The 70,400-nt window shown below is 47.8% G+C and overlaps 1 protein-coding gene, 1 long non-coding RNA gene, 4 other non-coding genes and 1 pseudogene across 7 annotated transcripts; 4 read left to right on the top strand and 3 right to left on the bottom strand.

Moving 5' to 3' along the window:
• Window positions 1-6,651: 6,651 nt before the first annotated feature.
• LOC131808723 (small nucleolar RNA SNORA71) lies at window positions 6,652-6,785 on the bottom strand. Its single transcript, XR_009344924.1, has one exon. It is a non-coding gene; the product is annotated as a small nucleolar RNA SNORA71 (small nucleolar RNA).
• A 1,320-nt stretch (window positions 6,786-8,105) lies between these two features.
• Window positions 8,106-8,248, bottom strand: LOC131808724 (small nucleolar RNA SNORA71). Its single transcript, XR_009344925.1, has one exon. It is a non-coding gene; the product is annotated as a small nucleolar RNA SNORA71 (small nucleolar RNA).
• An 8,795-nt stretch (window positions 8,249-17,043) lies between these two features.
• Window positions 17,044-23,901, top strand: LOC131807663 (uncharacterized). The gene is made up of 5 exons (XR_009344572.1): window positions 17,044-17,214; window positions 17,686-17,840; window positions 18,969-19,040; window positions 23,326-23,426; window positions 23,564-23,901. It is a non-coding gene; the product is annotated as an uncharacterized LOC131807663 (long non-coding RNA).
• On the top strand, window positions 18,359-18,492 carry LOC131808721 (small nucleolar RNA SNORA71). Its single transcript, XR_009344922.1, has one exon. It is a non-coding gene; the product is annotated as a small nucleolar RNA SNORA71 (small nucleolar RNA).
• LOC131808722 (small nucleolar RNA SNORA71) lies at window positions 19,589-19,721 on the top strand. Its single transcript, XR_009344923.1, has one exon. It is a non-coding gene; the product is annotated as a small nucleolar RNA SNORA71 (small nucleolar RNA).
• Window positions 23,902-26,642: 2,741 nt separating the features above from the next.
• LOC131807662 (lipopolysaccharide-binding protein-like) lies at window positions 26,643-48,734 on the bottom strand. Of its 2 annotated transcripts, XM_059133225.1 has the most exons (15): window positions 48,497-48,732; window positions 47,694-47,808; window positions 46,289-46,417; window positions 45,581-45,736; window positions 41,545-41,608; window positions 39,021-39,084; window positions 37,794-37,885; window positions 36,906-37,082; window positions 34,758-34,817; window positions 34,456-34,626; window positions 32,275-32,342; window positions 30,279-30,324; window positions 29,274-29,337; window positions 28,067-28,143; window positions 26,643-27,206 (listed from the first exon to the last, which is right to left on the bottom strand). In XM_059133225.1, exons 1-15 carry the CDS (start codon window positions 48,618-48,620, stop codon window positions 27,174-27,176), a joined length of 1,440 nt encoding a protein of 479 aa, XP_058989208.1. In that variant the 5' UTR covers window positions 48,621-48,732; the 3' UTR covers window positions 26,643-27,173. The 2 variants fall into 2 exon arrangements, with proteins under 2 accessions (XP_058989208.1, XP_058989210.1); XM_059133227.1 differs by lacking the exons at window positions 26,643-27,206; window positions 28,067-28,143; window positions 32,275-32,342 and having other exon boundaries at window positions 48,497-48,734.
• A 4,073-nt stretch (window positions 48,735-52,807) lies between these two features.
• On the top strand, window positions 52,808-53,310 carry LOC131807866 (frataxin, mitochondrial-like; annotated as a pseudogene).
• The last annotated feature ends 17,090 nt before the right edge of the window (window positions 53,311-70,400 follow it).

Below are 70,400 nucleotides of genomic sequence, written 5' to 3' on the forward strand. Positions count from 1 at the left end.
ATGCTGCCCCAGTTCTCCGTGCTGCATGCCATCCACATTGGCCCTCTTCCAGCTCCCCCTAGGTCCCCCAAGCTGCTTGCGCCCGTGCACCACTCCTCCACTGCCCAGGTAATTCTACTTGCTCAGGGACCTTCTCTGACCCCTTCCCCCCACGATAGATCTCCAGTGTCCCCATTTAGTCCCATGGCAACTTTCATTTGTCCTTCAGAGCATTTATTACATTTCTTCATTTGTTGGTTACTCATTTATCATGACAGGACTGTGAGTTTACAATGGCCTGTATTCACCAGTGTGTGTTCCCATTGCTTACCCCAGAGGCTGCCACTTAGTAGGTGCTCAATAAACAAGTAGTGGCTGACCGAATGTACAAACTCTGGACACACTAAGCTTAATTCCAGGAGGTGGCGCTTGCACCAGATAAGCACTACAGAAGTTGGTGTCCTGTTTCCAGAAGGCTCTGAACATAATGTGAGGATTCCATTAGGCACAGTGAATGTATACCCAGCCCTTCTCTTCCAGGATGTAGAATCTCCAGGTGGGGTACCAGAGAATGGGGGACCTAGGCAAGAGAAGCTTCTTTGAGACTCTGCAGAATGCAGCAACCTTTCTGTAGAGAAGACATCCTCAGGACACTCTTCTTAGGTGGAATTAGCCTTGAACCTCTCATCACCTGGATCTTTGCTATCTAATAATGTAGCCACCAGCCGTATGTGGCAACTGAACATTCTAAAGGTGCTTAATCGAAACCCAGATGTGGGTTTAGATGTATAAGCATAAAATACAAACCCAATTTCAAAGACTTAGTTTGGGAAAACATGTAAAATATTTAATTAGTAAGTTCTTATATTAGTTATATACTGAAATGACAATATTTTCTGATATGTTGGGTTAAATAAAATACAGTATTAAACTGCATTTTATCCTCTTTTTATTTAAGTGACTACTAGGGAAACTTTAAATTACCCTTGTGGGTTTCATTGTATTTCTGTGGGATATTGCTATTCTAGACTATAAGCTCAATGAGCCCCCCTCCTCTGCTTTTGTCAGAGTTGCACGCCCAGCTTACAGCAAGACTGAGCATACAGTGACAGTTCATAGAAATGTGGGATGTGGATTAATAAAACTTACTATCTTAGGTACTTGTGTGTGATCCTCAGGGCAGAAACTTTCTTTTTCATCACTGTATCTCTATTCTTAGCATAGTGCCTGGCAGTATTTTTTTTAAATGGAAGAGTAGACCTTCATTCTTTTGGCTCTCTGTTCTTCTACAGTAGCAGCACAGTGATGGCAAATGTAAGGTCTCTAATGCAAAAGCAACAACAGTAAAGGTCAACAACAGTTGATATTCTGGTGTTGGCTGAAACATGCCTATTGTCTCTGTACATGTCAGGTTCACAAGTTCAATGCTAAAAGCTGTTGATTTAGATGGAGAATATTTTAGAAGACTGGAAAATAGGCAGTGTGAAGCAGATGGGACAGAATAGTAACATACCCTAATTTCTAGTTTTCCAACACAAACAAGCATCTGACAACCTGATATGCTCATGCTATTTATGAAATCAGCCTGCAACGTTTTTCACTACTTAATATGCCAAGCGATAGAAAACCAGCTGAGCCAATCATCAGAAGTAAGACACGTCCCTTCATTTCTCTGAGCCTTGGTTTCCTCATTTATAAAATGGGAGATAATGAAATCTACCTCACTGGGTTGTTGTGAAGATTGAATGAGGTAATAACATCTATAGGCTTCCTTAGTACGGTGTGTGGCATTTAATCAAAGTTTGATCAGTGGTGGTGATGATTAATACCAGTCCTACTGGGGTCTCTGCAAATTAGCAAAGAAGGAAGTATTTGTGGTGTCACATTAACAGATGAGTCTGTCATCATGATATGTTCTCCATGTTAACCATCAACAAGCTTGACATGCTCATCCAATAAAAATGACTGACGTTTAGCGAGAGCACAGCAGAAGGCGGGCACTGTGTTATGCAGTGAACGTGCATGAACTTATTTCGTCCTTGCTGTGCAGGGGTGGGTGCTGATGGTCAATGTACGGAGCCAGAAACTGAGGTCCAAGGAGGCAAAAGGACATGCTCCAGCCCCACCGTCTCACAGGGACACTGAGAATTCAACAGGCTCTAAATGATCTCGTTAGGCTGCTTCCCAGGTGTAGTTAGTTATCCTGGTGACATGGCAGTTATAGTCCCGGGGACAGAGAGGCCTCCAGGAGCTATTCCTGGTGCACATGGTCAAGACCACTCTTGGCCTCCTTCCTTGCCCTTGAATGCTGACCGAGCTCCTGGCATGTGTCAGTCACTGCACCCGTCAGGCTGTTAGTGGCAGAGGCTCACTTGAATCCTGCTTGTAACAAATGGCACGGTGGTGGTAAATGTAAGGTTTCTGATAAAAAAAAAAAGAAAGGAAGGAAGACAGGGGGCCCCTGGGTGGTGCAGTCAGTTAAACGTCTGCCTTTGGCTCAGGTCATGATCCCAGGGTCCTGGGAATGAGCCCCGCATCAGGCTCTCTGCTCAGTGGGAATCCTGCTTCTCCCTCTGCCTGCTGCTCCCCCTGCTTGTGTGCTCTCTCTCTCTCTGACAAATAAATAAAATCATTAAAAAAGAAAAGAAAAGAAAGACAGGAGTTTTGGTCACTTGGCCACATCTCACAAAAATTCAGGCAAACTGGACCCTGGGCCTTGCAGAACACAGATGTGGTTTGGAAACTGAAATATCCTCCTCCTCTTAGAAGAGTTCTAGAAATGGTCCCTCACCTGCAACAGGAGCCCAGTGCTCTGTAATTGAGATCCTGTGGTTAAAGGGACTCAATCTCTCTGTCTCTTCCAGTTTCTGTTCCTGTGACCAATCACAACTCCCAGAGAGGAAAACCTGCTCTTGGTCCGAGAACAAAGTCATGGGTTAGGGCTGACCTTGGGTGGCTGGGCTTTCCTATCCACTGAGCTGCGGTGGTGGATGGGGAGGGGCTGCAGGGCCGACACAGGCGGAGCCTACCCTCAAGACACGCACAGCCTAGACTGACCAGCCAGTACCAGCTTGAGTGGGTCGCTACCCTCACCATGTGACAGCCATTCATAACCAGACGCAGCATGGCAGTGTCCTCTTCGGCCTCCTGTGCCCCCAGTTCCCTGGGCCTGGCACCCCAGGGGAAAGCTTCCTACCACCCCATCTACACTGTAATGGAGGCAGCAAGGCTGCCATGAACATCCAGAGGTGAGAGGCCCTCCCTTGACTCCAGTCACACCGGCCAGGTGAGGCCCTCCCTGTCTGCTCAGTTTCAAGCGCCACTCCCCCTCTTGCCCCAGATTTCTTGTCTCCCTTCCCTGTTTTTCTCTTTAGCCCATCTCTAGCATGCTACACGCTTTAGTACTTTATTTATGGTCTGTCTCTGTCCTCTAAAATGTTAAGTACTACGAAGGCAGGGGTTTGTTCTTTTGCCTTCTTTCGTTGACCAATATCTGGAATGGTACTGCACGTGACTGACACTGGGTATGAAGGGAAGGAAGGGCAGGGAATCCAATCTGGCTGCGGTTTAGCCAAGGAGGGTTTCCTGAAAGAAGTGACACAAGCTGCGTCAAGTCCAGCCTCTGACACGGGGGACGCATGCCAAGCAGGGAGGCCAGGAAAAGGAGAGCACGTTCAGGAGCCTCCCGTAGTAGCACGGCTGCGGACTCTGGTGATCCCAGGGCGTGGTGTGTGAGGTAAGGATGGATACGCAGACCGTGGGCAGTGAGGAGGGCCCCGCAGGTTCCCTGGAGAATGGGATGTCCATGCTACTAGGGCCGAGGCTCAGAGGGGGCCAGGGGGGCAGGGGGCAGGGGAGGGCAGACCAAGAGGCTGGGCCTGGGGTAAGGATCGGTCACAATTTGAAAGCAAGTAAGTTGTTGACTGAGGAGAGCTGCGCTCTGAGTGTGGACTGTGTGCCAGCTGCTGCCACGAGGACCTCTCTGACCTCCCCGGCCCGCCACTGTACTAAGGGGCTGCAGGAACAGGGTAGCGATGGCTGACACTCCACAACCTGACCAGTTCAGCTTACTGGGAAGGACATTTTGGTGATGCTGGGCCAAGCCACGGTCAGTAATCACGCCTCCGTAGCCCCAAGACGCCCCTCCCTTGGCCATCTCAGCAACCATGGCAATGTCACCTCCTCTTTTCTTCCCCAGCACTTCGTCGCTGCCCCCTCCTGCAGATCATGGACCCACCGGCAGCAGAAATGCCAAAGGACTGAGGTGCAGGGCAGGGAGGCAGTTAAGAAAACGTGAGAAAATAAACAGAAGAAAGGGGAAGGGAATGCAGGGCACGGGGCTACCCAAAGCTGGCGGGAAGGTGCCTGGCAAGGAGGGGCTGGTTGGTGTGAGAGAAAGGACATCTACAATAGCAAGGCAACATCCAGCTGTGAAACTTCACTGGAAAGGAACTTGGGCCGAGCTGGGGAAAACGCTTTCATTTTTCACGAGGGGACCAGGGCCACGGTGGGAGGACACTGGCCCAGAGAGTGGAGTAGGTGGGGGACCTTCAAGAGAGAGTGGGTGACATCAGGTCCTCGGGTAGGAGTTCGGGAGAGGGGAGTGGGAGAAAGAAGGGCCTCTGGTGGAGCTGGTGGGCAATGTAGACGCTTCAGCCCCAAGAATGCCTCCTGTGGACCAAAAGCTGTCAAAGTGCTGAACTCACAAAGGTAGGCCTCACCACCTGGTTTTGACCTCTGCCCCAATCAAGGTGATTTCAATTTCTCTTTTTTTTTTTTTTTAAGATTTTATTTATTTATTTGACAGAGAGAAATCACAAGTAGATGGAGAGGCAGGCAGAGAGAGAGAGAGGGAAGCAGGCTCCCTGCTGAGCAGAGAGCCCGATGCGGGACTCGATCCCAGGACTCTGAGATCATGACCTGAGCCGAAGGCAGCGGCTTAACCCACTGAGCCACCCAGGCGCCCCTGATTTCAATTTCTATGAAGGCTTGCGAGGCAAACCACTGTCACTGAACATGACTCTCAGAGGCCAAATCTACCTCGTGGCGACAGCAATAAGCATCCTGACACCAGGCCTTTGCCTACCCCAGCCACAGAGCTCTCCAAAGAACAGGTGTTGCTCGTCACCCGCCCTTGCTCAGAACCATCTCCCAAAATCCCCCAGGGGAGTCCCAGCGCCAGCACTCAGGGCACTCCTGCCTCCTCACTGTCGTATTCTTTTCCAAAGCCTGGGCCCAGATGTCCTTCAGCCAACACTCCTAATGTTTTCCTTTTCTCCCAAACCTGAGCCCCCCAGAAGCACTTGGGATTGTTCAACCCCTAGTCCAAATTCTACATCCCAGCGCCTAGTGCTAGGCGTGCCTCGGGAGTGCACTAAGCGGAACAGCTCGGTGAGTAAAAAATGGAAGGTTTGTTCATGACTCACCTTCTTTATAGCTATCTTGCTGGCACATGGAGGGATGGGCTTCAAAAGAGAAGAAAAACAACAAAAACAAGCAGCAGGGCAGTTTCAAAATTTATTGGGTGGGTGAGGGGACATGGATGTACTGTGCAGGAAACTCTTGGTTCTAAAAAGTTACAGGGGGAGGAGGCGGGGAGACGTGGAGGCTGCTGGACAACATGGCCCAGGAGACGTGGAGGCTGCTGGACAACATGGCCCATGACCAGGTGTTCTTCCTGGTCAGCAGCGCTTGGTGACAGCTTCTGGGGGAGCGGCAGAAACAGCTAAAGTCTCTAGCTCTGGACCTCAAGCTTCCAGAGTGCCAGGGCTTTCCCTCGGGCCTGCTTACACAGACGGAAAAGGCGTTCCACGCTGTGCTGAGGCGCGCAAGGAGGTCTGGCAATGCTTCATATGGCAACGTCCTTCTTCACCATGCCCCTCCAGCGTCCACGATCAACCCCGACATCATCTAAAGGAGAAAGTCCAATAAGAACAGCTGCCTGGAATTTCTGTATCAGAAACACAGGCTGACTTAGCCCCTTGGCATGAACTCACCATGAGGAGGTCCCCCCAGGGCAGCTGGGACCCAGCTCACCCCGAAAGGGCCGGTGCTTCCATCCCCTCTGGCTTCCTCCAACAATCTCCAGATTCAAGGCAGCACTCTTGGGAGTGAGGAGGACGCCACGGAGCAGCAGGTGGTCATAACAGACGACTGGGTTCCCGTGTGGTCTCATCTTTAAGCTGCTATCGATGAGAATGCCCCAATGAATCAGGCATGAGCTGATTTCACACTGGCTTTTTTCACACCAAACACAGCTCAGAAATGAATCTCAATGCTCACAGAGAAGAGTCAAAATAAACACGGTCTTTAAAAATGGGTGTTTTCAGGGCACGAGCAGATAGAGCAACTGGCAAAGAGCTGGCTGGAGAGCTAAAGGTCAGAAGCTCCTCCCACGGAGCACCCCCCCCCCCCCATGCTGGGATTGAAGGCCACCACTGCAGCTTCCCTCCACTGTCATTACATCCCGCACATCTGTCTCTCTGATGCTTGTGCTCACCCCAAGGTCAAACTCCTCATGTTGCCCCACCTCCCCATACCTTCCTATTTCCCATCACATCACATTTGGGCCATCACATCCATTTGGGCCACCAAATCTGCATCCCGTCACTGACTCACACAGCAGCCCTCAATGCCTGAGACCAGAGAGCACTAGCTGGAGAGGAGCGGAAGTGTGTGAAGGCATCAGCATTTGGAAGGGACAGGGATGGACCCTCCAAACACGGGAAGCCGCTTTCAACAATTCCTCTCCCTGCATTAGCAATGACCAGAGCACAGACAGCCCATGATCGCTTTTGAATGCAGGTGCATGAAGGGCAGAGAGAGACCTAGGAAGAGCAGCAAATGCTACTGGCCTTTGGAAAAGACTGAATCTGGGGAAACCACCCAGCCGAGCACAGGACCTCAGGAGCAGCCATTCTTACAAAAGCCCCGTAGAGCCTCCCTGCCAAGTGGAATCAGAGAAGTCACTTTGAGCAAAAACGCTAGGAAAATCTTAAGGGTTGGAAATGACAGGAATCCTGTGGTATTAAGCAGCAAGGAAATCACCTCTATTGTAAGTGTGCTTCTTCAATAAAGAAAATAAGGTTCTGAATAGGTTACTGAGAGAGCAGCACAAGGAGATTCAAAGCCAGGGACAAGAGTCTCTGATGTGTGGGTCCCATTTCCCATTAAAACATGCTTCTGCCATTATTCCAAGGATGGAAGGCAGATACCCCAGAGAACTCTCATTACCCAGTGGGACTCTGGAGATCCTTCCTCTGCAGCAGCCACTGAGAACTTAGCAAGGGCCAGATGTGATCTAGGTTGTCTGGGACTGAGGAGCAGATCTGGGGACTCACGGACATTACCTTCTCGCCTCTCAGTTCCCCGATACCCTCACACGAAGCCCCTAGGAACCCACACATGACTGTACCAGATGCAAGGAAACCACACTCTAGAGAAAAGTCAAGAAATCTTACCTCAAGGACACTGGGGTCTAGAATGTTCCTGAGAGAACTCCCATGATGCCTCTGCACATGGTGGGCTCACCTGCAACAGACAAAAATCCAGGAATGGGCACCCAACTTATCCCTGCTCCCAGCAGGGCGAGGGAAGCATCAGGAAAGGACTCAGCACAGTAGCTATCAGAAAGTAAAGTAAGCATTCAACATACGCTGATTATTTCCCCAACAATCACACTATTTCCTCATAAAAAGGGTAGAAGTTACTCTAAAGAGGGAGAGAGTGCATGGCCTATGACAGGTGGCCAGTGCTGATGAATGCATCATTGACCAGGCTGAGAAGGATGCCAGGGCCAGATTTATGGGGGTGTGTGTTGGCTGCCCGGCAGTCACTCTGCTGGACATTGAAGAAAACTCACGTAACATGCACAGACTGGTTCCCAATAGCACGGACAGAAGTCAAGCCTCAACAATAACACTAATGCACCCATGACTGCCCCCCTGGGCCCTGGAGGCCCAAGGTGTCTGTGGAGAAGCTGGAACATAGGCAAACTCCCGGAAGGTGAGGATGTGCACACTCCAAATACAGGACAACCTTCCCTGAATCCTCTGCCTACACCATCCAGGAGCACAACATTGGCACAGGTGACAGAAGACATCTCAAAGGTGGTAGGAAAGAGGAAGTGTGAGAACTCTCCAGGTTTGGAAGGGACAGGAAAGGGCCCTCCAAACACAGGGCAACACTTTCAGGAAATCCCTTCCCTGCACTATCAGTGACCAGGACCCAGGCAGCCCATGTTAGCAGCCTGCCATCTTCCCAGGCAGGAGAAAGCTGTGCCGCCAAGCCCACGACCCCGAGCATCATCAGCCCTTTATGTAAAGTTTCCGTCTCCCATCATCAACGGGAAGACCAACTCCTGGAAAGAACGCCTACAGTGTTCATTCACCCCACACATACAGCTTGAGTTCCTACTATGTGCCACCCATCCTGGGCTCAAATACAAAGGACACACAGGAGGCCCCCTGTCCTCCCGGAGCTCTGGCAGTTTCCCCACTAAAAAGAAACTGAAGCTCAGGACAAGGAAGGAGCTGAGCCAAGATTATGCGGTGGGCCACCAGCTGAATCAGGACCTGAATCCAGATCTCTCTGACCCCAAACCCACCCCACTTACCACACTAGGCCTCCTTCTGCCCAAGCGCTTTGGAAGAAGGCTCTCAGAACCTGCGCTCCAGGATCACCTCCCCCCCTCACCGCGATAAGGCAGGAAGGTAACCAGCCCCTAGTCAAGGGGCTCAGGCCCAGCAGCACTTACCCAGCAGGCCTCACCCCTGCACACAGGGGCGACCTACGACGCGATGGATCAGGGTTCTGCGGGACAGAAGCGGGTGCTGCCTGCCGCGCGGCCCGCAAAGCAGTCCAAGGGACAGTCTCCATCTGCTTCTCAGATAGCCGCAGAGCCCGCACGGCCTGGGCACGCAAGACAACAGGGAAAGGGCATTAGTGCCAGGCAGGGATGGGGCAATCACACGGTGCCCCTCTGGGGCCCTGCGAGCGCCCCCAACTGAAAGCTCAGACAACAGCTCCGCCCAACCGGGATTTTCACACTCTCGGTTAACGACAGGTGACGGCGAAACGGGTTCACGCTCCTCAGGTCACTTCGGAGACAAATGATGAATGGTTCTGGGGGACTCAGGGTCCGGAGGTGGGTGCGTGCGAGCAAATCGCTGGGGACCGGGCGGGATCCGAGTCCTTCCCGCGAGCGAGCTGAGGGCGGGGGATCGGACCCGGGGCCCCTTTCTCGAGGACCCGCCTCCCAAGAGGTCCGCACCCGGCGGAGGGGCCGGACACGGAGCCAGGAGCGGGGCCCGGAATCCCGGCTGACCTCCGCCGGTTCTCCCCGCCCCTTTAGGCCTCAGTTTCCCCTCCTGTCTAGGAGAGGGGGATGCAGCCCTGAGGCTGTGCTGCGCTGCCCCGTAGTGGCTCACCCGGGGCAGCAGGACTGTAGTCGACGGGACCAGAGGGAACGACGAGAGAAAGTGCAGCACGGTTCCGGACGGTTCGGGACCGCTCGGGAAGGCGGCTGCAGCCACAGGAAACCTCCCCACCAGCCGGTCGCCGGCGGAAATGCCCCTGGGTGCGGGCTGCGGCCTAGAGCGGCGTCTCCCGAGCTGAATCCGCACGCGCGGTCTCTTCGCGCCCCCTCGTGGATAGGAGGTGAAAACCTGCGTGGCCAAGTACCCAAGCATCCTTTTATCTTCCCATCACTCCATCCATTTATCCGGAAACTTTAGGGAGCACCAGCTTTTTCATCTATCCATCCACCCACTCACCCACACATCTGACCATTCATACATCTATATGTTCATCTAGACTTCCATCTACACCCGAGAAAAATCTACAGAGCAGCAACTTCGTATCAGGGACAGGGTTAAGCATTGGAAATATATTGAAGACAGGGTTTCTGATTTTTTTGTTGTTATATTCTCGTAGGAATGAGACAGCGAATGCAATAATTAAAAATCATAACTAATCAGGACGTTTGGGTGGCTTAGTTGGTTAAACATCTGCCTTAAAAGCTCTTAAAAAAAGAGTTTAAAAAAATCATGACAAGTGCTACAAAGGAAAGGAGCAGGGTAGTATAATAGTGGGGACATATTTAGCCAGGGTGGACAGCAAGGGCCTGCCTGAGGGAATAACAGTGTTTTTCTTTTTCTTTCTTTCTTTTTTGTTTAAGATATTTATTTATTTTTCAGAGAGCGTGCACGCACAAGCAGGGGAATAGGCAGGCAGAGGGAGAAGCAGGCTCTCCACTGAACAAGGAGCCTGAGGGGGGACTGGATCCCAGGATCTTGGGGTCACATTTAGGGCAGCAGAGGCAAACACTTTCAGGAGTGAGAGAGCGGTCAGAGGACAGTCAGAGCAGAGAGTAAGAAATCAGAGAAAAATAAATTGAAAACTTACATAAAAGGAACACATTCCTGAAAAATATATAGCAAAATTGCCTTAAGGAAAAACAGAAAACCTGAATCCTCTTAGAACATTTTAAAGTGTTGAATCAGTAGTTAACAATATTTCCACAAAGAAAACATCATACCCAGCTTTTCAGCCTTACGAAGTCTCCCAGATAATAGAAGAGGAGGGAGTTGTTCTCAGTTCAGAGATTAACCATGACTCCCAAATTAAGCAAGCAAGGAAGGAAAAAAAGTTATAGTCCATCTCATGAATGTAGATGTAAAATATATTGGCAACTTCAGGTGGAAACAGCGGTGGCCCCCAGTGCCCTTAAAGGGCAGTAACCGCGCTCCTGTCTTGTGAATGTCTTCTGACCATTGATTTCAGACTTCCGGTCTCCAGAATAGTGACAAAATAAATTTCTGCCATTATCATCCACTCAGTTTGTGGAGCTTTGTTATGGCAGTCTTAGGAAATTAATACAACAGACATACCTAAGCCTTTTCTTTACCACATTCTAGCTGTATTAACAAGTGACTTCATCTTTCTGAACCTCAGTTTTTAAACTTTAAAATAGATAAAACATGCAAATTTGTGCAGCTGCTATGGAAAATAGTATAGTATAGCAATTGCTCAAAAAATTAAAAATAGTATTACCATATGATCCAGCAATTCCACTTAAGGGTATATTCTTGAAACAGTTAGGAATGTAATCTTAAGAGATATTTGTCTACCTGTGCTCATAACAGCACTGTTCATGATAGCCAAAGGTTGGAGTAACTCAAGTATCTAACAACAGATGAGTGGATTAAAAAAACATGATACACACACACACAAGCGCACCAATGGAATATTATTTGGCCTTAAGAAGGAAGGAAATTCTGACATATACCACAGCATGGAAGGACCTTGAGGACTTGCTGCTAAGTAAAATAATCCAGACGCAAAAGGACACATACTGTATGATTCCACTAATATGAGGCACCTGGAGTAGTCAAATTCAGAGACAGAAGGGAGAATGGTGGCTGTCAGGGGCTGGAGAAGCCAGGAATTGGGAATTGTTGTTTCAAGGATCCAGTTTCAATTTTGAAAGATAAAAATTCTGGAGATTGGTTCCACAATGGTGTGAATGTACTGAATCCTACTGAGCTGAATATTCAAAAATAGTTAAGATGATGACTTTCATGTTATGTGTATTTTGCCACAATTAAAAAATTTAAAGGTATGTAATATAATACATTGAAACTCAGTACTGTGTTTTTTTTAAAAAAATAGGAAAAAAATAGGTGTTGGGTTATAGTAATGCTGTTTAATAAATTTTAGTATCACTATCATAATCATCATCATCACTTGATAAAAATTAATACCCATTCATAACTTTTAAAAATTCTTACAACTCTAAAAATAGAATATATAACGTAAACCATCTACCAATATTACACATAATGATGGAATCATAGAAGCATTCTTCTGCCTTCATCCTGGAAGTCTTCAGAAAAATAGCCAGGGGTGGGGGTGTGGGGGAAGAGATGTCCTATGCCCTTGACCAGGAAGATCCAAGGTCTTAAGAGTAAAGAATTGATGTGGTCAGTTACCATGGCAAAAGATAATCGGGGCAAAGCCAAATATTATCCCGGAATGCCTAAGTATTCAAGCAAAAAATTTAAGCCAGCAAAGTTTAAGTAATAAGCCACATATATCTCAGTGATTTAGTTAACAAGGAAGGTACAGGGTGGTTGTTCAGGGTAATTAGCTACGACCATCTAGATTTAGTAGTCAAGACAGTTTTTTTCAAGGATCGTCCACGATGGATAGAAGGAAAGTCCAGTGTTCCTGCTAAAACATCAGTCTTCAGCTAGGACTCTAGTTCATCATGGCCCAACTTTCCTAGTTCGGGGGGGGGGGGCTGGGCCACTTCTTCTCATGCCTGTCCCCATGGCAGAGACCTGAGCCATTTATACCTTCACTGAACCCACACTGAGTACCTCTCCAGAACCAGTGGTCCACAGCCCAGGACAAAAATGAACCAGAAGCAAAACTATTACGAGAGAGAATGTGTGGGTTGGAGGCCCCAGCTAGGGGACCTAGGGAGAAGGAGGGATGGAGACCTAGGTGGAAGCTGGTCCTTGTGGGAAGGGTCCAGTGAAGGTCCCTGGCTGTTGAAGACCCCAAAACAGGCCAAGACCCAGGCCATTGGCAGCTTAGAAAGAGTCCGTCGTGCTTGAGAGGTCCTGAGAGGCTAGACTGGCCATGGATTCCATCAAGCCTCAGTCCCACCTTGCAGGAGCTATAGCCTAATCCTTCCGAAAGAAGAAGTAACAGATGAGCATCAAGAAGCAGATGAGGATGATGAACAGATACAGGATGGTTTCCAGCATGGTGACCATTCTTGATGCAGGGACAGGGCCTGGAGCTCTTGCAGGCCTCAAAAGGTTGGTTCTGGACTTCCAGCTTGGACCCTGGGCACCACCTCTGTGGAACAGTCTGTCCAGCAAGCCTCAGCTTCATCTCCCCAAGGGACGGGGCTCCACACACAGGAATCTCTTAGCCACTGTGAGGTCACAAACTCCAGGATGGTGGAGTGCTGGCCTCTCAGCTATAGCCCAAATCTTTATTAATGTGACCATTATGTTGAAAGCAGGACTCCTGGTATGTAATCATACATTTTTTTTTACCTGCCTCTTTAGACTTCTTAAGTGGAAGTATTTATTCCCTATCCTTAGAAAAATATCAGGCACACCTCATAGCTTTTCTGATCATTCTTAGGTTGTAAGTCTTTATCACTAAAATTATGAACACTGTTTCCATTTGATAATGATCAGTCTAGTATATATAAGTCACATTTTCCATAATTATAGGGAAGACTTCTCTTGCCATCTGGGGTCAAGCATAGGGTGTGCTGCTATCTGCTGAGAGGGGACAGGGCACTTCTCCCTCATCCAAATGTATTTCTTTTCACTAGGAGGACTCTGTCCATTCTCTTACCGCCAATATCTCCAGGATCAGAACAGAGGGAATAAAGGTGACGGGGAAGGGGAGACTTCTCTCCAGGCTGGGCATGTATTTTATGTAGGTCTTTCTCTCTTGGCCTCTATTGCAGAAGTTCTTTGGAGGACCCAAGGACCCACCCTTTGTCGTCCTAGGGATATGAACAGGGATATGAACAAGACAGGCCTTCCTGAGGATCCCCTAACCCTAGCAGGCACCCTCTTGGGTAGGAGCTCTTGGGTAGCAGGTGGACATTCTCAGGTCCTAAGCCCTCAACCACCAGCTGGTGCCAGGTTCTTGACTTCCCCAAGACAAAGAATTCAAGGACTAATCAGAGAAAAATACAGCAGAGAAGCTTTATTGCAATGCAAAAGTACACACTATAAGAGAGGGTTGTGCAGGTGCACTTAGGAGAATCTGAGTGGTGCTGGGTCGATGCGGGATTCTGATTCCTTTTTTTTTTTTTTAATTAATTTTAAAATTATTAACATATAATGTATTATTTATTTCAGGGGTACAGGTCTGTGATTCATTAGTCTTACACAATACACAGCGCTTACCACAACATAGACCTGCCTTAGTGTCCGTTACCCAGCGACCCCATCCCTCCCCCCTCCCTCCACTCCAGCAACCCTCAGTTTGTTCCTGAGGTTAAGAGTCTGGTATAGTTTGTCTCCCTCTCTGGTTTCCTCTTATTTCATTTTTCCCTCTCTTCCCCTATAATCCTCCGCCTTGTTTCTCAAATTAGGATTCTGATTCTTACAGGCAGTTATAATCATAGGGTGGAATATTCATACAGGGTTCTGGAAATCCCTAAGTCATTACGCATGCTCCAGGCCAATCACTACGCGCAGGCGCAGTCTGATTTTTCTCTTGTGGACAAGCGGTAGTCAAGATCTACGAGTTGGAGCCCTCTAGCGCCCCCCAGCGGAGAGGTCATTCTCCCTCAGTAGCCGGCGGGCTGGGGCTTTTGCGCATGCGTGCTGCAGTTGCGCATCGTTAAGGGGTAGCGCTGAGGCTTCTTATGGCCACAAACATTCTGCTTTTGAACAGGTGTGAGTTCAGTTCCCTGGTCCTTGTCTGTCTTCCTCCAGCCACTATCCAACATCACTACCACAGATGCTACACCTGCTGAATAAAATGATGAACCTTGGACTGAGGAGTGGGTCAGGTCAGGCTCCCCTGTGCTCCCTAACTCCAGGTAACATATATCAAGCTCCCGCGTGTTTTTGCCAGAACCCCTGATACTCAGGTACTCCTCTTGTTCTCCCTCTTTGGGGCAGGGGTGGAACTATTTTAAGAAATAGAATTCATAGTTCTCCCTCCTTTTAATGTCTAACTGTACTGTTCATACCCTCAACTTAAAGAAGTCAGCGTCACGAGCAGTCGTTGTTCAGTTATTTCCTTCCTAAATTCTGCATCCGGTCCAACACCTTCCTTGGGGGGCAGCTGCCATTTTATCAGATGGAACCTTCATAAATTGCCAGGATTGGGCCACAGCTTGCTTACCACAGCAGCAATCTGTTGTTGCTCAGCAGTTCATTCCTATATTGTGGTGCCTCCTTGGTGCCTTGCTGAAATGTTCATTTTAACATCCGGTTACGCTGACGATGAATGAGCATCAGCCACACCTCTTAGATGCCCAGCCTCCTCTAGGCACTGGGGATGCACAAATAATCTGCCCTGGATTCCCTCCCTGACATCACAGGAGCAAGGGGTGCAGGAGAATAATCTCGGATTGAATTGTGGTTCTGCCCTTTTATAATCTTCTTAGGACACCCTTGCCTTAATCTCCTGTTTGGGACAATAAGGCCTCCAGCCTGAGCCGTGCAGGAGGCATTTCTCCTCCTAGGATGTCCCAGGCTCATGAGGTGCTGGGCGCTGTGAAAGGGACATGCTCTCAGCCTCCTGCTTAGGCTTCTTTCCTGTGGCTTGCAAGAGCTGATCAAAGTCAGATGGCTTTAGACCTGCACTGATGAACACAGCAGCCAGCAGCCACGGGGGCTGGAAATGTCAAATGTCAGTGTTAAAACATTTGCCGGATTCTGAAGACTTTCTCAGAGTGAACAGCAAATATCTCATGAGTAATTTAAAGATATTTTAAAAATGCTCAAATGATGATATTTTCGTTATATTGGGTTAAATAAAATGTACTATTAAAATGAATTTCACCCTTTTTTGTGTCCTTTTAATATGGCTCTTAGAACATTTTATTTTTATTTATTTATTTTTAAGGATTTTATTTATTTATTTCAGAGAGAGCACACAAGTTGGGGCAGATGGGCAGAGGGAGAAACAAGACTCTGCTTAGCGGGGAGCCTGAAGCCAGGCGATCCCCAGACTCTGGGATCATGATTTGAGCTGAAGGCACACACTCAACCTACTGAGCCACCCAGGCAGCCCAGAACATTTTAAATTACGTATGTGGCTACCATTATATTTCTACGGACAGCGCTGTCTCAGACTTTTCCAGCACAGCACATTCTCTCAGCCTCATAAATAATCCCACAGTGTCCTCTCAGTGACAGAAGCCCTTGGCTTTCTCAGAAATACTAAGTATAGCAACTACCATGCTTGGCCATTTGCTCTGTGCTTTGCTTTTGATAGAATCATTTCATGTAATTCTCGAAGCAGTGCTCTGAGGGGTAAGCTATGCTTTTGTCCATTTTTCAGAAAAGGAAACCTCAAGCTGGGCTGAGAATTTAGGTCATTCAGTCAAGGTCACACGGAGCATAAAAGCAAGAACAGGAGGCAGGAGAGGGCACCAGGGCTGACCCCATGGCCCAGTGTAGCATCCATGGTCCCTACCCATCACAGAGTTCCCCAACATTCCCACAGTCTTGGAATCCCGCAGGCTCCTCCCAGGTACGCAATATGGAGTGAGTTCACTGGATTTCTGCTCTGTACTGATCTAGTCTGTTCCAGGAATCGGACTGGGGGCACTCCCTCCTTGGGCACAAGGGTGGGCTGTTTATACTTCAGAATGTGGGTTGAGTTAGTGGCAGGGTTACCTTAGGTTTGAGGGACACACATGACCCAGGGTGCAGGCACTGTTAGTGCCTGAGAAGTTTGGGAACCACGAGCCCCTTCTCAAGCCTGTCTGCAGTGTCCTCTCGGGAGCACGGGGGGTTCTGTCTGTTGTCTTTGCCTCTGCAAATCTGATCAATTCCCTTCTGCTTCAAGGACTCATTTTGGGGACAAAGTTGAGCAATGCCCCTGCCCATCTCTCTAGATTTATCTCCTTGTCACTTTCACGTTCTGCTTTCAAGTCATCAGAACAATATTTTAACCTGGTGATGTTGAAATATATGGTCAGAATTCATTCACTTGTTCAATTGAGCCAGTCATAAAACTAGGTACTGAGAATGTGTCATCCATCAGGCAAGAACCCTATTGTCCAGACTACCTGAAATCAACATGAGCTCGCGCTAATCACAGCTCCTCACGTGGAAGACTATTTCTATAAGTTAATGACAAAGCAGTGGCAAAAACAGAATAAAGAGAAAAGCGAGGGGATGTTATTTCCAAAATTCTAGGTTGGTCTTGGAAATGATCCAAAGCCCTACAGAGTCAGAATTTGAGCTCCGCGCCACCAGGGGGCGCGACAGGGTCGCTTGCGCGGTATCAGCCCCCACCCCCACCCCCCGGAGACGCCGCTCTAGGCCGCAGCCCGCCTTCCAGCTGTATTTCCGCCGGCGCCGAGCTGTTGGGGCGTGTCTTGCTGTGCCGCTGCCAGTAGCGGAGTCCCACGCCGCCGGGGTCCATCTCCCGCAATCCCCAGACATCCGCACCTTCCTGCGCTGTCGGCTCTGTCAGCGCTGCTGTTCCGCGTCGTAGGTCGCGGCGCCCGAGGTGAGTCCACTGCGGGGATCGCTGGGCGCGTGCTCTGCGCCCCCCCCCCCCTCGCCCCGCACTAAGGCCCGAGGGGGCGGGGAGAGCCGGCGGAGGTCAGCGCGGATTCTGGGCCTCTCTCCTGGATCCGTGTCCGGTCCCTCCGCTGGGTGTGGTCCTCTCGGAAGGTGGGTCCTCGAGAAAGGGGCCTCGGTTCGGATCTCCCGCCCGGGCCCCCGCGATTTGCACGCAGGCACCCACCTCCGGACCCTGAGTCCCCCAGAACCATTCATCGGTTGCCTCCGAAGTAACTTGAGGAGCGTGAACCCGTTTCGCCGTCACCTGTCGTTAACGGAGAGTGTGAAAATCCCGGTTGGGCAGAGCTGTTGTCTGAGCTTTCAGTTGGGGGCGCTCGCAGGGCCCCAGAGGGGCAGGGTGTGATTGCTCCCTTCCTGGCACTAAAGCCCCTTCCCTGTTGTCTTGCGTGCCCAGGCCGTGCGGACTCTGCGGCTGTCGGAGAAGCAGATGGAGACTGTCCCTTGGACTGCTTTGCGGGCCGCGCGGCAGGCAGCACCCGCATCTGTCCCGCAGAATCCTGATCCGCCGCGTCGGAGGCCGCCCCTGCGTGCAGGGGTGAGGCCTGCTGGGTAAGTGCTGCTGGGCCTGAGCCCTTTGACCAGGGGCTGGTTACCTTCCTGCCTTATCGCGGTGAGGGGCGGGAGGTGATCCTGGAGCGCAGGTTCTGAGACGCTTCTTGCAAAGCGCTTGCGCAGAAGGGGGCTTGGTGTGCTAAGTGTGGGTTTGGGGTCAAGAGAGGTCTGGGTTCAGAGGCTGGTTCAGCCGGTGGCCCCGCGGGATAACCTTGGCTCAGGTCCTTCCTTGTCCTGAGCTTCAGTTTCTTTTTAGAGCTCTGGGAGGACAGAGGGTCTCCTGTGTGTCCTTTGTATTTGAGCCCAGGATGGGTGGCACATAGTAGGAACTCCAGCAGTATGCGTGGGGTGAATGAACACCATAGGCGTTCTTTCCAGGAGTTGGTCTTCCCGTTAATCGTGGGAAATGGAGTCTTTACATGAAGGAAGGATGATGCCCAGGGTCCTGAGCTTGGCAGAGCAGCTGGGGAGCTAATAGGAACTTCTCTTTCTGGCTCACCTTCTGCCTGTTCAGTACCTGCATTCGAAAGTGATCATGGTCTGTCTGTGTCCTGGTCATTGATAGTGCAGGGAGAGGAGTTGCTGAAAGCGCTTCCCCGTGTTTGGAGGGTCCCTTCCTGTCCCTTCCAAACTCTGGAGCTTTCCCACACTTCTTCCTCCCCACCTTTTAGGGGCCTCTAGGCACCTGCTGTCTTATGGCGTGCTCTCTGTGCCTGGCTCAGGATGGTTTCTGTTTCTGTGAGGTTTTATAAAGGGGGCACGAGCGTGGGTCCTGCCTCAGTGCATGTCTTGAGTAGGTTGTGGGAACCACTGCTGTGGTCTTCTGACTCGGGTCTCTAACTTCCGCAGCCATGTGTTGCTTTCTGCCTATGTTTGAAGGGATTACAGGCTGCCTGTGTCCCGGTCACTGGTGATGCAGGCAAAGGAAAAGTTGCAAGGCTTTGTTTATGTTCAGGGGTTCCAGATTAGGACAGCCCTACGTGACAGCACAAGGCAGATGCCGGGAGGGAGACTTTCAGTGCATTTACCTCCTAAGACCCAGACTCCCTCAGTGTTTTCTTGTTCGTGAGCATAGAGGTTTCCCACACAGGTAAAGCAGTGCCAAGTGCTTCTTGTCCCCTGCAGGAATGTCTCGTGATTGCGGTTCCACGTATGTGAGAGGCGACCTCAGGGAGAACCTGGATTGGGAGGTCCCAGGTAAGTGGTGTCCTGCCTGGTTCTCTAGAGCTCAAGTCTGTGTGGGCTGTGAAGCCTGAGGTGTTCAGGTGAGCGGGGCGGGGGGTGGGGTGGGGATGAGTGCAGGGAAAGGCTACTTCCCAGTGTTTCCAGCTGTCTGTGTCCCCTGGATCTGGTGGGCACAGGTCTGGGCCCTCTTCTGTTCCTGAGAGGCCCTGATGAAGGCTCCTGTGACGTGGAAAGTGGCGCACTGGGATGGTCAGAGGGCTGCATTTTAGAGGCAAACCGAGATTCCTCTTTGGTGTAGAGCTGAACACACGTTATATGACCACTCAGATTCAGTCTTCCAGAACCACGAATCCTCAGTATCTCTACATCGTCAATCACCACTTTATTTCTGGGTGGCTGTGGTAAATCACCTGTGCAAGGGAGAGGAAGCTTCTGGGATATCAGGCTGTCAGTCTGGTCATGGGCCTGTGTGCCAGGCTCCGAGTTCAGGCCAGTTCCCAGTTCTCAGGCTGCTGCCCAGCCAAGGCTTCCCTTCTCGGCTCACTCATGCCCTTTTCTGCTCCTGCATTCGAAAGTGATCGTGGGCTGCCTGTGCCCTGGTCATTGATAGTGCAGGGAGAGGAGTTGCTGAAAGCATTTCCCCGTGTTAGAAGGGGTCATCCCGTCCCTTCCAAACTCTGGAGCTTTCATACATGTCTTTTTTACCCACTGATTTGTGTTACTTCCTTGTACCTGGCACCGTGTGGCCCACCCAATGCCCTCTTGGCCAAGAAGGTCCTTTCCTTGGGGTGTTTCTGTTCATGGGCCAGTGGTAGAATCATGGTGGGGTCCCTCTTCTCCCAGGCCTCCCCCCAGGAAGCTTTCTCTGTCTCCTCATTGCACTTTTTTCCCACACCCTCAGCCCTGGTCCCACTGGACATTGGTGATTTGCTTCTCACACTCCCTTTGCTGTAATCTTCAGGGCAGTGGCTCCGTCATGGTGCCTGACACATAGCACTTGGACAAAACAAGATGGAGGAGGGGCGCCTGGGTGGCTCAGTCGTTAAACGTCTGCCTTTGGCTCAGGTCATGATCTCAGGTCCTGGGATTGAGCCCCATATCGGGCTCCCTGCTCAGTAGGAAGCCTGCTTCTCCCTCTCCCACTCCCCCTGCTTGTAACCCCCCCCAGTGTCAGATAAATAAATAAATAAATAAATAAATAAAATCTTTTAAAAACAAAACAAAAAGCACAAGACAGAGGAGACCAAAGTACCACATGGTGAGGCAGAGGGCTTATCCCATTGTGATGTGTCAGTGTGGAGGCTGAGGAATCCTTCTCTCCCTGGGGTTGTTGTCTCTCTCTCATCCTGGTCATGGGCTGGGCCCACGGTCCGCAGGGGGCGGTGTTCCCCAGCCCTTAGATTGAGGGACAGGGAATGAGAGTGGTGATCCCGCTGGGCAGCACGCGTCATGGTTCATATATATGAAAGCTGCCCTTACACACTAGATGGAGATCATGCCCAAACCCCCAACCCCGTTGCCCCTCCTGCTCCATGCTCGTCGCTTCTGGTCAGTGTGGCGTGCTCCCCAAAACCTGGCCTCCACAACCTTTGACATAGACTGTTGTTCTATGTGAGAGGTTGTTCTCAGGCGCACAGGTTAGCACTGACCTTACTCCTGTCACAGGTGATCCACAGACCCCTTTCTAGAGTAAAGTTGTTCTTGTCCCTGAAGCGGTAGTGTGTGGCCTTTCAGATACTAGTAGCAGCAGGCCACGTTTGTGACTGCCGTGGTCTGCCGGCCATTGTGCCCGCCTGGGCCTGCTGTGAGCGTTCACATGTGCCTTGTGTCTTGCATGTGGGTCTGTGTGGGCAGAAACTCCGTGAGTTCTGCTGTCTTCCCAGCCGGGACTAGGCTGTGGGGCCCGAGGTAAGGCATCCAGATCCTTCTCTGGAAGTTTGTTTTGTGCACTCGTGAAGTCACATACTTGTGCCCTGGGGTTTGAATGAGGAAGTGCACTCACAGTTAGGTCCCGCTGTGGGCAGTCCCTCATATGCTGAGAGCGGATGGACCTCAGGTGAGGGGCTCCCCGGGGCAGCCCCCTTTCTGGTGTGCCCTGATGGAAAGCATGTAGCTTTAGGCACCAGAGATCCCTGGGCTGGCCTCTGAACCCATGTAGCTTTGTAACCTATTTTCAATCCCCACTTCCTCTGAAAAACAGCTGGGATAGCCATGAGGGACTTTTTCATGGTGGTGGTGTGACTATGTGATCTTGATCTTTTCTAGCAGAAAGCATTTTTTTTTAAAGATTTATTTATTTAAGAGGGAGAGGGAGCAAGGGAGAGAAACGGCGGGGGGGGGGGGGAGAGGGAGAGCGAAACTCCAGTAGACTCCACACCGAGCGTAGAGCCCAACACAGGGCGCGTTCCTGCCATCCATGAGGTCATGACCTGAGCTGAAACCCAAGATACTTAACCAAAAGCCACCCAGGCATACCGCCCACTGAGCCACCCAGGCGTGCCCCACATTAGCTTTCTTTCTGCCATGCCCTTCAGAGCTTGGGCCTTTTCTGGCTCCCCTGGGATGCGTGACTGGGCTAGCCCCCTGACCTCTGGGGGCACATTCTGTCATTTCATATTACAGATCCCCATGTCAGAAATCAGTCTGTATGTTTCTATGTGGACCTCACCCTGGACTAAGTTCATAATAGTGCTTAAGGGCACACGGGAGAATCCCAAATCATCGGATCTGCTTTATGAATTTGTGGGAGTAGAGACTAGCCCATGAGAACACAGGACAGTGTGTGAATTCATTGCTTGTGTGTGTTGTCTTTGCTCCCACTTTCTGGAGCACAGTGGATTGCTTCTCCAGGAGCTGTCAGTGATGTCAGATAAATGGAGAAAGAGAAATACAGGTGGGGCCTGCTGTAGGGCCGTGGGGGAGTTCTCTCAGTTCTGAGTGAATAGAAGAAGTTCTCATTTGTCATGGTTTGCCAGAGCCGGGGGAGTTTTCTTGTCAGTCAGTGATGGAGGAGAGTGTGTTGACTGATAGCCCTGTCTGTAGCTTTCCTTTCGCTGACTTCATCTGTGCTTTGTGGGTTCTTTTGGAAAGGGCGACCCAGGGGGTTGACTGAAGAAGAATTTCTCAGGCCTGTGGATCTTTGAAGTCTGTATTTATAGACTACAGACTTCCTAGCCTGCTTTCTGGTTCATGGCCTGGGGGGATGTTGTTGCTGACAGGGCACTCGGTGTGGGCATCCATCCGCAGCAGGCTGACTGGCTGCCTTGTGCTTGGTGCGCTGCCGATGTGTTCCGGGACCAGAGACCCGCCGCGGTGCCTTCACTTCATAGACAGTTACAGCCTGGTGTCCCTGGGAGAGACAGCCTGAGGCCTCTGAGAGAGACAGCCTGAGGCCCCTGAGAGACAGCTTGGGGCGCTAAGAGAGACAGCCTGGTGTCCCCGAGAGATACATCCTGGGGTCCCTGAGAGAAATAGCCTCATGCTTGTGGGAGAGATAGCCTTGTGCCCCTGAGAGAGACAGCCAGGTGTCCCTGAGAGAGACAGACAGCCTGGGGCCCCTGAGAGATAATGTAGCCTGAGAGGCATCTCTTGGCTCTCAGATAACAAGGGTGCTGAGGTTGGAGGGAGGTCAAGGTGTCCTTCCCTTTGACCCCACCCCCACTTTTGGTTGGGGCTCCTGTCTACGTCGTGAGATCTCTTTCCTTTACATTTGGGTCTTGTGTTGCAGAAGGGAGCCTGTTGTGCCAGGTGGTTTTGTTCCCTTCTCGCCCCGAGGTGGGGGTAGTGAGAATGACGTACCACCTGGTGCCCAGGAACCAGGTTGAAGAACCCAAGAGAGTGCCCTTGGCTTTCACACCTGCTCTCCACCCCTTTGCCTCAGGGGCTTGTCCTATCCCACAGCCTAGTTCCTGGGCCCAGGCTCCTCAGCCAGCCTGGAGGATTTAAGGGACAGTAGTGACCATTCTGAAAAAAATTACCCAGTGTCCCACTCCAGACCTGGTAATTCAAACTTCTGGGTGTAGAGTCCTAGGGATTGAGTTTGGCGGGAGGGGGGGAGTTCCTCCGCACAGTGTCCTCAAGCATTCGTGATGTTTTCTTGTTCTCCTTCTAGTGGGTCTGGCAGTGTTGACATTTGAAGATGTTCTTCCTTTATTATCCTTTCTATTCTGGTGATGATCTAGTATGGCGTGCATAAACTGGACGCTTAGGCCTAGCTGACGGGGACCCTCTCATTGATGTCCCTTGGGGGAAGGAGGGAATGGAGGCTGAATGTGTGTATGCTGCTTCTGCCTTGTAGGTCAGCCTTAGATCTGGAGCTGATGAAGTAAGTCCCAAGGCCATGAGTCAGGGGCCCTCGGGATTACTTCGGATCTGGGTTTGCTGATACGTCTCTCCAAGGTGAGTTTACTGCCAAGTTCCGGGGACCCACAGGCCACGGGTAGCCTGGTTTGCTTCTCCGTGGGTGGGATCTCGAAATCACTGGTCTCACTTGTTTTTGTTTTTTTGTTTTTGTTTGTTTGTTTGTTTGTTTTCAGATTCTCCTGGTGTTAGCAGACACGAGAGGAGCAGAGGAGGGCAGGGAGACCCCGCAGGACGCATCCTTAGAGCACCTCCTCTTGCTCTCCTTCGGAGCATCATGGATCAGCTCCGCACTCCACACGGGAGCTCAGAGGGCAGGGGCTGGGGCTGGGGTCCACGTCAGCGGGCTCTGAGTCTTGACACCAGGGCCCTGAGAAGCCATGGACAGGGAAAGCCAGCCCCCGTCCCTCTGCTGTGCCTGGAATGACCTTAACGACCAAGACTTTTTCTCTTGAATTGCAGCTGCCTATCACTTTCCTTTCTGCCACCCGTTCAATAAACCTTACGGACTCGCTCTTCTGCCTTTTAAAGTCTGTAACATGTTGCGTGCACTGAGGTTGGACGTGGAAAAGCGGATCATAGGCCAGTCTTGTTTTCAGCCTCTGAGCCTCTCTTGCCATGCTCCTAGGGCTTGGCACACAGGCCACAGTCTGAGGTGTTGCCTTGGGACTGGGAGGTAACCAGGTGTCCGTAGCTGGCTCAGAATCAGGCCCATGAAGGAATGGAAGGTTTGAGGAATGGTCAAGCCAGGGCTTCGGAAGGGGACTGGTGACAGTGGGCTGGAGTGAGGTAGGCACTGATGCCATTGAGCTGGCCAGAGTTCTGGGGCCTGGCTCATGAGTAAATGCCTGCTTTTGTGGCCAACTGCACTAGTTTGCCTCAGATTGAGGGGTTTTCTAGGACATGGGACTGACTTGTTAAATCTAGAAGGGTCCTGGGTAAACTGGGACAAGTTGGTCAGTTTACTTGGGGAGTAAAATACATGATGTCAGGTTGAGCGGACAGGTTACCGAATAAAGGTGAGAGGGAGAAGGGTGAACATGAAGCGCTGCCATTGGTGGACCTTGTGGGTATCCTTGGCTGGGGTTTTGGAGATAATTGGGGTAAATCAGTAATTGGGATCATGTGAGGCTGGTCTAAGGATGTGCATGTGTGAATTTTTTAATTCTCACGTTATAGATGGACCGGGTCTCCATGAGGAACCTGGTCCCAAAGGCCGTGATGAAAGTCTGGAGTTAATTGTCCAATTTCTGTATTTGAAATTGAACTTGACATGATGAGTTGACACCTGGATGGGCCCCTCTGCCGGGGGAGGTGTTTTTCATGGCCGAAGTGTTCACTCTGCCAGCCAGTTCCTGATACAGGCATCCAGAAGTCAAGTCTTTTTTTTTTTTTTTTCTGCCTTCCCTGTGGACTGTCCTGACTTTTTTGTTTGTTTGTTTGCCACCTTTAGTCAGCTGGTTGTAGTTGAAAAGATGCCAAGGGAAGGATCTGGGTCCACTTGAGAAAGCTGTGACTGGTTGGTAATGTTGGCGGCTATGGAGGGGCAGCAGCGGAACGTGGGCCAGTACTTAAAAAGCGTGTGTGGAGACACTTGGCATGTCCCACCGGGCACAGGTCATGCCCACCTCACACTGCGGCATGAGAAGCACAAGCCATGCTAAGTCTTGAGAGCCTGAGGAAATCTGAGATGACCACCGTGACTCAGGAGCAGGGCTTAACATCAGGGAGCTGTGATCATTGCTGGGAAATGTGCAAGCTTCCTGGAGGGGCCAGTGGACCTGGGAGTAGGAGATTTCCATAGCAGAATTAAGAGCTGGGACTATGGAGAGCTGGTCGGAGTGGAGGTCCATTCATTAAAAGGAAGAGCACGTACTTATGAGACAGACACATTGCTAGAAGTAGGGGTATAATGGAAAATAGGATAATTTATGCCCTTAAGGTATGCCTGGAAGGTCTGTAGATAACATGTCATGTGCTGACTGTGGAACATGCACTTGTGTTGGCCACTGCTGGAGGTGCTGGGGATACAGCTCCGAACAACACACACGGGAGGCCTCAGCTTATTCAGAACTGCAGTCCATTACAGTAAACCAGAGATCCAGGTGACATGCCAAGCTCTTAAAATACAAGTGAATGTCGGGGCACCTGGGTGGCTCAGTGGGTTAAAGCCTCTGCCTTCTGCTCAGGTCATGATCTCAGGGTCCTGGGATCGAGCCCCACATCAGGCTCTCAGCTCAGCAGGGAGCCTGCTTCCTCCTCTCTCTCTGCCTGCCTCTCTGCCTACTTGTGATCTTTGTCTTTCAAAAAAATAGATAAAATATATATATAAAAAAAAAAAAGTGAATGTCAATTTTTGGTCACAGATTTCAGCTGAAAATTACCCCAGCATTGTGATAGCCAGTTGGGGAAATCCTGAATGGGCTGTTAACACAGGCTTGACGAGGGAGCCCAGAGACTGGCCAAGCTTCAGAAAGGTCCCATGGGAATGAAGGTGGAGAAGGAAGATGGGTCACCCACGGGCATTCAGGAGGACTCTTGCTGAATTGTCCCAGAGGGATTGGAGGTTGAAAGTCAGAGTCAAGGGCAGCACAAGTGATTTATTTCAGTCTCTCATCTTCCTCATGTCATGACGTTAAATGACACGTACAACTTAGTCATTCAACATGTTTAAGGGTGAGTAGGGGGCTTCAGGTGGCACGGTCATTGGCCACTACTCCTGCTGTTTTACAGGATTCTGGGGGTTAAGAGAGATTTCGTAAATTGCTGAGAGCCGAGGAGGGGGAGCCACGATTTGAAAGCAGGCCAGCTACGCTCCAACCTGTGCTCTTGTGACAGTAGGATATGTTAGCACATCTCCTGATTGAAACCCAGACTTGTGCTCATGGTATAAATCATATCTGTTGGATGGTGGATTATTCTTTTAGACCACAGGTGGGTGCATCATGGCCCCCCATTCAGATCTGGCCTGTTGCCTTTTTTGTAAATAAAGTTTTATTGGAACATAGCTACACCCACTGGCTTGCTGTCTGGCTGTTCTCTGCTACAGTGGCCGTGATGAGTAGTCACGACAGAGACTCGATGTGTGGTCAAAGCTTAAAAGATTTGCTCTCTGGCCCTTCATAGAAAAAGTCTTCCAACCCCTGTTTTTGGCTATAAACTTGGCGAAGACAGAAACCATGTGTTTTCCTCTCTTGGACCCCCCCCCCCCCCACAGCACCACGCCCAGACACAGAAGTCAGTTCAGGACACTCATTAGCAAATTGAAATCAAGGTTTGTTGAATAAATGTAGAGCTCATACAGTGGCTGGGTAGTCTCTGCTCCCATCTCAATAAATATTATACACCAAGGAAGTGGCGACACAAGGCTTTAAGCCCACATTGTCTCACTTCTGCTCCTGTAACCACAGTGTCAAAGGACACGTACAACTTAGTTCATGTTTAATGCTGAGCAGGGTGCTTTGAGCTTTGTGGTGACTGGACACCGCTCACTGAAATTTTTCCTAGCGGCTGCCCAGAATAAGGCTAAGGACAGCTGTAAAGCTGTAAAGGGGATAGGAAGAGGCACAGGGAGGAGGAGGGGAAAGTTGGGGGACGTGTCCTATGGTCAGGTGTGTCTTCAGGTGTCCCAGGCTCCCCAGTGACGAGCGTCCCTTTGGAGGAGGCCCTCATGGGGAGTAGAGGCAGAGAGGCTGCAGCCTCCGGACCCCTACAGGGGCAGGACTAAACTCTGCTGTGGTTCCGTCCACTCCTCCAACCACGGCTGCTCCTTCCTCAGTGCTCAGCCTAATCAAGGTTGGCCCCCAAGAGCAAGAAGTTCTGGAAAGAAGGCAAAAAGGACAGACAAGAAAGCTCATTTTCTGCATGCCGGAGGTTAGGAGCTTCCTGAAAAGAACCCTTCAGTGGGAGAGGCAAGTTCTCACTTGACCCGAAAACCAGATCAGTGCAAAACCCAGGCCTTTTGTCAGGGGAGAACTTTAGAAACCACTGTCCCTCCTAGCTGCCTGACCCTGGGAATGTATTTGCATTTCCCAGTATCGTGATTTCTGGAAGGCACACATGAATGTCACTGTCCTCCAAAAACTTTTTTCTCCCAGGAGAACAATGCACTTCTGGGTTCTGCCTGAATTCAATCCCCACACATAATTAGTTTAAGAGGATGTTGTTCAGGATTACGTGAGAACAAACTATGAACTGTGAAGATGTTGGTACCTCTGGAGTTACAGAGTAAACTGTCATTGTCCCTGTCCCTGGTCCTGATGTGTTTCTTGCCCTAAAAGTTCTGGTTGATGTTGCTCCAGGATCATCCCTGGCTGCTGTGGCCGGAGGTGAAGGCTGGCCCGTGGCCCTGTGGAGACTCTCATTAACCCCAAAGTGGAGCATCTAATCTGACCCCTTCCTGCCATACGTGGCTAATGGGCCCGGCCCGTTGCTGAAGTTCAGCTGACACATTGGGACTGAATTACAGGAAACTGAGCTCATGTGGAAGTCAGGATTCTGCACAGTCACTGTACTTGCCCTCTATACTCCAAAATTCGAAACAAAAATATTTTCTCCTATAAACACTAGGTTCAGGATGTGAGTAGGAGTCAAGGGCTCCCCCTAATTCTACCAGCCCCGAAAGCAGCCCTCCCAGGAGGTCTTAGAGCTCCCCCACTCAGACCCCACGTCTCACTGACCTCGTGGACTTGGAGCTCCAAACTGTTGAGGTGGGTGTCCCTCGGCAGAGGGAGAGGGAAGCCTTTCTCAAGCTTTGCTGGAAGATAAAGAACAGAAAGACACAGGCTGGATGGGGAAGGCTGGGGAGGCATGGACACACACGGCATTTGCCACTGGCCAGTGAGAGGGCAGGCTACTTCAAAATGTGGTCAGTTATTGGAATCAGGGATGGTTTTCTGTTTGGGGGGGCACGCAGATGTGAATGCCTGGTAAATGCCGCTTCTTCAGGAGGGGACAGATGTAAACAGCCTTTCCCAGCCAATGGGTGCTGGGATGGAGCATGCCAGGCTTCTGACCAGGGACTCATCCTTGAGGACCAGCGTCTCCTCCCCCTTTCTCTTTTCCAGGACAGCTGCCCTGCTCTTCTCTAATGGTGGTAAAAGGCAGATGGTGAGGTTGGGCAGAGAGGGTCCTGGCATGGGAGGAGGCTGGCTGGGTTCTCAGGCAGCCACTGTGCCAAGCCCTATTTCCATCGAGCACACCTGGCCAGTCAGTGATCTAACCTGGACCAAAACCCAGGAGTGCTAACTCCAGGTGCAGCTTGGAATGCCCCTCCTCCCTTGGCCTAACTTCCTGTGCTTTGGGACTCAACTTGACCCTTGCCTCCTGGAAGTCACATTCAGTGCCCCCTCCCAGCTAGCTCCCGCAGCTTCCTGTGCTTCTGGTCACAGCATTTATCGCACTGGTTGTCACTGTCTGTTACACGCCTCCCTTCCCAACAGAGTGTAAACTCCATGAGGGCAGGCTCACGGATAGCCAGGACCCCAGCCAGAGCAGAAGAGGGGCTCAGCTTGTTGAATGACTGACTGATGGTGAATCCTACAGAAAGGGTAGCATTTAACATTTGCACGGGGCAGTCAGTAGCAGCTGTTCTTTTTTTTTTTTTTTTAAGATTTTATTTATTAGAGAGAGAGAGAGACATCTAGATACACACACACACACACACACACACACACACACACACACACAGAGCATGCATGCGCATTTGAACAGGGGAGGGGCAAAGGGAGAGGGAGAGAAAGAATCCCAAGCAGACTTGTGCCTAAGAGCAGAGCCCAGTGCGGGTCTCCATCCCAGGACCCCGAGACCATGACTTGAGCCGAAACCGAGAGTCAGACACTGAACCTATGGAGCCTCCCAGGTGCCCCAGGAGCAGTTTATTCTTACCGTTGAGAGAGGGGTACATGGTGTGGAGCGCGTAGTAATTGAGGATGGCTTCCATCAGCTCCACCTGGAGTTGGGGGTGAGCAGAGCAGAGAGGGGAGCAAACAAGACATGCATGAGAACAGGAGTTCGAGGGAAGAACATCTTGCTGGCCCCCAGCCTCCAGAAACACCGACATGCCGTCCCACTTACAGAATGGGTTGACGACGACTGTCACTGTCACTGTCACACTACAGAGAGCTCCTTATTCGTCATCTCCTCAACTCTGATCTCTGGACTTCCTTCCCCACCGGTACCTACCAGCTCATTCTACAGCAAAACATGACCCAAACCACCGTGGGGAAATTTAGTGTTTCTTTTTCTTCTTTGTGTGGATATTTTAAAATTCTGTTGCCGAAGCATTAATGCATCTGATTAAAGACGGCTGTCCCAGATCCCGCCGTTAGAGTTCCATCACCCAGGTACCTCCTCCAAATTGCCTCTCATAAAATCTCAATTCTGAAGCTCACCAGCCCTGAGAGCTTTGGGTAAGGCACTGTGCTCCCATACCACTATTATTACAATAGTGAGCACATACTGAGAGCTTACTACGTGTGAAGAGTTTTGCCAAAGTGTCTTCCTAAACCCATTGCCCCGTTTCATGTTCTAGTTCCTATTTGACGTGGTTGAAGTAGCTATTGTGTATTCCCCATTTTACAGTCAAGGAAACTGAGGCTCAGAAAGGTTAAGCTATTTTCCCAAGGTCACACAGTAGCAAGTGGCACGGCTGGTGTAAGAGCCCAGCTCTATCTTCCTTCAGAGCTTGTGCTCTTCCTGTCCATGTCCTGTCTCCCTGTTAGCCCTCAGGCAGTGCCCTTCTTAGATGATTAACTTTCAGACATGATGTCCACTTCCTGTAAGACTGCAGCGCCATCTTCTCGAGGGAAGGGGCCTTGGCACTTCTCCTGGAGCCCCCTAAAGTCCCCCTTGAAGAAGATACCTGAGAGGTGCTAGGAGAAAACCACTCACGTTGATGAAACGGACGTTGGAATGTTTCAGTTCCAATTTCAGCTTACTGCAAAGAGAAAGAGAAGCACGTGTCACCCCGAGCCGTGGCTGCTACTTCCTCGCAGTTCCCCTAGTGGGGAGTGCAGTGCTTATGGGCAGGGCCATTTCTGGGGGCCAATAGCCAGCCCTAGGGTTCCCCTGCAAGATGGTTCCTGTGCATTTCAGGCTTTCAGCATGCACAGTGGTTTAAGAACAGGTGACATGGTTGCAAATTATGGTTGCCGAGCATCTTCAATACCTTAAATAAATTAGGATGGTGTGAATAGTAACTGGAAAAAATGGGATGCTAAAAGGAGCAGTCTGTACGTCCAATGACGTAAAAGTGTATTGAAAAAAAGATTGGGAGGAAATGTGAAACTATCAGTAGTGACAGTCTCTATGTGGCAGGGTTATGGGGGATTTTTAAAAAAATACTTTCGCAATTTCCATGCCAGGAGCATGCATTATTTGCATAATGTGGGAATAGACAGTAACAATGGGAGGGAGAGGCACCTGCATGATGCTGGCAAACAGCAGAGCGACTCAGGGATCCTCTGGTATTATTACTATGGAAGCCAAACCCCAATTCCCCCCACTGATTTTGGCTGCTGGCCCTTGTTCAGGGATTCTAACTGCCCCGGACCCATCTCTCTCTCTCTCTCTTTTTTTTTTTTTTTTTTAAGATTTTATTTATTTGGCTGACGGAGATCACAAGCAGGCAGAGAGAGAGGAGGAAGCAGGCTCAAGGACCCCGGGATCATGACCTGAGCTGAAGGTAGAGGCTTAACCCACTGAGCCTCCCAGGCACCCCCTGGACCCATCTTTTGCTTTCTGCTCTTGGGGCAGAGTAGTTTTGCTAAATTCCTTGATAAAACCCCTGTGTGAGGTCCTCCTACTTTGCTGTCTCTCCACAGTCCAAGGCCCTTGGCTGTCCTCTTGGACGCTGCAGACCCTCCAAGCCAGGCTGAGGCATAAACTCAAAATCTGGGACCTCCAAAAACGCCCACATGCTCACCATTAGCTTCTTCTTTTTTTTTTTTTTTTTAAAGATTTTATTTATTTATCAGAGAGAGAGGGGGAGGAGAGAGCAAGCACAGGCAGACAGAATGGCAGGCAGAGGCAGAGGGAGAAGCAGGCTCCCTGCTGAGCAAGGAGCCTGATGTGGGACTCGATCCCAGGACGCTGGGATCATGACCTGAGCCGAAGGCAGCTGCTTAACCAACTGAGCCACCCAGGCATCCCCATTAGCTTCTTTTTTAAAGACCTCTTAAGGAGAAGTTCTTTCTGATGGAGTCCGTGCACTCTCTCAGCCAACAGGTATCTAACCCTGAGGCCAGGAATTAGTTCCTCTGATGCGCCCAGTGGACCTGCTCCTCAGCTGGGGGGCAGCATGCAGAGTGGGTGAGACATGGGGCACAGGTGAGGGCCCCAGAGAAGGACACCACCAGGGCAAGCGCCAGTCCCTGCTGATGGTATAGTCCCTCCTGCTCACTGGCTTCCTGGTTGAGTGAGTCTGTGCCTACTGGGTATCCGGACAGTGCAATGGCAAGGAGTGGCTCGTGGGCACCTTTAATCCTCCATCCCAAATTCCCTCCCTTCTTCATGTAAAGTACTGACAGCTTTTCTTAATCTTATATATAAAGTCCTTGCAAAGCCCCACATCTTCCAACTTGATTATGGCTCCTGAGTAATCCCTTTGGAGACGTTCAGCTCCTCCACTGAGACCTAAGAGTGAATGGGGCCCTGAATGTCACCTGTGCTATGTGGCAACTTGTCCGTCTTCCAGGTTTCCCACTGAGGCATTGTCAACAGGCCTTTCTGAAGGGGGACCCAGAATAGAGGATGAGCCAGCCCCACTGGAGATCTCTGTCCCCAAGGGGTCAAAGCCAGCCCTATCAGTGAACAGACTAGATGCTCTGGTCATTGCTGGGTTATCCCCAGCCTACTGCATTTCCTCCCCTTGCCCTTGGCCTCTTACCTTCCTGTGGTCACTGAACCAACAATCCTGTCAGAGTTCGCACTGATGGTGGCAGAGATGTTGGTTGTCTAGAAAAGCAGAAGGGGAGACCCCAGACTCTCAGGTGATGTAGGAATCCTGTTGTCTCTCAGTCCAGGAGACAAATCTTCAGAAACAGAAACCACAGCCAGATGTGGGACATGTGGGCGAAAAGCAGCTACTTAAGGATTATATGCTGAGGCTGTAGGATGTTGGGCGGCTCCACGCTGACTTTAGGAAAGGTGAGCTGAGGTTTTAGAGGTCTTAACGGAAGCATCGAGAAGGGCAAATAAGTCCAAGCTAAAGACACAGAGCATTTGGATAGAGAGGCCGTCCACCAGTAAGTGTGGCTGAGCTTTGAAGCAGGCTACTAAGAGAAGTTCAGAGAGTCCCCACGCCTTAGGGAACTTTAAATACACCACTAACTGACAACTGGGTGTGAGAATGAAGCCTGGCCTGTCAAGGGGTGGGGTTGAACCAGATGATTGAATTTGGGTAATTTCTATTATTCTATATCTTAATTCATTTGTTCTTTTCTGTGTTCCACTGACGCCCCCACCCCCAGCAAGGACATCGGGGCTGTTGTTAGAACCTCATGCCAGTCTAAGTGTGGAATCCCCAGTCAGTCTTTACTGGCCTAGGTGGGGTTAGGGCCATAGCTTTTTCTCTGGTGTTTGGCTTTAGTACCACAGTTATTGATCGTCTACAGGTTTTCTATCTTACCAGGCTTCCCCTGTTTTGGTCCTTTGGCTAGAGAGAGAGGAGGTTATTGGAGCTCTTTCTTGTTCATGCCTGTTGGTATTTGTGGGTTGTCCCAAATTGGAATATGCAGGGCGTCATATTATTCCTTAGATCCGGAGGCCTCTTGCTGATCTACATTTTTCTCTCTGCCTTTCAGAGTTTTCTTATTTATTTTATATACAATGTATGAGATTTTGGGTTGCACTCAGCAGGAGTAGGGCGGACAGTGGACATCTACTCACTCTTCCCAGAGGAGGAAGTGTTTTGCCCATTTTTAAATTAAACTGTCTTTTTCGTGACTGAGTTGTTAAGAGTTCTTTATTTATTCTGTATACAAGTCCCTTCTCATACATACGATTTGCAAATATTTTCTCCCCTTCTATGGGTTATCTGTTCACTTTCCTGAATTATGTCCTTGGAAGCATGAAGTTTTTAACTTTGGTGACGTTCAATTTATCCATTTTTAATTTTTTTGTTCATGCTTTTGAGTTGTATCTAAGAAGGCTTTGCCTAACCCAAGGTCATGAGGATTTAGTACTGTGGGTTTTTTCTGAGAGTTTTGTGGTTTTAGCTTTCACATCTGGGTCTCGGGTCCACTTGGACACAATGTTTGTGCATGCATAAGAAAGGGGTCTGGCTTTATTCTTCTGCATGTGAATATCCTGTTGCCCCAGCACCATTTTTTAAAAGCTTATTCCTCCCCATTGAATTGTGTTGGTCCCCTTGCTGAAAATCATTTGTCTAAAAATATGGTGATTTATTCATGTATTCTCAGTTCTAGTCTGTTGATCTGTATGTCTATCCTTGTACTAATATCACACTATCTTGATTACTATAGCCTTATAGTAAGTTTTGAAACAGGGAACAATGAATTCTACAACTCGTTTTTCTTCTTGAAAATTGTTTTGGCTCTTCTGGGTCCCTTGAATTTACATATACATTTTAGGACTGGCTCGTCCAAAACAAAACTAACAAACAAACAAAACAAAACAACAGCTGAAATTTTGATAGGGATTGTGTTGAATGTGTAAATCAGTTTGGAGAGTATTGCTGTCCTAAGAGTTCTATACATCTTATACTTTCTTTTAAAACATGATTTAATGACTTTTTAAATAACAGTTTCAAAAGAGTGAAACTGAGCCCATTTTTATAGCAAATGTAGCAATGGCTAAGCTAAAATCATCCAACTTAGCTGGAGTGAATGACTTTTAAGGTTTCTTGCAACTCTGACAGGGTATGATTTGGTGAGGAGCCCCCTTGGGAAGCCTGCCTGTTGTGGCCGGGAATGCAAGGTTCCCTCTCGCTCCAGGCAGGCAGAAGCAGCCTCCAGCATCCTTCAGCCTCCCAGTCCTTCAGTGAAGGGAGGGGCTTACCCCACAGCAGATGTAACTCTTTGCTGCTCTGCCAGGAGATCAGACTTACCACCCTGAGCTGGAAGAGTGGCTTGCGGTCAGAGGAGGTAGGCAGGAGGACAAAGGCCTGGATGTCTATCACCGGCATGAAGGTCACATTCCCAGGGGTGAACGTGAGGAATGGAGCTGATTCAGGTGTTGTCTCAAGCTCTAGCTCCATATTGGGGTACATCCTGGACAGCTAGAGAAAGAGGGCAGAGGCTCAGGGAGAGGACCTGAGAACAGTCTCTGCATAGCTTCACTGATGTGCGACTAGAGTCTCCACATCTGGTCTAGGTCAAGTTCTCTGTGATGAAGGTTCAGAGGTCTTACCCGAGGAGCAATGGCCCGGAACGAGCTGGTGTGCAGGCGGATCGGAGAGTCTGGGGGAATCTGCAGTAGGAGAAGCGGGAGGCTCCTTGAGATGCAGGACATGGTAATGGTTAAAGATGCGGACTTTGAGGTCAGACAGCTTGGGTTCAAATACTACTCCCGCCATTTTTTAGCTGGCTGGTTGTTGGCAAGCTTTGTTGGGTTCTGCATCTATAAAATGAGGATGATAATCACAGCACGAATCATGCAGAATGGGCAAGGAGTGAGTGAGACCGTGCCTGGGTAAAGCACCGAGCGCAGTGCCTGGGATCTCAGTAAATTCTTAGTTACTGTCTGTTTTTGTTACTTATTATTTCTCAGGGGCTCCCTCAAGGGCCAGTGAGAGCATAACCTCCACAACCTAGATTGAAGCTACTTCCAGCTATGGCCGCCCCCTGGTGCTGTTCTCTACCCACCCCTCTGACTTGTGGATCTTCCGGCTTGGTGAGCCCTGCCTGCACCTGCGCACAGCTCACCTTCCCTGATCTCTCCTCTGTCAAGATTCCCTCTTGACCTGGGCTGCTCCTGTAGCACTTGGCTGTGGGCAGGCACGGCTCAGGTCTCCCTTCAGGGGCTTCCCAGCGAGAAGGACAGTTGGCTGACAGCCATTCATGCTGGGGCCACACAGCCCCCAGCCCCTGACTGAGCACAGCTGGGTGTTGCACTGGGGAGGTTTTTTTTTTTTTTTTTTTTTAAGATTTTATTTATTTATTTGACAGACAGAGATCACAAGTAGGCAGAGGCAGACAGAGAGAGAGAGAGAGAGGGAGAAGCAGGCTCCTGCTGAGCAGAGAGCCCGATGTGAGGCTTGATCCTAAGACCCTGGGATCATGACCTTAGCAGAAGGCAGAGGCTTTAACCCACTGAGCCACCCAGGCGCCCAGGCACTGGGGAGTTTTGTCAGATCACAGGCAGGATCAAGACAATGAGCCAAACTGAAAGTAACCAGCGCTCGTGCACTTCGTGTGATAGTGTATGCAAGAGGCTTAACAGGAAAGGGTACTGGCCCCCACTCTGGTACTGGGCCTGTGGCCCGGCACCTGTGAGGGCAGATGCATCAGCAGAAGGGAGGAGGGGGTCACCTTATTGCCAGAGGAGCCCCAAAGAAAAGGATCCTGCTGTTTTATGGATCCAGGGGGAGGAGGGCCAGTAGAAAAGCACCGAGACCGAGTCAGATTGGAGAAAGCTGTCCTCCAGGCCCCAGCAAGGGGGTCTCAGCAGAAGAACCTGAAGCAGTCTCACCTGAGGGTCCCCCACTCCCTCCACCCGTAAGGAGACCTCAGAATGGGGTGTCTAGGCTTGGAATGCAGATAAGCCTAAGAGCACTGCCAGCCCCTGCCCGGGGAGGGGATGGGGAGGAGGCTTGAGTCCTTGCCCAGAACTCCCTCCAGAGACTGAGGAGCACTGGCCTGACACCACGTCTAGTGTGGGAGCACCCACCAGGTCAAGCCTTCCTAATTGTCTGCGGTCAGGCTCGAATGATCCCGCAGGGGATGTTAGCCTAGAGCCAGGCTCGCCCAATTTCTGGCTGCTCTGGCATTCCTCTGAGAAGCAGGCTCTGCTCTGTGCTCTCCCTCAGCTGAACTGAGACTTCTCAGGGCAGCACTTCTGGCCAGGGTACCTGTCTTCCCCTCTCCATGGTTGCAGGACCAGTGTAGCTGGAGAGGCGGGGTGGGGCGTAGGGTAGCGCTCTTCCCTCATACTTCTCCTTCCTCTCCCCTTTATTGTTCGTGGGCGCTCCCCTAATCCATCTCTTCCACTCTTCCAAGTCTAGTGCTGCCTTGGCATCTACTGCTTGGAGGACCTGTTGTGTCACTTCCCAGTCTGTTGTATTTTTGTTGAAATATTCCCAACAATAGCTACTGTGTATCATGCTTCAGAAGCTAAGCTCTTAACAGACAATCTCTAACACGATCTCTGGGGACTAGACACTGTTGGGATCCACATGCATAGCCTGGATTTGAACCCATATTTGGCAGGCTTCAGATTATGCATTCTTTCCATGGTTCCTGGAAACCCCCAAGCTTGGTCTTCAGTTCGGTCTGACGCTCTCTCCTGGGATCCCCCCCCTCCTCCGCCACCCACCAGCCTTCTCCTTCCCCTACTCACATGACGGTTTTGGATGGTGAAGTTCATGCATCCAGCTTGGTGGTAAACCCAGCTGGCTGTGTTGAAGACATATTCAGAGATGGCAAAGTAGACCATGTGGTCATGTTTCTCTGGCAGCCTGATGGACGGAGCTTCGAAGAGGGCTGGGGAGCGCCAGTTTCGGCCAAAGAATTCACCCTGGAGACAGAAGGACCACATTGCCCACCCAAGGTTTCTACCAGGGAGGGTGCCAGGAAAAGGTGTCTGGGGGAAGCCCGGGGAAGCCTCCTGTGCCCTGCGTGGTCATCCGGGTAGTGGTTCCTCTCCAGAAGGTGGACCTGGGGTCCTGAAATGTTCCTTCTGGCCCCACAACATTTAGACCCTGACGGCTGCCTGAAATCCCCCTTCTACATTACAGCTTCCTATTGGGGAGGTACACGTTGTGTTCTCCTGGGCTTAGGATGTGGCCTGGTGGTGAGAAGTATGGATTCTAGAAGTTAACTGTCACTTACTAGCTCTGGGACTTTGGGCGGGTCCCTAGCTTGTGCCTCAAACTCTTTATCTGCAGAATGTGGGTGATGCTAATGGCTTCTATTTCATCGAGGTGGCATGACATATAAAGGAGCATTTGTACACATAGTCAGTTTCTGGCACATTAAGATAAGTGGTCATTAAATAAAATTGGAGGAAGATGGCACTGCTGGACCTGGCTCAGCCCCCAGAGAACTGTGGAAGAGACTGGAATAAAAAGGGGGCACACTAGTTTCCTACTGCTGCCGTGGGCACTGGCCAGGGATGGGAGCTTATGGGCAGATGGACTAGAGAAGGAGAGTATGAGCCAACTCTGGGAGGTAGCACTGATTTTCTGTCAGTGCTTAGCTCTATGGTCCTTTCTCCATGGCAACTTACCTTGAAGGGTGTGTCTAGGACTTGAGAATTCATTTGGGGAGCACCTACTAAACTGTAGTCAATGCCAGCAGTCTGGTCAATCATAAGGGTAACTGTGGAACAGGAAAGAGACAGTGTTATGAATAAGGTGGTCAGACACAGTTGTGTGAGTTTTGCACTGCACAATTACAAGCCTCTCCTTTCACACGGACTGTTGCCTTTGGAGAATGGAAATGGGGCTGGGGCTGATCCGTGGTACCTTCTGTCAGAAAGAGAGTGCTGTATTCATTCACTCATTCATTCAGTATTTATTGAACACCTGCTATATGCCAGGCACAATGCAAGGGGCTGATGAGACAGCTGAGTGAGGGAGTCAGAGTCTCTGTCCTTTGGCAGTCCAGGGTTGCGGGGAGGAATGGGAAAGACAATTAAATACTTGAGTAAATAAAGGTAAAATTGCAACTCTGTCAGGTAGCCTGAGTCCATAGGATGACATCAGTCATATAACAGAGGCTAAAATGGTGAGGGGGGTGGGTGGCAACCTGATTTGGACAGGGAGTCAGAGGAAGTGTTTCTTGGACTGTGATCTGAAGGAGGAGTGGGTGTTGACTGGGTGAAGGGGGTTGGAGGTGGGGGAAGGACCTTCCTGGCAGAGGGAACGACATGTGTAAAGATCTTGTAGCAGTAGGAGCATAGTAGAGACACTGAGAGTGTATTAGAGGAATTGGCAATATTGGAGGCATATAGGGACTGTGTAGCCAGTCACATTGCCAGACCATGCAAGGTCCTGTCACTCTTAGTGTCCTAAGAGTCAGAGGAATGTTCCATGGGTTCCAAGGACAGGGGGAGACCCGACCTCATGTGTGATTGTAAAAGGTCCCTGTGGCAGCCAGAGGGACAGGACTGGGGGGGATCCCCGCCCCTACACAGGGATCTCAGAGCATCCCTGTTTTGTTAAAGTGGCCAGGACAGATCCAACACATGCCTCTTCCCTGTACTTGTCATCCTCTGCCCACCTCGTGCTCCCAGCATGCTTCCGAGTCACGACGCTCAGTTGCCTTACTCCCCTACCTCCAGAACAGACCCCCAAGAGAGATGGTGACCCCGTATCCAGCTTCGTAGGATGGAGAGGCACTCAATGGGGAAAGTTCTCCTGGGGCTCATGGGAGATGATGGTGATGGTGGGTCTGGGGGTAGCAGGTGTCACGGCATCTGATGGCACCCAAAGGAGAGAGGGGGCCTCCAAACCTGGTAGAGTCCGGAGATAGGGCTCCAGGTGGGAGGTGGTTGACTTCCTGACCATTTCGCAGATCTGCCGACAGCGGGGGAGAAAGTCAGATGAGTTCCCCTCTCCCACTCTCCTGGGCGCTGCCCCTCCCCCACCGCCCTCCAGGAGACCTGGCTTTTCTCCCTACCTTGTAGGCAGGTGTGTGAGGGGTGGAGGAGCGTATGGAAAAGGAGAAGAGACCTCTATTTCTGTCAACACACAGCACTTGGTCACTGTCCCATTGGACTGGCCACATACATGGGCCAGGCTTACGTGCCTGAACTTTTCTGGAACCCACATTAAAAGTGAGTAGTGCCCAAGTTGGCACTGCTCTGGGGTCTGCTATTGTCATGGTCCTCAGTTCAATGCCTTGGCAGCTAAGTGGCAAGAAGTATAGCACATAAACGCATTTAGAGAGCCGAGGGGCAAAGCAGGAGAGCTTCCAGGTGTAGGAGTAGCTCTTGGGTCTCCATCATCTCAATATTCAAGACCTCTCTTTCTGTCCAGGCTCCTGGATATCTGGGAATTAGAGATCCCAATGGGCGCGGTGCCTGGTCTGCATGCAGTACTCACTAGAGCCACCAGATGGCGCCAAAGCAAAGCCAAAAGAACAGTTTTCGGAGAATTCCAATTCCTCAGGAGTTTGGGCTTAGGAGATTCCAGAAGTCCCCCTCCTTCTGATTTCCTAACTTCTGCTATTCCTACACCATTTATATGGCTTTGCCTTTCCCACCTACTCACTTACTATCTACTTTACATCAAGTGGCCTTTTAAAAATTATGTTCATTTAGTAAAAATTATAGGAATTTTATATCACTTGTCAACGGAAGACTGGCATCCCTTGGCATAAACACAACAGAACTGGGGAAAAAAGAATTCCAAGGGCTGGAAAAACGTTCCGGAAGCCAGGCTAGATCGGGTTGCCTCGTTGGAAAATGCCCATTTTTTGGTTAAAAGTGTTCAGGACACATTGGCCCCAAACTGAGAATTTCCCTTTAGTGTAAAAAAAGAAAGAAAAAGGACTTAAAAGGGGGAGAGTCGTTCATTCCATCATTCTGCATGGCACAGCACTGAAGCTCCACATCACTTAAAATCAATGCTTTGTGTGGGGGAAGCTTCCCCACCAGGGGTATCAATATTTTGTGCAAACACCAAGCCAGCCTGTGTCAGGTGGGCCTGACCTGGGCTCTCCTAGGGCACAGGGTAAGGGAAGGGCCACCCGGGCAGCCAGTCCTTTGGGGGCCTGATTTCGTCTACCCCAAGTCTCCTGGTCAGAGGTCTTCTCTCTCTTCATAGCTCTCTGCACTCTCAGTCCTATGGGTGCCCAAGTTAGTGCCCCCATTCCCTGAAATTAACCACTCCTTGGGCTCAGCCTCTCTGGCACCTACCTTATCCCCCCTGGATACATGGTATCCAGCGTTTTCTGGACCATGTTTCCTATATTTGTAGGGCAGAGAGCACAGCTCGCCTCTGGCCTCAGCCTGCTGCCCAGGGCTACTGGGGCATAAATGACAATGAAACTAACCTCGCGTGATTTACTCTGCCCTTCCTCTGCACGAGGCACTTGTCCGTGCCTGTGTGTATGACATCACATAGCCCTCCCAACAGCCCTGCAGGGTAGATGCTGTCATTACTCCTGTTCCACAGACAAGAATCCCAAGGTTCAGAGAGGGTAAGCCTCGTTAACCACGGCATCAGAGCAACAAAGGGGCCGAGCTGGGATTCAAACCCAAGGGTCTGACCGCAGAACCCATACACTCAGGAGCAAAGATTCCAGAAGGTGGAATGTGGTTGAGAAATGACTCTGCAATACTGTTGAGTGCTCTGAGCACAGCCTGTGTGCCAGGCGTGCTAGGTGGTTATCAAATCAAATCCTTACCAGCCCCCTTTAGGGTAGGGGTCTTTGTCCGCATTTTATAAATGAGTAGAATGAGGCTTTAGGGGGTCCGTGCCCAAAGATACACACCAGATAAATGGAAGAGGCACTCTTTGCCTCCACGGCTTTTTCCAGAGTTGAGAGGTACTGAAGCCAACCCCACTATTGTTCTCTATATGGGGCATTTTTGGGGGGGGTGGGGGTGGTGAGTCTTATTTAAGAAATATTTTCCTCTCCTCAAAGTGAGAAAGATATCCTAGATTTTCTCCTAAAAAGTTTTGGATTTGTTTTGGCATTTAAATCCTTAGACCACCTGGACTTGATTTTTGTGTATACTGTGAAGGAAGGATGTAAGGTCACTTCTCCCTATCTCAGTAACAGCCTCTACAACTAGATGACCCGACACTCTGCCAGTTCCAAATACCAGGTTAGCATCTGTGGTCATACAAACTTGAGAAAGCCTTGAAGTTTGCCTTGGCACCACAAATGAAGAAAGTTTTGCTAAGCAAATTCAAATGACGGTGCACTTACGAGATAAGGCTGTTTACAAATACCAAATATGAACCTGCCGGTGATCCTTGTGTTAACCACAAATCTAATCATCCTTTTTTTTTTTTTTTTTTTTTTACCTTTTGTTCCAAGATATTTTTGAAATTGTTTTCAATTCTTTCGTGGAAGAGGTTCAGGATCCAGCTGGGGAAAAAAAGGAAAGAGGGTTAGGATCCACTTTATGATTAACTAGGACTCCCAAAGGGAGGGCGACCCACGGATCTGAACTTCCCCCATGTTATCCCAAGAAGGGACCCAGCTAGATGGGGAACTATCATATACTGTTAGTGGGAATGTCAGTTGGTGCAACCAGCATGGAAAACTGTGTGGAGGGTCCTCAAGAAGTTAAAGATAAAACTACCGTATGATCCACCAGTTCTACTTCTGGATATTTATCTGAAGAAAACAAAATGCTAATTTGAAAAGATATTTGCACCCCCTTGTTCCTTTCAATCTTATTTATTATAGCCAAGATATGGAAACAACCTAAGTGTTCATCGATGGATAAAAGGATGAAGAAAATGTGGTGTACGTGCGTGTGCGCGCGCGCCCGCGCACACACGCACACACAAAATGAAATAAGTCAGAGAAAGACAGATACCACACGATCTCACTTATACACGGAATCCAAAAAAACCCAACCACGGCCAAGCTCACAGATACAGAGAACACACTGGTGTCTTCAGGAGCAGAGGCCGAAATGGGTGAAGGAGGTCAAAAGGTACAAACTTCCATGTATAAATAAATTATAATAAAAAAATTTCCAGTTATCTATAACTAGGTCCTGGGTATGTGACACACAAACGGGGGACTAGAGTTCATAATACTGGGTTGCATATTTGAAAGCTGCTAAGAGTAGATCTTAAAAAGTTTCCATCACAATAAAAAAATTTTGTAACTATGCACGGTGACAGATGTTAACGAGACTTCTTGTGGTTGATCATTTCACAGTATCGACAAGGATCACATCATTGTCTCGTATACCTGAAAGTACTATGTCATTTGTACCTCAATAAAAGAGAAAGAAGGGGGACATTCAGGCCTATTCTTTATACCCTAAAAAATCCACAGAACCACTTACCTGGCAGTTTAGCAAGTAGTCACTCACTCATTCATTCAACAAACCTTGACAGAGCTCCTCCTACCAGCTCAGCCCTGAGTTAGCTGTTGAGGGGACACTGGTGAATACGTTCATGGAGCATGTGATTTGAGTCTAACCCGCTTCAGGTAAAGTTGCCCCGAGAGACCCTTCCCCACCACAGATCGTGCTCGGTGAGAATCATGGCCCAGAACAGACATTGCACGCCGTGTTCTCAGCTGGAGTGAAGGTAAGAGATTGTGGGACATAAGTGAACTAAGTTAGTGGAATTATGTCTGATAAAATGTTTTTCTCCCACATATTTTCCCTTACCATTGCATACTTGCTGATTGAGTGGTGTGTATTATAACTGTATGTATCAATTCATGCAGTAAAATTGGACACAAGTATTTTCTGGGGGTTCTGCAGAAAGCATCTTGACCTTTCCAGGATTCTGTCCCCTGAGCCAGCCCAGGACATAGACTGGCTGAACGTTGGACCCTCTGTGGGTCTGAATAATGCCAGGTGTAGAGAAGCAGGCTGGAGTCCCTGATAGCTGTGGGTGAGGGTGTTACTTCTAGAAAAGTCTGTCCTCTCCAACATCTCTGGCTACCCCTCCAACATGAGGTGGAAGAAGAACAGATTGAAGCAGTAAGAAAATTTCCAAGGATCACAGGCTACCTAAAGTCATCCGGGCTCCATTCCTCCTCTTGTCACCCAAATTTGGTCCAATCTCGTAAATCTGCCACAGGTACTGCCGTGAACTCTAGGCAGTCGCTTAACCAACTGAGCCACCTAGGTGCCCCAGGAAGTGACCTTTCAAAAGGGCCAATCTGATTATATCCCTGACTTTCTTAAAATCCTCCAGTGGCTTCCCACTGCCTTACTTCAGGATAGAGACTCGAGTTTGGCTACTGCTTATTCTCTTCTCTTCTTCTAATCAATCACCACCCCTTCAGGTACACTGATGCCTGCTTGCTTCCTGGGAAGCTTAGGCTTTTCATGCCTCAGGATCTTTGCACATGCTTCTTCCTCCACCACAGAAGTTCTCCTCTCCTCTTTGGCTAAAATTCAAGGCTCGTACTCGCTTTGGCAGCACATATAATAAAATTCAAGGCTCATTTTAGATATCCTTTCCTTGAAGAAACTGCCTCTGCCAGATGTTAGCTAAGTCCTCTACATTCATAGCATCTGGACTCTCTCCTTTTAAACACGTTATCACAATATTCAATGTATGCTAAAATATTTTATGTCTCCTTCCCCCTACTAGACTATACATTGCACCAGGGTGGAGACCCTGTCTCTTTTGCATCATCTTATATTCCTAACATTTAGCTCAGGATCTGACGAATAATAGGGCATCGATAAATATTTGTTAACTGAATGACTGAGGAAATCTAGCGGCTCCCCATTTTGGTCAAAACCTGGGTGCTCATGGTTCTGTGTCCCTATCAATAGCACCCAACTATGCAGCTATCACCCCCCTAACAAATGAACAAAAATGTTTTTCTGGCCCCCGCTGTGCCCACCCCCACTGTGTGTGTGTGTGCATGTAAACCACACAGGATTTCACAGCTTTGCTCCTGAGAAATGGGGTATTACGCCCACCCAGTTCAAACAACACAGTGGTTTCAAGCTATTCAGTCTCCACTCAAAGTTTCCTTTTCCAAATGGCAGCCTTGAGTTCAAAGGCTTTAGTATTTGTGCAGAAAACATCTGTCCGTTGAATGAATGCCCAGCGAAGTCTCTGGGTTCTCTAAAATATAAATTCCCCTAAAACTGAGAGGGATAGAGGACCCCACTTTTCTGCTGACATTTGTCCCCCCCAACATGGTCACCCAGCCAATACATGTCCAGCTAAGAGGCAATTGGCCATTCGTTCTGTTTGCCACCTACCGCCCCCCCCCCCCCGCCAGTCGTCAGTGCCCTCTGTCTCCTCTCTGTGTCCTGGGGGGCTGACATGTGTAGATTCCTCTCTCAACCCCTTTTGCTGTCTGGCTAATGGGGGGCACAGGCATTAAGCAGAGGGAGGAGCTGGGGCCCTTATGCCCACGTGTGCCCCTGCTGTGCACTACACACCTGCCCCATGCCCCTTCTCCAAGATTCTGGCTCTTTCTGGGCTCTGGTGACACTCTTCTGTCCCCTCTCACCTTCCGCCCTAGGGGCAGGAATAGCTCCCTACTGTCCCTCCAGGCTGTTTAACATCCCTTGCTGAACACACCCCTTAACCCTGCCCACACTCCTGGGAGGATTCTTGTCATCAGGTCCTTGTCAGTGAGGCCTTTTGAGCAGCCTCTGGGTCCTGCCAGGATCTGAGGGAGGCAGTGCCAACCCAGACCGAGTGGGAAGGCAGTCACTCTGGGGACTGGCCTCATTCCTTCGCTACGCACTGAGTATCTCCTCCCAGCAAGTCACTTCAGAATGCTGGATTGCCATTCAAGGCCACTTGCTCAGGTGTCAGCAGACTGTCTCTCTCCATCTTTCTTTCCTCCCTCCTTCCTTCCCTCTTTCTCTCCCTCTCTTTCCTTCAGACTTTATTTATTTAGAGAGAGTGTGAGTAGTGGGAAGGGGCTGAGGGAGAGAGAGAGAGCCTCTCCCACAGACTCTGCGCTGAGCCTGACATGGGGCTCCCTCTGGGGCTCAGTCCCACAGCCCTGAGATCATGACCTGAGGGGAATAGAAGAGCCTGATGCTCAGCAGACTGAGCCACCCAGGTGCCCCAGCAGACTTTTTCTTAAAGGGCCAGACAGTCAATATTTTGGGCACCGCAGGCCACATGGTCTCTGTTGCAGCTACTCCGCTGTTGTAACCATAAAGCGGCCACAGACCTGATGTGAGCAGATGAGCGTGGCTGTGCACTGATGACTTTATGTACGAAAACATGATGCAGACTGGATCGGCCTGCAGGCTCTTAGTTTGCCAGCCTCTGATCCTGATGCACCTGAAATTGTTCTCTATGCCCCATCAGGAGCGTCCCTGGGTGGACTGGATGCCAAGGCATCTTGAACAACCGCCAGCAAGGGCGTGGACTCACTTACCTTAGTTGTCCGGAAATGTCAACACTCATGTGGCCGATGGAGTTGCGGCAGCGGGCTACGGAGGCAGTGGGCCGTCCGGACGGGTCCTTGCCCAAGTTCAGAGAAACTGAGATGGAAATGTCATCCACACTCACATCGAAAGTCCCATCTAGGGTGCTGGTCGGGAGTTATAGGAAGCAAACGGTGTATGATCAGTCACCTCCAGGAAGAGGAGGCAAAAGACCAGTCCCCAGGTCCTTCCTACCTAGCTGTGTACCCTAACTGAGCCTTTACTTTGCAACCAGCATTTATTAAGCACCTGCTGTGTGCCGGAAAGGCAAACTGCTAAGTGCATTCCATCTGTTATTTTACTTAATCCACAGCTTTATCAGTGAGGTAGACTATTATTATTATTATAATTATTATTTAAGGATTTTATTTATTTATTTGACAGACAGAAATCACAAGTAGGCAGAGGCAAGGTAGAATGAGAGGGGGAAGCAGGCTCCCTGCTGAGCAGAGAGCCCGTTGTGGGGCTCGATCCTAGGACCCCAGGATAATGACCTGAGTCAAAGGCAGAGGCTTACCCCACTGAGCCACCCAGGTGCCCCAGAAGTGGGATATTACTAATCCAAATTTTACAGATGGGGTTGGAGGCTTGGAGAGGGTCATATTTGTTTCTTTGTAGACTGGTTGTCTGAGACACATTCTGACCTGAGTACTACTCACACGAAAGCCTTTTTCACCTTCCAGTTCCCACTGATAAACACGTAGTTATTGGACAGGGTAGCTCTGACCCCCTGTCTTGGGCGTAGCCTCAGATCCGAGTTCCTGAGCTCAAAGTGATGGATCTTCAGTCTGGGGAAGGAAGGCAGAATATCAAACCCAGGAAAGCCAGGCGCATACCAGTCCTCTGTGTGAGGCTCTCCGGCTCTGGAGTTGTTAGTGACTTCCTGTTGTTGCTAATTTCTGGGCTGCTTCACTCTTCCCTCTTGGGCTTTTTGGTTGTTCTAACACCTTTCTAGAAAATTCCCTGTATTAGAGTCCCTCCACTGAAGTTCCTCGTGTGGATTCTGCTTTTTTGGGCAGGTCTGTGATGGGGATAGTCCCCCTGCGTGGTACACTCCTTTATGTCACCCCCTCCCTGTGGCCATTTGAGTTTGTGGCTCTTGTTGCAGCAACACTCATGAATTCACTCAACAAACATTCACTGAGATCCTGCCCTTGAAGAGCTCACAGTTGGTGGCAGATCTAGACATGTTAACAAACCATAATGGCCTATTGTGAAAACCAGATGCGAGAGGTGCTCTAGGGCTGTGGGAAAGGCCCTTGACCTCTAAGTGGCGTGGCCTCAGTATTGTGTGTGTGTGTGTGTGTACATGCAAATTTAAAGTACTTCCTTTTTGCTCACTGCCTTCAGGAAATTGTCCTGGGAGACTTGGGGAGGATTCCAAGAGGCAGCTTTTTCTATCAGGGATGAATAAATGATCCCCAAGAACCTATTATGGACACTTAGGGGCCTGGGGAAGAAAAGTCCATGCAATCAAGGAACGGCTTAAAGAAAGAGTAAAGTGTGAAGACTCTAAGATTGACTGTCTAACAGCTACAGGGAGGTCAAGGTCAGTTAAGCCTTATGGGGAGGGAGATGAGGAACGGGGACTGGTTCACCTGGACCCGGAGGCCACCTGTTTTATTCCTCACTAGGGTTAGTTGTGGATGCCATCTTCAAGAAGTAGTATGCAAATAAAATGCACACATTTTCCAGAACAACTTAAAGTCCTTCATTACAGACCCATTACAGCTCCAAAGTCTTCAGAGGAATGGATAGCGTATCTCAAGGAGGTCTCTCATTTAGGCACTCAGGAGAGTAGCCCGAGGTCTCTGGCAGAGAAAAAAATCTAGGGCTAGTTTCTGCAGGACTGACCTCAGGGTCTGTGAATGTTTTTCAAGGCTCTCCCTCCCATCCTGATGATTCAAGAAACATACAGCACCTTCCAGAAGTGTCACAAGAGTTGGTCATGATCATTTTGCCTTTAATCCAAGTGATGATTCTGTGTTTATCCCCTTCTCCCAAAAATCTAGGCCCCCATTTTACCTCCTCACCTACCCCTACGGTGGAGAATGGAGACCTCACCTGTAAAAGTCATAGGCCACGCTTTTGATCCAGCCGACTTTGAAGCTTCCGGAGAAATCAGGCAACTTGATCGTAGACAGCTCCTTCTTCAGGATGGCTACTCCGAATCGGCGGGCTGAGGGGAAGTAGTGGGAGTCAGCTCTTTCCGTGGGAGGCAGCCAAGCCCCACGGTCGAGTGGCTGGGCTCTGAAATCACACGGGCTGGGACGGAATGTAGGACTTGCCATTTCTTCTCCCTGTGCTCCCAGGCAAGTCTCTTAAATTCCTTGAGCCTCACCTCTCCCCATCTGTAGAATGGTCATAGTGATGATGCCCACCGGAGTGTGAGAATTAAATTAGATTGTGAACTCAAAGTGCCAGATAAATGTTATTTATCTCCTCAACAAGATCGTGGAAACAATGATGTGATACAGTGGGGCTTTTGAGGACTTACTGATGCGTGGTCAAACCTTCAGGTTTTTCAGTTGCCCCGGGGCCATAGGTTCACAATGCAGATTCCCAGGCCTAGCTTCAGTTGCCCCAGAGACAGATATTTGGAATCTGTATTTTAACATAGGTTCCAGAAATTCCGGTTGATCCGGAATTGATCCCCGCCTCGGGAAAATGCGGGTCTAGTCTTATCCTTCACCTGTGATACTCAAGACCTGGAAACTGAAGCCCAGAGAGAGACCTATCCAAGGTTTCTGAGCCAGGTAGGGGAAGAGCCCCAGCTTGTGGACCCTTGTCCAGAGTACCCTTGTCCATGCCACTCTGGTGGGCAACAGTGGGCACCAGAAAAATGGCTGACCCTCCCCCACCCTTACCATATTCCAGGCCTTTCCTGGTGATTCTGGCCACGAACCCAGGATTAGATGTCCATTCTTCGAATCCAGAGACCTCTGCCAGCAACAGTAGCGCCACTACCACAAAGAACGATCTGGCCATCATCCTGTCCTCAGCAAGGACCCAGGCGGGGGTTGGTCAGAGTCTCTCTGTAGGAGCCTCCCTTCTCGAAGGTGACAGCAGGGCCGGAGTGCTTATAAGGCCAGCAGCCAGATGAGGAACTGAGCCTGTTGGGAGAGAGGGCGGGGAATGTTCAAGGCTTTGTGGCAGCCCAATTTTCAGCAAGTCGAGATGGGGAGAAGTTTGCTTGTGAAATTGTTTGAGGTTTATTTCTGGCCAAAGTAGGGCCACCGCCTCCAGCCTCTTCCTCTTCCAAGCTCTGTTGCCCAGTGCTGCCTGAGGACCCTCCCTGCAACACCTCTGTCTAGCGGCACACCTCCAGTCATTCCCCATTCATTATCTACGGATTGAAACGTAAACATCCAGCGTGGCAGCGGAGGCTCACAGCCTGGCTCTGATTTCTCCAACTGGACCTTCCACCAGCTTCCTGCCGAGCCTGCACTCTGGCTCCCCCGGGGCCCTGCGGTCCCCACTGATAACCACGGGAGACCATCGCCAGCCAGGCTACACATACAACAAATGGATTCTGCAGTTCTAGGCTCCCGACGGCTTCGCATTTTTTTTTCCTCTTGCTTACATTGTTTTAAATCAACTTTATTAAGGTATAATGTATATGCAATAAATGCAGACATTTTAAGTGTCTGATCCCACCTCTTACCCCTGAAAACCATGGACCTGCTTTCTGAGACTGTCCATTCATTTTGCCTGTTCCAGAGCTTTGTGCAAATGGAACCGAGCAGTCTGCATCCCAACTGTGCTGACTGCCTTCTTTCGCGCAGCGTTACATCTTTGAGAGGAATCCCGGGTGTTTCATTTGTCAGTACTTCACTCCTGTTTATTGTAGAACAGTGCACACAGCCACCGGACCAATCCTTCTTTTATTGTATCGTATCTTTAATTTTCTTCACATAGGAAATACATCCACATGGCTCAGCAGTCAATCCGTATAACAAGACAGACAGCGAGGGGTCTGGCTCTCAACCCTTTTCTGCATCCCATTGGCTCCTATCGCCTTTGCTACAAAACAACATGAAACGCCACTGGGGTAAGACATTGAAGGTGACTTGACACCTTACATCTTAGGGCCCATGGGAGCCCAGAGAGGGAGCAATCAAGACAGGAGAGGCACTTGGTCTGGGTTTCGAAGTATGTGTAGGAGTTTGGTAAGTAGTCACAGAGAGGAAAGGTATCCTGGACAGAGGGAACAGAATGAGCCAAGACACGGAAGCCTGAGGCAGCACTGCACATCCTGGAAAGCACAGGGAACTGTAGGGTGAGAGGCGGGAATGAACGAGAGCGTGGCTGAAGACCAGGCTTAAACGTGGACAGAATCTCCTCTTGAAGGGCCTGGAAAGCCTGGTTGAAGTATGAACAAGGAAGAGTTTTCATTTTCCCATCATTGATCATCTCTATGTTGTGTTACATTTTCCTTTTCCCCTGGATGGTGGCTCCTTTCGTGACCTCTTGGTCCTGATTCAAACATTTCCATCACGTTCAGTTTAATTTACGACTTGGTCTTGTGCTTGTAAACCTGAATCTCCTATTCCACCACTCAATGTTTTCTCTCTGCCCCGTGCAGGCATCTGGAGGCTCTCACGGCTTGGAGCAGACAAGCATGTATGTGCCCTTGCGTGTACACGTATGTCCACATGTGCAATGGTATGTGAGCATGTTTGCACGTGAGTGTATCCGTGCGTATATGTGTATCCGTGCGTGTGTGCTTACATGGGCATGCATGTGTGCACGTGTGTATGTGGGGGGGCTGGTTGTCTCTTCATGCAACCCTCCCTCTCCCCTACTCTGACCTGTAAGGTAGGAGGGAGGGGCTACCAGGGAGCTCTGGAAGTCCTCTCTGTGTATCTCAGGGGTGGTGAGTGACCCATGCTGAGGCTTCTCAGCATCGACCAAACTTGATATCCATCAACTCAGGGTAAGTAGACTGAGGCCCCCGGGGGGACCTGTTACTGAGGCGCTTAATTCCAAACAGTTGTTCCAGGCAAGAACCAACCTTTGGGAGAACTATCCTTGATCTTAGGCCTGTGGCCAGAGTTGAGTCTAGTTTCACTTCCCTTTGGAAGATGAGACATCAGGGGGGTGGTCGTTGCCTTTTCTTTGCTTGTCGCAGTGCCTACGTCTCTAGGACATCCCCATTCTTCTGGAGGCCCCTTTGTCTCAGTTTTGTTTAGGGGAACAGTCAAGAATCTTTTCCTCTCTCCTGTCAGATGGTCTGGAGAAGGGATAGTAGAGGGTCTTTGTTGACATCCTCCTGGAAAGAGTTTAATCAGGAGCCTGGCCAGCTCAGGTCTGGGTTCTGCCCAGAGCTCCAGCAGCAGCCGGGGGATGGAGATCTACATGAAGGGGGCCCATGGGCTTGGACTTCAGGGTAGTCTGGGAGACAGAACAGACTCAGACTGCCCATGTCAGTTTCCTGAGCCTATGTGACAGGGTGAGCAAGCTGGCAGGATTCAATAATAGAAATTTATTTTCTCACAGTTCCAGGGCTTTGACGTCTGAGATCGAGGAATCTTCGAGTCTTCTCAGGGCTGCGAGGGAGATTCACTCCAGTCCCCTCGCTTCTGGGGCTCTCTGCCAATCATTGTCATTTTGTAGCTTCTGCCTTCCTTGTCCATGGAGTTCTCCCTGGGCATGTGGCTGTCTCCAAATTTCTCTCTTTCAATAAAGACACCAGTCCTGTTGGATTAGAAGCCCACCTTAATGACCCATCTTAATCAATTACCTCTGCAATGACCCTATTTCTCAATAGCATCACATTCTGAGGTATTGGGGGCTACAATTTCAACATATGAATTTGCCGGGGGTAATCCAGCTCATAACAGTGTCCCATCAGCTGTAAGGAGTGAGGATAGCAGTTCAAGTCTTGGGGATGCTGGAATTTGCATCAAGGACCTACATGACTGTCCCTCCATAAGCCTCTATCCCATCCCCCAAATGGGCATAATGTTACCAAGCTTGCAGGATTTCTGTGGAGATTAAATAACATTTGGGAATGCACTAGGGTGTCTGGAACCTGCTGAGCCTAGGCAGAGAGGTCGAATGCATTGGGGACCATCCCCCAAGCTGACCTCCTGAGACATCTCATCTTGCCAGAGATGCAAAACCAGCAGTAAAGAAGACCTCTTAATTGTGGCTTTCACTTCTCCTTTGGCCAAAACTTGAGGTCATGTCCAGTGAATTGGAAGTTCATGCATCAGAACACCAGGGTTTAAGCCCCACACAAACTCTGTACTGACGGCGTGCCTTTGACACATTCACGGACACTACCTCTTCATCGGAACCTCCCAGGCATCCTGTACCCATCTGACTTAGTGTGCCCTCTGCCACCTCGTCCTGGGACTGGTCTCCTCACTGGCCACCACCGAAATCCCTCTTCTTCCAAAGATAAGGAGTGCATGCCACCCTGTGAATACCCAGGGGTGGCCCAGCCTTGGCATTTTTCTTCTCCCCCATGGTGGGACCACTTGAACTCTCTGTTGGGTGCACCGCAGGCCTGCACAGACCTTGACCTGCATCAAGAATATTGTGTCTGTTATTAGTCCTTTATCCAGACTCAATCCCACCCCTCACCTTCTTCCAGAACTGAGCTGAAGCTCTAGCTTACTGATTACAAAACATTTTTCAAAAGTTATTTATTTATTTATTTGAGCGAGAGAGTGTGTGTGCACAGGGTGTGAGCAGGGGGAGGGACAAAAGGGGAGGGAGAGAGAGAGAGAGAGAACCCTAAGCAGACTTGGTGCTGAGCTCAGAGCCCCAGTGGGGCTCGATCTCATGACCCGGACCAAGCTGAGCCACCCAGGCACCACTGTTTACACAATATCCTTATAGACAATATATGTTCATGATAAAAACAGTACAAATGGTATAAAAGGGTGATAACATCTCTTCCTTTCACTACTGTCCCCAGGCCTCCAGGTTTCTGTCCCAGAGGCAGTGTCTTTCTCATCTTTGCAGAAGTCCTTTGTGACAACAGAAGCGCACATGGTAACACGAGTCCTCTACATCCACATGTCTTTGAACTTGGAGGGAGGGTGCAGTGGCCGCAGACTGTGAACAGCATGTGGTCACTCGGCGCCCTGCAGCTGACCCACTCCTGCCCCACGGGGCACCTCCCAGGGTGATGGAGGACGCCCGCCTTACGCCACGGTAGCCTGCACATGGGGACTGCAGCAACCTGCACACCCAGGCCTGCTGGTTTGAGCCTTCATGGCCTCCATTACATTGTGAATGTCAAAAAGCAGGTGTTTGTTTGATGACTGTGTGGACAGCGGGAACTTCGGGGGATCCTGCTCTCTGGATGAGACCACCCATAAAAGGCTGGCAGAGAAGACTCTGGACTCCTTAGGAGAGTTTGTTGAAGACCTCGTGGAAAAACCTTACATAATCAAAGACTGTGAGGTCTTGTCTGGGAGTGTTTTAACAGTTAAACTGGGTGGAGATCCAGGAACCTATGGGATCAACAAGCAGACCCCAAACAAGCAAATCTGGTTATGTTCACTTTGGCGGGGGCGGGGGGCTACACTTAGGACTGGATGGGGAAGAACTTGGTGTACTCCCACCACGATGTGTCCCTCCAGCATCTGTGGCCACTGGGCTGACTAAGGCCTTAAAAACCAAATGGGACTGATCTTCTCTGGCCTCTTCTGGAAAAGGCACTTGATGCCCAAGCCCAATTCCAAAGACATCAAAAGCTATAAAGCCAAGACCCCGGGCTTTCTTCTGCAGCTAAGTGTCTAGTATTTTTCCATTCCCGATTTTGAAGACGGTTGTCTGCTGTGTCTCAGCTCTGTGAAAAGAATGTGTTGCCTGCCACCCTCCCCTAAATTCAGATTTTTAATTTCCATAGTATTTTTTAAAAATTTATTGTCTGATTTCTTCCTTCACAGGATATCCCTTCTCTTTGAAGGGATATGTCCATATATGCATACATTTATATATAACGTTACAACAAAGAAAAATAAGAAGGAGAAATATCAGGAGAAATGACTTGATTTCACTATCCATTCTTTGAAGGACTGAACTGCAAAAAATCACATAAAGGGCAGCTGGCCAACTTCACCTCACTGTCTGCAAATGAGACTCATTCAAGAGTTGCCTGTGAATGTTAAAACAACAATAACAAAAACTTGACCTTGGAGTTGGTTTCACATCAGCACGCTCAGGGTGCAGATCTGCCCTGTCTGAATGACTGCAGACTATTCCATTATGTGGATTCATTGTTTGTGTGACGGGTCATCTCTTGATGGACATTTAGATTAGTTCTGTTCTTGCTGTGACAAACTATACCGCCGATAGTATCATTGTGCAAAGGGATTTGTGGGCCAGTGTGACTATGTCTGTGGGAATTCTCTTACAAGCACATACTTTGGCTGCTGGGGTCTTTGCAAGTTTTGCTAGATTGTTACTATGTTCCCTCCAACCAAGTTAAACTCATTCACAATTGTCTTTCATTTGGGGACTGGCTGTTGGCTTTGCCTCTGAAACCAGAGCCCGGAACCACAACCCACTTCTCATTTGTGGCTTATCTCTGGTCTATTTCCCGCCCACATGGACCACCTTTTTAAAAAATCACTTTTCTTCCCCTCTGAAAGTCAAAAACCACACGCTAAAATATATGCATTGTGTGGAAAGGGGGTCTTCCTTATCTTTTTTAATTTTTAAAAAAGATATTTATTTATTTATTTGACAGACAGAAATTGCAAGTAGGCAGAGACAGGGGGAAGCAGGCTCCCTGCTGAGCAGAGAGCCTGATGCAGGACTTGATCCCAGGACCCTGAGATCATGACCTGAACTGAACGCAGAGGGTTTAACCCACCGAGCCACCCAGGCATCCTGGATAGGGTCTTCCTTATCTTATTTACAACTGTATACCTTCCTCCTAACACACTCTCTGATCTATAAGAGGCACTCGGTAAATAATGGACGAATGAATGAAAGAGTAGAGAGGCTGAATAAACTTAAGACCTTGACTTTTCATCTCTCACACTCAAGTGGACCAAATGAAGAAGCATTATGTAGGAAAGCCAATGGGTTGCCTGACACGAAGCCATCTTCCTTCGAGCAAACCTTGGGTTTTGTTCCTGTCCAGTCCTCCTCCATGTCATTCTAGTAAATTCTGACTTGTCTAAGTCAGTCATACCATTCCTTTGCCAGTGACCAGCTTAGAAAATGCATATGATCCCCTCCTGGCCATGGAGAGGTGTTGAAGTCCCCTGATGAAGGTTTCCTCACTGTCAGGACATAAGCTGCATGAGGAGTCATAGTTCTCTGCTGCTGGAGGTTGTCATGTAGGTATGTGATACCTGGACCTGTGGCAGCCACCTTGGGGTAGTGAGAGGAGCCAGCCCAGGGTAAACTGCCAAAACAGAAAGAAGCTATCCTTTTGGTTAAACACAGAGCCACCGAATGGGCCAAGTCCAAATGGCCAAACCCAGAACTGCTGACTGTGGTATTTGCTGTTACATAAGACAATAATTCATTACCATTTTCTCTAACTTGCAGCCAAAAAGCAGCCTAAATGAAATCTGTTCCCTTGATAAGTTACAAAACTCACATGCCTGAAGTGCATTTATAATGCAGATGAGGGACACTGGAAATTCCAGAAGCCTTGCATATCTTGAATTTGTTTTGCCTAACCAACAGGGGGAAGACTCAAATGAGTATATATATGTGTTGCTCAAAATATGGTAGTAGAGGCAAGCACAAAGGGAATAAAAGATTTGTTTCCTTTTCATCAAAGGTGAGCCATTTCAACATTTTCAGATAGACCTTTTCAATATCCTTTCTCTGTTTCCTTACATATGATGTTAATGTAGATAATAGTAAAATATAATGGCAATTATCTAGGGTTTTTTTCTTTTTGTTTGTTTGCTTTTTTATGAAGCATAAACATTTTTCTCTCTGCGGTCAGAGAGCCCTCAATAATGTGATTTTTGATTGTTGCATGCATTTTGGGGAACAGCTCTGCTGGATTTCCTGTTGCAGCTTGGGAGGTCCGGTTACTTCATCATCTCCCTCTCTGGTTGCCAAGGGTCTAAAGGGTGGAGACCAAATATTGTGGCCAGCCCGAGTTTCTCAGTGGAGTCCTTTAGTCACTGTTGGTACAAATCACCCCAAGAAGACCTTAAAATACAAGCCCCAGGGGCTCAGCACACTAAAGCAAACACTCAGATCAGCCCTCGAGGTAATTCTGATGCACGCTGAAGAGTAAGAAACATAGAACTCAGCTTCCATCACTTTCCAGGCGAAACCTGCCCTCTCACAAATTGAGTTGGGGCACCTCCTCCTCTCCGTTTGGGCGGGTGAGGTTTTACACCACCATCTGCCCCTCCTAGCTTGCACTAGAGTCTCTGCCACTCCCCTCATCAGCTGTTCTCCACCTTGGGAACTTTCAGCCATCAAACTCTTTTCTATTACCAGAATTCTGAGAACCCTTTCCTGCTTCTCTGCAAATTCCACCTGTGGGCCCCAGGACCTTAGTTGACTAGAATTCTAGAACTGTCCAGACAAAGTCTGATGCCTTTCATATAACAACCATCCATATATTCTCATCCATATATTCTTTTCTTTTTTCATCCCATACAAATTCTTGGTGCCCCTACCAGGTACACGCTAGAGCAAAGGTGTGATGGGGAGTGACACGTGTCCCAAGGCTGGCTGCTATTCAGCTCTCAGGTGCAGCTTATGGTGTCCCCCTCTCAGTGAGGCTTCCCTGGGCAACTCTACCTCCATGGGCCCTACCCCCATGCCACCATCATCATGCTTTACCTGTGCCTCAGTGACCTCTTCATTCCTTAATTTGTTGCACCTTCCACTCTTGAAGGATATTTTCGCTGGATATAGAATAGTTGTTCTTTTCAACACTCTAAAGAAGTTACACTTTCACAGTCTCCACAGCTGTGAATGGAGTCATGGAGTCCGTGAGTCATGGATCCGTCATGGTGTCCATGAGTCATGGATCCTTCAAATCACTGTTCCTTATTGTGACATTTTTCTATGACTTCTCTCAAAATTTCCCCCTAATCTTTGGTTTTCAGCAGTTGTATTATGATGTACATAAGTGTGGTTTTCTTCATATTTATCTTACTTGGGTTTAGTTGAACTTCTCGAACCTGCAATTTTATACCTTTCACTAACTTGAGACACTTTTGAATTACAGCCATTGTTAAAATTTTTAAAATTTTAATTAAAAATTTAAAATTTTTTTGGCCTTATTCATTCTCTTTTCTCTTTCTAGGCCTACAATTCCATCTATGTCAGGTCTTTTGATATTGTTCCATCAGTTCCTGAGGCTCAATTCATTGTTTTTTCAAACTTTTCTCTCTCTCTGTTGTTTAGACTGAAAATTTTCTCTTGAGGTTGCTTACTTTTTTTTTTTCTTTTACCACTTTCAATCTACTCTTAAATCCATCTTGTGAACTTTAAAATTTGAGACAGTGTAAGTTTTCAGCTCTTGGATTTCCATTTGGTTCTTTTTTAAAGTTTCAGTATTTCTGCTGAGATGTCCTATTTGTTTGTGCATCATGAGCATATTTTCCTTATGTCCTTAAGCATGGTTAGAAGAGGTCCTTAAAAAAAAACCCTTGTCTGCTAATTCCAACACTTGGATCCTCTAGGTGTTGGTCTCGTTTGATTGTCTTTTTTTTTTTTTTTTTGAGGATGGTCATGTTTTTCTGCCTTTTGCACATTGAATAATTTAGGATGTATTCTAGGCATTGTGAATGGTATGAAAGCTTTAGATTTTGTCATGTTCTTCTGTAGAATATTACCTGCCTTTCTTTCTTCCTTTCTGATTGTATTAATGAGGGCAGTTGCAATCTTTACCCTTTTGGAGTATAGAGTCTAGCAGAGAAGATGGATATGAAACAAATAATTACATGGTTAGAAAAGGGAAACTGGAATTAAAAATTTAATTAAGGCTGTCATCATTACTATGTGTAGCCATGGCACAAAGTACTTGACAAACATCATTTTATTTAATCCTCATTATTTCCTTCTAAAGTGGGTGTGTTAGTTTCATCTAGGGAGGCTGGGAGGCTGGGAACAAGAAATGCTAGCGGTGGAGAGAGTCCTGTGATGTGCAGAGGATACCAGTTTTGTTACCACTTCAGTGTGGGACTCAGAGAAAGCTTATCCCCTCTACAAATGTTTGTATTCCTTTTATAAAAACTGGACAAATATAGTGACCTCCCAGGGTTGTGGCAGATGAAGGAGGTGCAATTTTGAACCCCAGAGAAAGAGACTTTGGAAATCACAATGTTCTTAGAAATGCAAAGAAGGGTGGTGGCATGGGATCTCTCTTGGTTGGTTTCCCCTGCAAACTCTCATGGTTGTGAGGACATAGGTGCTTGGATGTGTTCACATGGCATGGCACAGGTCCTCCTTGGAGGAATGGTTGGGGCTTTTCCCTCTCACTGCCTTGCTGACCAAAGAAGGGATATTTGAGAGGAGTACTTCCAGCAGTACTGGAAGTCAATCAGGGAGATGTAGGAACACAGTGGATGAGAGGCAGCTGCAGGACAAGAGAGCTGGAACAGGAATTGCAAGTCATGGTCAGACACCTGTTTTTTGAGGGAACTTCTTATGAATTTATCTGGTTCATCGGAGCTGGGGATGGTCAGAGAAATAAATGACACCATGAAATGTTCCAATGTCAGAATTATTGGGATCCTTGAGAGGGTGGAGAGAGAGAGGACTAGAAGGTATATTTGACCAAATCATAGCCAAGAACTTCCCCAATCTGTTGAATGAAACAAGAAATCATGTCCTAGAGGCAGAGGGAACCCCCCCCACACACACACACAAGATCAATGAGGGCAGATCAACTCATAGGCATATAATAGTAAAACTTGGAAATCTTAGGACCAAGGAAACCTTTTTAAGGTCAGTTAGGGGGAAGGGGGAAGAGATTCCTTAAGTACAGAGGGAGGAACATCAGAATAGCATCAGACCTGTCCACAGAGACCTGGCAAGCCAGAAAGGACTGGCAAGACATATTCAGTATATTAAATGAGAAGAATATGCATCCAAGAATTCTTTATCCAGCAAGGCTGACACTCAGAATAGATGGAGAGATAAGAAACTTCCAGGACCTACAGAGACTGAAAGAATATGTGACCACTAAGTCAGCCCTGCAAGAAATATTAAGGGGGAGGTTATATCAAAGTAGAAAGACCCCAAGAGTGATACAGAATAGAGATATACAGAGATAATCCATAGAAACAAGGACTTCACAGGCAACACGATCACAATAAAATCTTATCTGTCAATAATCACTCTCAATGTGAACAGCCTAAAACCTTCCATAAAACAGCACAGGGTTGCAGATTGGATAGAAAGACAGAACCCTTCCATATTCTGTCTACAAGAGACTCATTTATACCTATAGATACATCCAGACTGAAAGTGAATGGATGGAGGATCATCTTTCATGCCAAGGTACCGCAAAAGAAAGCTGGGATAACAGTTCTCATATCAGACAAATTAGATTTTAAGCTAAAGACTTTAGTCAGAGATACAGAAGGATGCTATAAAATTCTCAAAGGGTCTATCCAACAAGAAGATGTAACGACTATCAATATCCATGCCCCCAACATGGGAGCAGCTAACTGCATAAGCCAATTATTAACCAAAATAAAAAGACACATTGATAATAATACCTTAATCGTAGGAGACCTTAACACTCCATTCTCAGCAACAGACAGATCAGCTAAACGGAAAATCAACAAAGAAACAAGAGCTTTGAATGACGCACTGAACCAGATGGACCTCATAGGTATATATAGAACATTTCACCCTAAAACAACAGAACACTCATTCTTCTCAAGTGTGCATGGAACTTTTTCCAGAATAGACTACATACAGGGTCACAATTCAGGTCTCAACTGATACCAAAAGATTGAGATTATTCACTGCATATTCTCAGACCAAAACGCTTTGAAACTGGAACTCAAGCACAAGAAAAAGTTTGGAACAAGTTCAAACACCTGGAAGCTAAAGACCATCCTGCTCAAGAATGTTTGGGTCAACCAGGAAATCAAAGAACTTAGTCAGTTCATGGAAACCAATGAGAATGAAGACACATTGATCCAAAACCTTTGGGACACAGCAAAGATGATCCTGAGGGGAAAATACATAACCATCCAAGCCTCACTCAAAAAAAAAAAAAAATCCTGAATACACAAACTATCTTTACACCTTAAAGACCAGGAGAATCAACAACAAATTAAGACTAACCCACACATGAGAAGGGAAGGAATTAAGATTAAAGCAGAGATCAATGAATTAGAAACCAGAAACACAGTAGAACACATTAAAGAAACTAGAAGCTGGTTTTTTGAAAGAATTAATAGGATCGATAAACCACTGGCCAGACTTATCCAAAAGAAAAGAGAAACAACCCAAGTTAATAAAACTATGAGTGAAAGGTGAGAGATCACGACTAACACCAAGGAAATAAATACAATCATCAGAAATTATTATCAACAGCTATATGACAATAAATTAAGCAACCTGAAAGAAATGGATGCATTCCTGGAAACCTATAAACCACCAAGACTGAAACAGGAAGAAATTGACAACTTGACTAGACCCATAACTAGTAATGAGATTGAGGCAGTGATCAAAACTCTCCCAGAAAACAAGAGCCCAGGACGTGATGGATTCCCTGGGGAATTCTACCAAACATTCAAAGAAGAAATAATACCTATTTTCCTGAAGCTATTTCAAAAAAATAGAAGCAGAAGGAAAACTTCCAAGCTCTTTCTTTGAGTCCAGTATTACCTTAATCCCCAAACCACGCAAAGACCCTGTCAAAAAAGAGAATTTCAGACCAATATCCCTGATGAATATGGATGCCAAAGTTCTCAACAAGATCCTAGCTAATGGGATCCAAGAATACATTAAAAGGATATCTATCATGGCCAGGTGGGATTTATCCATAAGATGCAAGAGTGGTTCAACTTTCACAAATCAATGTGATAGAACACATAAATAAGAGAAGAGACAAGAACCACATGGTTCTCTCAACTGATGCAGAAAAAGCATTTGACAAAATACAGCATCCCTTCCTGATTAAAACTCCACAGAGTATAGAGATAGAGGGAACATTCCTCATCTACATGAAATTCATCTATGAAAAACCCCCAGTGATTATCATCCTCAATGGAGAAAAGCTGAGAGCCTTTCTATTGAGCTCAGAAACATGACAAAGATGTCCACTCTCACCATTATTGTTCAACATAATACTAGGAGTCCTAGCAGCAGCAATCAGAGAGCAAAAAGAAATAAAATGCATTCAAACTGGCAAAGAAGAAGTCAAACTGTCTCTCTTCACAGATGACATGATACTGTATGTGGAAAACCCCAAAATCTCCATCCCCAAATTATTAGAACTCATATTGCAATTCAGTAATGTGGCAGGATACAAAATCAATGCACAGAAATCAGTTGCTTTCTTATACTAACAGTGAAACTGTGGAAAGAGAAATTAGAGAACCAATTCCATTTACAATAGCACCAAAAACCATAAGAAAACTTGGATTAAACTTAAACAAAGAGGTAAAGGATCTATACTCTAGGAAATACACAACACTCATGAAAGAAATGGAAGAAGACACAAAAGGATGGAAAAACATTCCATAGTCATGGATTAGAAGAATAAATATTGTTAAAATGTCCATGCTGCCCAGACCAATCTATAATTTCAATGCCATCCCAATCAAAATACTAATGGTGTTTTTCAAAACACTGAAACAAACAATCCTAAAATTTGTATAAAACCAGAAAAGACCCCGAACTGCCAAGGAAATGTTAAAAAAGAAAAAGAAATCTGGTAGCATCACGTTGCCTGATTTCAAGTTATATTACAAAGCCATGATTACCAAGACAGTATGGTACTGGCATAAAAACGGACACATAGACCAATGGAACAGAATAGAGAATCCAGATATGGACTCTCAACTCTATGGTCAACTAATCTATGACAAAGCAGGAAAAAATACCCAGTGGAAAATAGACAGTCTCTTCAATAAATGGTGCTGGGAAAATTGGACTGCTATATACAGAGGAATTAAACTGGACCATTATCTCACATCATACACAAAGATTAACTCTAAATGGATGAAAGGCCTCAACATGAGACAGGAATCCACCAAAATCCTAGAGGAGAACATAGGCAGTAACCTCTTCGACATTGGTCACAGCAACTTCTTTCAAGCCACGTCTCCAAAGGCAAGGGAAACAAAAGCAAAAATGAGTTTTTCGGACTTCATCAAGATAAAAAGCTTCTGCACAGCAAAAGAAACAGTCAGCAAAACAAAGAGGCAACCCACAGAATGGGAGAAGATATTTGCAAATGACGCTACAGACAAAGGGCCGATATCCAAGATCTATAAAGAATATCTCAAAGTCAACACCCAAAAACAGATAATCAAGTCAAGAAATGGGCAGAAGACATGAGCAGAACTTCTCTAAAGAAGACATACAAATCACTAACACACACGGAAAAATGTTCATCATTTTTAATCATCAGGAAAATTAAAATCAAAACCCATTGCGATACCACCTTACACCAGTTAGAATGGCAAATATTAACAAGACAAGAAACAACAGATATTGGTGTAGTTGTGAAGAAAGGGGAACCCTCTTACACCATTGGTAGGAATGCAAATTGGTGCCGTCCCTTTGGAAAACATTATGGAGGTTACTCAAAAAAATTTAAAATAGAGCTACTCTCTGATCCAGCATTTGCACTGCTGAGTATTTACCCCAAAGACACAGATATAGTAAAAAGAGGGGCACGTGCACCCCAATGTTCATAGCAGCAGTGGCCACAGTCACCAAACTATGGAAAGAGCCAAGATGCCCTTCAACAGACAAATGGATAAAGAAGATGTGGTCCACATACACAGTGGAATATTACTCAGCCATCAGGAAAGATGAATACCCAACTTTTGCATCAACACTTTATCCTGAGTGAAATAAGTCAAGCAGAGAAACTCAATTATCATATGATTTCACTTTATTTGTAGGACATAAGGAATAGCATGGAGGACATTAGAAGAAGAAAGGGAAAAACGAAGGCAGAGAAAACGGAGTGGGAGATGAACCATAAGAAACTATGGACTTTGGAGTGCTGTGAAGTGTTTAAACCTGGCGATTCACAGACCTGTATCCCTGGGGATAAAAATATGTTTATAAAAAATAAAAAATTTAAAAAAAAAGAAACTATGGATTTTGGGAAACAAACAGAGTTTTAGAGTGGAGGGTTGGGGAGATTGGTGATCCTGGTGACGGGTATTAAGGAGGACACAGATTGCATGGAGCACTGGGTGTTATACGCAAATAATGAATCATGGAACACCACATCAAAAACTAGTGACATACTGTATGGTGACTAGCATAACACAATTTAAAAAAAGGAAATAAGATCTTTGCAGATGTATTAAGGTAAGGGTAGAGAAGACATCATACTGGACTAGGTTGGGACTTAAATCCAATGGGAATATCTGTGTGAGAAGAAGAGAAGACACGCAGAGAGACACACAGGGAGAAGGCCACATGGAGACAGGGACAGAGACTGAACAGATGCTGTCACAAGTCAAGGAGTGCCAGGAGCCAACAGAAGCTGGAAAAGGCAAGTTAGGATCCCTCCCTGGAGACTTTGGAGGGATCCGAGCCCTGCTGACACCTTGACTTTAGACTTCTGGCTTCCAGAACTGGGAGAGAATCAATTTCTGTTGTCATAAGTCACAAAGTTTGTGGTCATTTGTCACAACAGCTCTAGGAAGCTAATATAAAGGACAATGTGATCATATTGTTTAAGTTACTTTGATCCATTCGTTTCACTGCCAAGAAATTATTGTAAGGATATTCTCTTACATCTCTGCCAACACATGTGCACGAGGAGACACATGTGGGAAATGGGGTGGAAATTTGCATGTTACAATTCAACGGCAAAAGAATATAACTTTCTGTTTTGGTTTCTTACTTGTGTAGGGTGGTATCTCAATGTGATTTTGATTTGAATTTCCCTCATGACTAAAGATGATGAACACTTTTTAATGTGTCTGTTAGCCATTTGTATGTCTTCTTTAGAAAAGTGTCTGTTCATGTCTTCTGCCCATTTTTTTAACATGATTATCTCTTTTGTGTGTGTTGAGTTTGAGGAGTTCTTTATAGATCCTGGATATCAGCCCTTTGTCTGTAGTGTCACTTACAAATATCTACATATAGGGGATTGTTGACAACTGGGGAATCTTGGTGAAATGTAGATAGGAGATTTTTGTTCTATTTTTCACAGGTTTTGTGTAACTTTTAAGTTATTTCAAAATAAAAAGCTTCCAAAATATAAAGTTACATATTCATTGACATTCTACTATAGGAGAGAGCAGTTTCTTCCCATTTGCTTACTTATCTATTTATATCCATGAATATTCAGTGGGTTATAATTCATTAATATTGTTATTTATTTTGATGCTCAAATTATCTCAGATGTGTCCAATGGAAGGCCATTGAAGCTGGCTTGTATGTCCTTCCAATGAGTCTCTATCATTATTTGAACACATCCTTACTTTATGGTGCAAGAAGATACTTCACTTTCATTTAAACTCCTCCTGTTCAGGGTGCCTGGGTGACTCAGTGGGTTAAAGCCTCTGCTTTCAGCTCAGGTCATGATCCCAGGGTCCTGGGATCGAGCCGCACATCGGGCTCTCTGCTCAGCGGGGAGCCTGCTTTCTCCTCTCTCTCTGCTTGCCTCTCTGTCTACTTGTGATCTCTGTCAAATAAATAAATAAAATATTAAAAAAAATAAATAAACTCCTCCTGCCCCAGCCTTGGTATCAGCCTTTTCTCCAAGGAGCCTGGCTCCTTTCAGTGGAGAATGGTATTTAGAAATGGGGATCTGGAGAGTAGATGTGCTCATTGCTCCCCAAAAGGTGTAAATCCAGATATAATAGATGTACAAGGAGATGCCTAGGGGTATTTTCTTTTTTGCTACAAACTCAAATCTGAATCAGACCAGCCTCTAAATCTCACTAATAATTTACAGAAAGTGCAGGGGAAGGGATACGTGTTCAATGACCCCATAGAAATGCAGTTAGAAAAATGAAAAATGGGAAATTCTAAGGACAAATGATCTGTTTTCTTCAACCAAAAGATGAGAAAGGGAAAAAGCAGATGTAGGGGGCTCTTAGAAGCTTAGGAGCCCTGGAAGATTCTGGATCCTGGATGTGTGGTTCCTGGCACACACCAACTGAGTAGGAAACATTTGTGAGACAATTAGGAAATGTGAACATTGACTGGGTATTTGATGATATTAGTGATTTAGTATTAACTTTTTTTTTTTTTTTTTTTTTAAGAAAGAGAGAGTGAGAACATGCATGTGCCAGCAGGGTAGTGGTGGGGGAGAGGCAGAGGGCAGAGGGAGAGAGACTCTTAAGCAGCCTCTATGTTCAACATGGAGCCCTGACCTCATGACCTTGAGATCATGACCTGAGCTGAAATCAAGAGTCAGATGCTTAACGGACTAAGCCACCCAGGTGCCCCAATTTACTATTAACTTTCAAGGTGTGATAATGGTATTATGGTTATGTAAACATTGCTTACTTTGTTAGAGGTCCACATTGACTGACTTATGGATGAACGTCCACAATGTCCAGGATCTGCTTTACGATAACCCAGTTAAGCATCTGACTCTTGATTTCGGCTCAGTTTAGGATCCCAGAGAAGTGAAATTGAGCCCCGTGTTGGGCTCTGTACTTAGTGTGGGGTCTACTTGGAATTTTCTTTCTCCCTCTCCTTGCCTCTCCCCCCTGCTCGTGCACACACATGGGCTCTCTCTCTAAATAAAACCTTAAAAAAATAATAACCCAGGTGGCACAGTCACTTGAGTGTCCAACTCTTGGTTTCAGCTCAGGTCATGGTCTCAGGGTTGTGGGATTGGGCTCTGTATTCAGCAGAGTCGGCTTGAGATTCTCTCTCTCCTTCTGCCCCTCCCCACTGCTCTCCCTCTCTCTCAAATAAAATAAATAAAATCTTAAAAAAAAATAATCCAGTGGCAGTGGTGGGGAGTGGGCAGGAATTAGAGGAAATCAGAGGGGCCATAAATTAGTTGCTCAAGCTGAGTAATGTGTTCCTGAGAGTTTATTTTATTTTATTTTATTTTTTTTAAAGACTTTATTTATTTATTTGACAGAGAGAGATCACAAGTAGGCAGAGAGGCAGGCAGAGAGAGAGAGGGGGAAGCAGGCTCCCCGATGCGGGGCTCGATCCCAGGACCCTGAGATCATGACCCGAGCCGAAGGCAGCGGCTTAACCCACTGAGCCACCCCGGCGCCCCCTTGAGAGTTTATTTTAATATTCTCTCTAAAATACCTTGAAATTTTTCATGATAACAAAGGTTGTTTTTTTTTTTTTTTTAAGTTTTCCAGATATCTGCTCAGTTCTTGGCTTATAGCTTAAATAAGTCAGTGTCTCAACAGGAAATGGAGGACACATTTATGTTAGGACAATTCCAGGAGGGTTTGTTTATGAAGGGACTGTTTTCCAAGGGAAGGGCAAGGTATAGAGGAGCCACAAGGGACAGTACAGGACCCTGGAGCTAGGGACAGCTGAGCTGTTATAGCTCAGGAACAGCCAGAGAAGGGAGGATGAAGAAGAGAATTGTAGAGAGGCCTCTTGTGGAGGACACCCCGGTCATCTTCCTCTCTCCCAGACCCTGCCAGACCCCCCCTTGGAAGCCAGAGGGTAAGGGGCCCGTTGGTGTGGTCCGCACAGATCAGCCCCTTGGGCACAGAGCCCAGTGGAAGGGCGAGTGTGCATCCGTAAGGGCCGAGAGGAAATTAAGGGCTTGAAGCAAAGTCCTTTACTGAGTTAGTTGCCTGGACTCACAATGTCTTTCTTCTCTAAACTCATAGCAGTTGGGTTTCAGCCCCACCACTGCACTGACCCCATTCTCCCTCAAGTTCCCTCCATCATTCTGTGCCCGTGGTCAGTTCTCATCCTCCATCTGAACCAATCTCTCAGTAGCATTCCACCATGGACCCTTTCTTCCCTGAAACATTTGCCTGCCTGGCTTCTGGGACATAACTTCTTCTGCACTCTCTCCTACCTCTCTTACCATTTCTTCAGAAGAAGGCCCTTTGCTTATAACTGTTCCTCCTTCCAACTTCTAAGTGTTGGAGTGTTCTGGGCTCCGGCCTGGGCCTTCCTCTCTTTTCTCATTCCTGGGCAGCCTCATCTAGTCTCTTGGCTTTAAATAGCTTCTATATGTCTAAGGCTCATGTTCTATTGCCAACTCCTACCTGTCTCCTAGGTTCCAGAATCACAGCACCAAATTTCTACTCAACATCTCCGTGTGGGTGTCTGGTAGGCATCTCAAAGAGCTGCTTCACATGTCTGCTCAGTAATTAAGCCACATACTTAAGGATCTTCTTCCCATCAGACCCCACTGCAATTTATTAGCAAGTCCTGATAGTGCTAATGTCCAGAATGGGACCACTCTTTGTCATTACATGGTTCGTCCAGGTTACCCCTATGTCTCTTCCAGGACCACGGCAAAGAACTTCTTACCTAGTCTCCCTGATTCCATTCTTGCTCCATTATAGTCTGTTTGCCACATCTCAGCCAGAGCAATCCTTAAAAAAAAAAAAAAAAAAAGAATCTGATTACATCACTTCCTTGTTAAAGATACTTTGATGACTCCCCATATCTCTTAGGACAAAACCTAAACCCTACAAGATCTGACTCTGTCCCAGGGAGAGAGGTTGGCTCTGTTTGGAGACTTGTTACCACAGTCCATTACCCAAGACATGCTCCAATTCCTTCATTTCTCTATCTTCTCAGTGAAGGAACATGTGAAGCTTATGGGAAAGGGGCCTCTGGGTATGTGGGATTGAGAAAATTGGCCTTGTTCTAAAGAGGGGTGGGCAAGACTCATCACATCACATCATCTCCCAAATTAAAAAATTAGGTGTTTCCATAATTTTAAATAAAAGTCATTCCTTGGGCGCCTGGGTGGCTCAGTGGGTTAAGCCGCTGCCTTCGGCTCAGGTCATGATCTCAGGGTCCTGGGATCGAGTCCCGCATCAGGCTCTCTGCTCAGCGGGGAGCCTGCTTCCTCCTCTCTCTCTGCCTTCCTCTCTGCCTACTTGTGATCTCTCTCTGTCGAATAAATAAATAAAATCTTTAAAAAAAAAAAAGTCATTCCTTATTGGTGTATTTTTTTGGTCTGCATTTATACCACTTAACAAAGTAGTTCATAATCCCAAAACAACTTTAGCAGGCTAGGTGTAAGGCAGCTGTGGGAAAAAGGCCATATTTGATTGGCCCTCTTTTCTCCAGGGGCCCCTAGATTTGAACTCTCAGGAAACTAATCTGCAAAGACAAATTTGCTTCTCCTTACCAGACCAGTATTGCCTCTGGTGCACTGCGAAGTAATGTTTAAAAAACAGATCCCATATTTACCTAAGCATGGTTATTTTTAGTGTTTCTATGTTAAATGTAAGTATCTAAATTTTTAGACATTTTGTAAATCAAACTTGTAAACCTATTTAAAATTGCCTCAATTTTTAATAGTTCCAGGAGCGCCCACATGGAAGAGGTGTGAACTCATTAAAAGGCTCAAAAGGTTGTTTAAGTTTATTCACAGTTAGGGTATTTCTTTTGGGGATGACGAACATGTTCTGGAATTAGATAATAGTGTTTGTACTAAATACTGAAAAACACTGAATTATACACGTGAAAGGGGCAAATTTTATGGTATGTGAATTACACCTCGATAAAGCTGTTATAAAACAAAGTACATAGAGGTGCCTGGGGGGGCTCAGTTGGTTAAGCACCTGCCTTTGGTTCAGGTCATGATCCTGGAGTCCCAGGATTAAGTCCTGCCTCGGGTTCCCTGCTCAGTGGGGAGTCTGCTTCTCTCTTTGCCTTCTGCTCCCCCTGCTTGTGTTCTCTCTCTCTCTCTCTCAAATAAAATCTTTAAAAAAAAGAAAAGAAATATAACATGAGCCACAGGTAGAATGTAACATGTTTGGGCTCCTACCAGGAGTCAAACCCAGATCTGCAGCCTCCAGCCCATGTGAGGCTGACAGTGGTCCCAGCAAGAAAAGGGGGAGGCACACAGTTCTCCCCATCACCACCACTCAACCCCTCTAGTGCTTTTGGACTCCAAAGCTCTTGGATGTCTTTAAAAATAGTTTTTTTTTTCTTTAATATTTTATCTCCCTTTTCCAGTTGTTCTTAGGGGGAGCTTTGTCTTATTGTTTTTTTTTTTTTTTTTTTTTAAGAGAACTTCTTTTCTGTTTGGAGAGCAGACCATGGCCAGACAAGAGTGAGAGCAGGGTGGCCAGGTAGGAGACTGAGGCAGTGGCCTAGGGGAGGCAGGTCTGTGGCCAGGACCATGGAGGTAGAGACAGAATGAGAGAGAGTTCTATGTGCCAATATGAAAGGCAAGCACATACTTTTAGATGAATCAAGCTAGGAGCACAGAAGTATATAAAACACGATGTCATGTTTTTGTTAAAAATGTATACATATATATTCTTAAAATGAGGTAATCTTCTTTTTATTTTGATTTGCTTTTCTCTTTTGTCTTTCCTAGCCATAACCTTTTCTCCATTACATCCTAGATATCTTTTGGGCCAGGCAGAGATTCGATTCAGTTCCAGAAAGAATGCCAAGAGAGACCACAGCACCAGCTCTTGCCATTCAAAAATGGGATTATACAACAGGATCACAGCCTTGCAAGACAAGTTCTCCAAATTCCTTTATGAGTAAGAAAACTTGGAGAATCTGTCCTAGTTGAATTTTTCAGGGATGTGGAATAGGTACCTCTGTAAACCATTAAGGCTTAGCTGGCATCAGGAAGAAAGATGTAATTAGGAGCCACAAAAGACAAGCCTGTCAACCTTCTTGACTTCTGGAGGTTGAGGAAGGAGAAGAACAGTGAAGTAGGAGATGAAAGGCTAAGGTGGGTGTCCCAGTTTCCCTTCTCTGGGCTCAGATTTGGAGGGGGAAGGTGGATTAGTGAGAACATGGAAGACAGGGAGAGAATCGTTGACCCTGCTTGCAATTTAGCAGTCTTCTGGGACAGTTCCTGGTGCTAACCTATAGTACACATGGGCCAACAGGACAGCTTGGTGTGGCTGGTCAGAGGAGGGGGTCTAAGTCAGCTGGGCCGTCATCACAAAATACCAGAGGCTGGGTGGCTTACACAACAGAATTTATTTTCTCACAATTCTGGAAGCTGGGAAGTCCTAGTCAAAAAGTGCAAGCCAATCTGGTTTCTGGTGGGGGCTTTCTTTCTGGTTTGCACATGGCCAACTTCTCCCTGTGTCCTCACACGGTGGAGAGAGAGAGCTCACTGGTGTCTTTTCTTGTAAGGACACTAATCCTACTGGATCAGGGCTCCACCCTGATGACCTCATTTTACTTTAATTACTTCCTTACTCCAAATACATTCACCTTGGGGGACAGGTTTCAACATATGAATTTTTTAAAATTTTCTTTTTTTAAATGTAATTTTAAAATTAACATATGTGTTATTAGCCCCAGGGGTACAGGTCTGTGAATGACCAGATTTACACTTCACAGCACTCACCATAGCACCATAGCATATACCTTCCCCAATGTCCATAACCCAACCACCCTCTTCCTACCTCCCTCTCCCCGGCAACCCTCAGTTTGTTTTGTGAGATTAAGAATCTCTTATGGTTTGTCTCCCTCCTGATCCCATCTTGTTTCATTTAT

The sequence above is a fragment of the Mustela lutreola genome, chromosome 9 (assembly GCF_030435805.1).
Source record: "Mustela lutreola isolate mMusLut2 chromosome 9, mMusLut2.pri, whole genome shotgun sequence".
Taxonomy (NCBI): Eukaryota; Metazoa; Chordata; class Mammalia; order Carnivora; family Mustelidae; genus Mustela; species Mustela lutreola.

Bases quoted from the DNA above. Each gene is read 5' to 3' on its own strand.
- LOC131807662 (XM_059133225.1), bottom strand. From the start codon at position 48,620: ATGATGGCCAGATCGTTCTTTGTGGTAGTGGCGCTACTGTTGCTGGCA. The intron at 32,343-34,455 runs GTAAGTCTGATC...CTGCTTTTCTAG, and splicing joins CACTCTTCCAGCTCAGGGTG to ACAACCAACATCTCTGCCAC. The intron at 30,325-32,274 runs GTAAGAGGCCAA...TTCTCTTTGCAG, and splicing joins GGTTCAGTGACCACAGGAAG to TAAGCTGAAATTGGAACTGA.